The sequence below is a fragment of the Puntigrus tetrazona genome, unplaced genomic scaffold (assembly GCF_018831695.1).
Source record: "Puntigrus tetrazona isolate hp1 unplaced genomic scaffold, ASM1883169v1 S000000397, whole genome shotgun sequence".
NCBI lineage: Eukaryota > Metazoa > Chordata > Actinopteri > Cypriniformes > Cyprinidae > Puntigrus > Puntigrus tetrazona.
This window is the reverse complement of record NW_025048050.1, coordinates 1-55,000: the sequence shown is the minus strand read 5'-3', so window position 1 is coordinate 55,000 and position 55,000 is coordinate 1. Positions and strand designations below refer to the sequence as shown.

Below are 55,000 nucleotides of genomic sequence, written 5' to 3'. Positions count from 1 at the left end.
TTAACCTGAAATGTAACATGGGAAATTCTGGGAATGTCAATTTATATATATACATTTATATTTATAATTTATAAAAAATACTTTACATAATTTACATATAATTTACAGTTAAAAAAAAATATATATATATATATATATTTTTTTACTGTAAATTATATGTAAATTATGTAAAGTATTTTTTTTATTGTTTCACTACTGTAAAATTACTTATAATATCCAATACCACTTAACATTTGCAGAGTTATTTTTACATGTAATATTACATTATATTTCTATCTTTTTTTGTCAAATGCGAGTACGACATTGCTATTTATTGGTTCATCTTTCAATCATCGCTGTATTGCATTTGATCTGATAAGACATTTTCGGGGGATATAACGACAATTGATATTTATACGCATTTTATGTTAGTCGTCTGATATAAATATCTCATAAATTTTAATTACGAAGCATAAGAGTTGAATTTTTTGTCCATATACAACACATCTGCATATTCTTAACTAAGTTCGGCTCAGTTTTTTCCTTTTATATTCTCACTGATATAAAAAACCAGTGCATCAGCAAAAAAACATATGCAAACTTGTAAAAAAAGATTCAATCATCTGTTTCTTTTCAAGAAAATATGTATTTTTTCGGACAAGTATTTCATATATCAGGGATAAATGTCCTTTTGACGTCCATTTTTACATTATTTTTCTTCTTTTTAACTCCATCTCTTTGCCCCTGCTTATCTTCCTCTTCCTGTTGAACCTAAAGCAAGATGCAATTTTCTGATTGCGTTCAAGCGCGCCTCAGAAGTGCTCGAGATCTGGGCCGAAGGGAAATCAAACCGCACCCCAGCCCAAATCAGCTGGACGAACTATTTTAAGACGTTTTCATGCCCTCGTACGCTCCAAAAACAAACCCGTCCCTAAAGATAGCCGACGACAACAGCGGCGGCGATACTGAGCTCGATCGAACCGTCACCCGAAGGCTACTTCAAAGGGCAAGATGCTAATTGCAGCCTCGGTTTTGCTCGTATCATTAGTCAGACAACACCCAGCAATCAGCGTCACGGCCTTCGTGTCACTGGGCTTTCGGTGATTGAGTCCACATGCTCCAGTGTTTTCCACTTCGTCAGCCTAAAAACAACATATATTGAACACCCTTGATTCAGTCAAGGAGCGTGGTGAAGAGTCAAAAGATGCTGATCAGCGGTTGCTCTGCAGTGGATGGGTGCCGTCAGAATGAGAGTCCAAACAGCTCATTAAAAAACCGTCACAACGATCCACACCACTCCAGTCTATCAATGAACATCTTGTGAAACGAAAAGCTGCAAATCTATTATTTAGAATCGGTAATGTATATCTAGAATATAGCTTAATCTTATCCGAATCAGGAGAGAAATCTGCACCCTTTACAAGCCAAAGCAGCTCCAAACAAACATGCTGGTTGATGCTGGAGAAAGCATTATGGACTCACAGAAGCGGTGGTTTAAAGTTAAAAGTGCCTTAATGGTGGATTTATTTTGTACAAACGCGTTGTATAATATAATATAATAACAAATGGACTGTAGCGGTGTGGATCATTTTGTTTAACGGCACCCATTCACCGCAGAGGAATCCATTAGTGAGTAAGTGATGCAGTTCCAAAATTTCTGTATTTCTTCAAATCTGTTTCAGGGAACTCCTCGGCAATTTTGAATGGAATGGGGGGAGTCAATTATCAGCAATTTGTCATTTTTTTCCTGTGAGATTCTTCATAATGCAAGAAATGCAGATGCACCGATTGCGAATGTAGTTAGGCTTCTAATGGCCTCTAAAAGTCAGCGTGAATTCAAATGTATTTTCTCATGAAATATAACACTTCAGAATAGGTAGCACTTGTTAACAATTAACCATGACTTTTTCTTTAATAAATTCGTTGCTTATTAATAGTTAATAAGGTCTTTGTTAAGTTTAGGTGTTGGATAAGTTAAGGAATGTGGAAAAAGGCATTAATATGTGCTTTATTAACACTGTATGTCTAATACTCTAGTAATATGCACACTAATAAAATTTTTAAAAAAAACACACGTATTTGCTATTACTTTTTATTAATTTCTGTCCTTGGTGAAAATGATTTAAAAAACAAAATTGTACTGTAGTGTATCATAAACCATAATAATTGTAGATGTTAGGTTTACAATAATGTTATAAAACTTCTTAAAGGGACAGTCCACCTAAAAATATCTTCAGTTACTCATCATCGTGTTTGAAACTCGAATGGCTTTCATTTTTCCACGAAACACAAACAAAAGGAGATATTAAATAAATCAGTCATCAGTCACCTTACCTTCATGGAAAAATATGCTTTTAGCATATACTTTGCTTCATGTTAAAGTGCACCATTCACAGCCTCAAAATGTAAAACGCAGGCATGTATCGAATATTATTCATGTAGTGAACATTCTAACATGTGTTCGTATCGTTTCCACTCCAGGAGTTCCTGGAAGGCAGCACACTAACGCAGATGGCCGCGAGTTTCCCTGTCACTCCCACATCCCGTTTCCTTGTGTTTATCATCAGACGTTTTAGGGAAGGATGCTTCATATATCCGTATCCTCTACAGCTGCACCCTAAAGCCTCGCTCCACAGCTTTCTGAAACGGATCAAGGCCGCGTGTCACACCCGACAGAAGTGTCAGGAACTTCTGTACTAGAGGAAACTGGATGTGAAGGCGATCGCACTCCTTCCAGGATTTATGACACGGCCGTCCTGTAGCGCAGAGACCCCGCCAAAATCAACACGTAATCAATTAACACGACATCTCGTGAGTTTCCATTGTGCGTCACCGGCGGTGGGTGTCGAGTAAAAGTACAAATATTGCGCTGCTTTCCAGTTTCAGTAATTTGATTTTGAACAGCAGAAAGTACAAATTGATGAATGCATATTTCATATGCTTTTGTAATTGATCGTTTTATATTCTAGAATTTATATAATCCTACTGTTAAAAAAACAGGGAGGGACCAATAATGGTATTTAAATATCAATTTGGGTTATACTTCATGTGTGTGCAAACAATATAGTATTTAAAAATTTGAAAACAAAAATCATGTTATAGGGCAGTTATATAGGGCAAAATATGTAAAACATTTTTTTTAAGGTGCCCCTATAATGCATTTTTCGAAAATGAGCTTTCGTGCAGTGTGTAACACAGCTCTAAGTGAATGAAAACATCCCGCAAAGTTTTAAATGCGAACGTGCACCGTGAATGAAGTTATTGCTTCTCAAAAATGTCCAACTCTGAAGCACTGAAACGAGTCGTTTTTTAAAAGCCGTCAAAATTAAGCATGAGCATATTGGCCGCCCACTTGTTGGTCATTTTGCGTTGGTCTAAATGAAAATGCGATTTCATTCTTTGCCACCGGGTGTTCATAAACACTGCTAATGAGATCGACCGATCAGGGTTTGGAAAAATGAATCGTTGAACGAATTGGTTAGGAGTCAATGAACAAATTAGGTAAAAAAATAAATGCATATTATAAGAAAATTAAAGTGTTTTTTGACCTTGCGTGCATGTCGACCTGTTGTTTGGGACTCCCAAAACCAAAATCTGAACCTTTCATAACCCATAACAAAGGCACTTTAAATTTGCATACATACCAGAAAGTCATTCAAAACAACTAAGACAGAGAGGAATTTGCTTTCTTCACCTCGTTTTTATATTAAAACTACACCATTAAGATGACGCTACACAAATTTTGTAAAATGCGTTCCCAAAATTAAAAGAGTAGATCATGTGAATCAGTGAGATCTACTAGGTTCATTGAAAAGTACTGGATAAAAGTGGGTAACGATTTCTCCAGGTTAAAATAACAAGAATGCTGTGTATGAATGTAATGTAAGAAATGTGGTGGGTTAAAAGGTATACTGTGCTTTGGAATGCAGTGAAGTAAATTAAAAAAATTATCTGATAAAGTGAAGATACTTAAAAAATACAGTGACAAAGTTCCGGGTGGTTGCTATGTTGGTTGCCAGGCACCCTTCTATCAGCACCCTTTTCTCGGCAGCATGCATGGTTTGAGGAATCGTTCATGTCTGCGTGATGAGAAACGCAATAGCAATTTGAAAACTTGGCATCTGGTCAATCGTGTACGAGAGCAATCCCAGTCAGTTTTCCAGACACAGGTTGAAACTGAAACAGGCATTGCTCGGTCTGGTCTTTGTTTTGCGTTTGGCTCAGGCAGCGCTTCTGCAGGCCCCTGAGGTGAGCTTCGGTAGGTGGCGCTGTTCATTCATCCAAACATGCTGAGTCACGGATCCAAACGAATGGAGCAAAGAAGCAATCACTGCAGCCTTAAACCCTCAGATACTACAGCTGAAGGTGAAGTGAATTGAATGTTCTCCTCAGAGGAGAAACATTGTTATGTTCTCATATACGCCGATATATTACGAAACCCTCAGCTCCCAGACCAATACTCTGGTACAATTTTATCCCTTTTGGGAAAATTGCAGTCTGTTTCTCTGATTGGTTAGCTTAATAGAGTAGAATAGACTCTGTGAATTAGGGCATGACCGCGTTTTGTTCATTTTCCCCCTCCAAATTTAATAAGCACATTTCTCCTGGAAGAGTGAGCTTAATTCGACGGACAGAATTGGACGAATTTGATCGAGAATCACTGTTATATATACGTCCACTTTCACTGCTTTTCGGCTTAAACCGTTTGAAATGGATACTAGGTTACTACTCGATCAATACCATATGCAGAATGTACAGCTTATGTATATATCATATGAGTTCAGCGTATATAACCCTACATTTTTCAATAGTTCGCGAATAAAATTCGTATACGTTGTGGCATTTTTACATCGAAAATCTGACTGCTTTCCAAGCCTGTTGTAGTCACACAAAAATTAGGAGTGACACAAAGTCGGTTGTTTATTTAGTTTAGCGCAACGTTCGTCGGTTACCAATGCAGAAAACATTATTTCGCAAGCGGTGAAATTTCCCGTGACGATCACATATTACATGAAAAGTCTGTCTGCAGCAACGCATCTTCCGGGATGCTAGTGTTTATTTATTTAAAGCGGCGTGTTTATCCACGACGACGCCATTCTGGAAACTTATGTCGTCCTCCTTATGTGTCAGCGTTGAACTGGTAAACACTATTGTTTCACTAAAGCAGCCTTGGATGAGCGACCTTATTATCTCAAATAACGTAATGTCGGCTTTAACTTTTCTGTGAATTTTATCAAACTAACCTTTGTTAATTACATTGCGCCGTTGATGGAAACAGATGAGGTGCTAATTGCTGTAGGTGCTATTAGCACAGACGGAGCATCTAATGGGCTCCGGCGAAAGTCGCACGTCGGGTGCCCTGTGCTGATCAAAATAACGATTCGAGCCATTTGCCAGAGGCTTTTAAGAGCTGTTATTATAACCTATGCAGTGTTTCTTGGTAGAAAGGTAGGTTTTATTAGCCAGATGGCAAACAAGGACACTAGATCCGACCTCTCTCCACGTTTCTCTATGGCCTGTCACCTCGGATGCCTCCTGAGACCTTCAAGGTCGAATTAATAGTCAAATTTGTAGCTCTCTGTCCAGCACAGGGAGTTTCTTCTCAGCGCTATGTAAATTTCACTGCATATATTTGAAATTTAGAGTGCTGTCTCTCTAGACTTTTGCATCGAGCGGCTGGTGGCTCGTCTTTTCGTTGCGCTACGAAGGCATTAGGCCAGGAACTTGCTTTATGACCCTCCTTGTCAGGTTTTGGCTGGGAACAAGAAAACAATAGTGTGAACCGCGGACAACTCCCAGTCAGCGATATGACAAAATGCACCAGGAAACACCTCGTTACCTCTTCGGGAAATGCCTTTTTTGGTTTCTTCTTTTGAAACCGTTGGAGAAAATGTGTTTTGTGCGTTACAGGGGAATGTTGTTTATATACACACGCGGCAGTCGGACTCGTTTTTTGGACTGCATTCGTGCAAAGCGTCCCAAAAATAATCAAAACTTAGCTTACATAGCAGAAAAAGAAATACTAAAACACTTTCTTTTGCAGGACAGATGATAGGACATGTATGTAAACGCAGACTACGTGCGCTGGAATAGCACCGCGCCGTGCGTATTCAAATGAAATCAATGTCATTCTTTTCTGGAAAAACAAGTCAGAAAGCATCATGTAAATTAGGCTCAATGCGCTCAATCCGTGGATGCCAGCATTATTTGCCTGACGCAATTAATGCCGCATTAGTGCTTTGTGCTATTACCTGATTTGCATCATTCTTTAGTGAATAATTTTCAGCACCATTACTCCGGCCTTCAGTGTCACATGATGCTTAGAATGAATTCTAATATGGTGATTTGCTGCTCGATAACATTTGTTATAATTAGCGGCATTGAAAACAGTTGCGCTGGGGTTGAGCGGCTTCGCACCGCCGCTGGGACAGAAATGTCGTCGCGTTTTCTGGTGTTCAGGATTGATCGGTTCGTAAGCTGAAATAGTTTTCCGACGAAGAACATTTTGAATAAGAGCTTGATTATGTTCCCTGGGTCGGTTGGGTACTTGGGTTATTTTTGTAATTGCAGAACCTCTTTTGGAAATGATGCAAGTGCACAAGAACAAGTAATCACAGTGTTTTATTCGTCAGTAGGACAGCTTGTGTCATTCATTTAAATAAAGGCCTTTGGATCTTTTAGATGTTGGAGTTTTTAGATTTTTAGAGTTTTTTGTTGCTCTTTGAATCAAATATACACATTATTAGAATTAATTAGAATTATATATGTACACTTGTGTGTGTATTTTAATATATATATATATAAATGTGCACATTAACATGCTGTTTGTCTCCTGATCTCATCAGGTCATTAACTGTACTGTAATATCGGCCGAAGGTTTCTGTGTCAGTGTATCTCTTTCTCTCTCTCTCTGTGTGTGTGTGTGTGTGAGTCTGTATAAAGGTCGGTGTGTTTTTATCAGTGCAGATCTTTGTTGGGTATATCTAACAGCGTTTTCCCTCTATAGCATCTGCAGGACGAATCCTCCACCCTTATCAGTCAGGCTCAGATAACTAGATTCTTCATTTCAACCTGACCAGCTGCTGATACAATATAGGAGGTGTGTGTGTGTGTGTGTGTGTGTGTGTGTGTGTGTGTGTGTGTGTGTGTGTGATTGGCAGCTTTATCAGTCATGTTTAATGCTGGTTTAATGATCGGTTCCATCCACCCCGTGAGCAAAGATGGACAGATATGTGTCAAATCATGTGGGTCAGTGCTCTCTCACATGCATTTGATGTTTGTCAAGAGTCTTTAATGATTTTTTACAAACTATTTACTTTCATAATGTGACGTATGTCATAATAACAATATAATGCAACGGGATATTGAATGATAAAACGTTGGACAGCAATACAGCCTTGTAGATATAAACAAATGGCAACTATACAAATAGAAGGAATGAATAAATACAGACAACGATATAGGCAGACAGCAATATAATGTAATTATAGAACAGTATTTGTAAAGCTTTTGACATAGTCTCAGCTGGGAGAATACTTTATTTTATTTATTAGAAGTATATGGCAGTTGGTTAAAAGTAAAAGAAACTGATTGCATGAGCTGAGAAAGAATTCTATTTCAAACTGCTGCATTTAATGTAAGATTATAAAGGCTGTCATTTTCTTTCGGAATAATGCGCTCGAGAAATGTGTATTAAAGGATTAGCTCACCCAAAAATGTAAATGTGTTGAAAATGTGCTCCCCCTCAGGTCACCCAAGTAGATGTGGATGAGTTTGCTTCTTCATCAAACCGATTTAGAGAAATGTAGCATTGCATCCCTTGCTCAGCAGTGGGTGCTCTGCAGTGGATGGGTGCCGTCAGAATGAGAGTCCAAACAGCTGCTAAAAACATCACAATAATCCACACCACTCCGGTCCCTTAATGAACATCTAGTGAAGTAAGAAGCTGTGTGACGTGTGATCTTTTTGACCTTTTGACTTCATAATTCGTAATAACGCTTCTTCCAGTGAAAAAGTTCAGTTCAACTCTTTTCAGTTTTAAATAGTTCTCAATTTTTCAAATTTTACACTGAAGAGAGCAAAAGTTATAGATGACAGACTTTTACTATGATGGATTTATTTCTTACAGACATGCAGCCTTTGGCTTCATAAGATGTTATCGGATGGAATGAAGTGGTGTGGAGCACTTGTGGATATATTTTTATTATCTTTTTGGGAATATTTGGATTCTCATTCTGATGGCACCCATTCACTGCACAGCATCCACTGGTGAGCTACAGTTGTAATTTCTCCAAACCATTTATGTACCCCACTGACATTCATTGGCCAAAAAATAACCTTCAGAATATGCTTTTTGCACAAAAAAGTCATACATAACAAGGGAGAGTAAACTGTGATAAAATTTTATTTTTTATTTTCAGGGCGAACAATCTCTTTAATAAAAAGTAGTAGCATTTACACAATGCAGGAGATTTTGGTTTTATTTTTTATAATGTGCATACACTGAGCAGATTTCATTGCAGATTTTTCATTTTTTGACAAAAAGACACTTCTGAATGTGGCAATAGGAAGAACAGTTTACAGAGGATTATTCATTAGTGTCTGCTTTCCTGTTTGCTGATTTTGCTGCTGTCATTAGCTGTGTTTGGTAAAGGCGACAAATATTGCTCATATAAAGCCTAAATATGATCTGCACAAGTATGCATTTGCTTGCACAGTCTATCAAGCACTATTAGGATTAAATTAATGTAAAGTGTGTGTATTACAATGTGCAACTGGAGGGCTGAAAACATGCCATCAGTATTGTGCGTGAAAAAAAGAAAAGAAAAACGATTTCGTTGAACCATGACAGTTAGTGTAATTCACATGAACGACCCTTTTTAAGGAGGTACTTGGCGAGCAAAGCTTCCGTTTCTCCGGATGAGAATCTTTGAAGCGGCGAGCAGCCTCTCATCTTTGTGAGACGGACTTTGTTGCCATGGCGACGGAAGAAGAGACAGAGAGCGGGAGACGGGCATTGAAGTGCCACCGCAGCTGCCACATGACGCCACGGTTGTTACCATGGCAACATACTTGGTCACCATTTTCATGTGAATGAAATCCAGTGGCCGATAACCTTGATGTGCATTTTCAGTATATTGGACACACGGATGGTCTAATTGTGCATGTAATTGTGAAATGTCTTCAAAATCGATTAAAACGATCAGATTACGTCATTAATCTCTCATTTTTAAATCCGCTGTCATATAGAGACCATCCAGTCAGACCATAATAATATTCCACAATTGATCAAATAAATGCAGCCTTGGTGAGCTTAAGATATTTTTAAGAACGTAACACAACGTTTACTTGACAAATCTGAGAAAGTCTGAGCCATCGTTGCTAGGTTGAGCACAAACGTCTTGGTTTGTGTCTGTTTCGTTTCGGAGAAGTAACCGAGATAATAAAGACCTCATTTGTGACTTTTCTCTCCTACAGTCATTCGTTCTCAGACTGACGAAGATGTTGGCATTCCCGCTATGATACATCTCAATAGTACATTGTTCCTCGTCAATTGCTTTCCTGTCCACGCCGATCCGTTCCCCCGCTCGATAATAAACACAGTTATATGTGTGACGAACGTCTCAAGTCAGCGGATGGTTACGAAACGGACGCTATCTTGAAAACGGCGCTATTGTGAATAAATGTAGAAACACAGAGAGTAAATGTTGTGGGGCAAATCTCCCGAGGTCACACCGAGTTAATGCGTGTGAAGTCTTGGGAATTTCTCAGACGCGAAGGCCTTTGAAATCCGAGACTTTTAACATGACTGCACGGCCCCAGATTGCCTTAAAGCTGGCAATAACACAGAAATGACTAAACTGGCCTGACTAAAGCAGTCTGATGTGACAGAAATATTGATGTCAGAGAGGAGGAGGGTAACAGGAGATCGGTGACAGCAGCTGAGAGAGAGTTCACAGCCTCCCCAAACCCATCTGAACTGAAGATCCGTGACTGCTCATCTGTCTGCTGAGGCTCCGCTAAACCCCGCTTTCAAAAGCAACGCTTTTACAACTTTTTGAGGATGTTACCGACGAACAGACCACTTTAAGTTGCTTTTTGTTTTTTACAATTTTTTTAAACGAAACAATACCAGTTACTCTGCTTTTGAGAAGTGTGTTCTGGACCAGAATGTCTGTTTTTGGGTTGCCAGGTGGTGGGAAACGCAGCGTGCCGCAGCCGTGAAATCCAGCAAACATATGAGATATCGTAGATTGTATCTGACCCCAAAAAAACCCCTCTGCATCCATCTATAAAGCCCGGTGAACGTAGGAATAATAAAATGTGAATAAATCAACTTACGGCGTGAGGCTCGTTGCCTGTCATTGTGCTCGTCCTCCTAAACCTGGCCACCTTTAATTGTGCGTTCATTGTGCGTCGTACTGCTCAGTTTGACCGCTGTTTGCTCCAACCTTTGCACTGAACCAGTTATTACTGACCAATTTTTATCATTTAAAGCAGACCTTTTCTGTTTTACCAATAGGTTTTGTTTTAAAAGTCTACCACTTTCTCACAACCTTATCTGCAGAGCTTTTCGGGTGGAGGTCAGAGCATTGCTGTAGTATACAACAGATAACTCTGTACAGCCTGGCATATCCAATTTTGAAATGATGCATCTGACTTTTTTTACGGCCCATGTATGACACATTAGCTCAATATTGAGGAGAATAAGCAACTCAGTTTTATTTAGAAACACAAACTGAGACATAATATGCAGCCCCTGATATTAACATGGCCAACAAGTATCTAATTCTTGTAATATAAGTCAGTAAGATCCCTATAAATGCATAAATATTTGTTGTTACTCTATATTTCCCAGTAGCCTTTTAGTGCGATTTGTCTGAAAATGATGTGTGGATTATTAAGTAAAGCAATGTTGATTGAGCGTTAGCGTTACGTTTGCTAAACGTTTGCTGCTGTAGCGCTCTGAGAATACGTGAAATGCGCCTGCATGGATAATGTACGAATCCAGACATACGACTACTGTCATAACTACAGAGGACATACAGGGTTCATCTGAACAACGCTCTCATTTATTCTGCACTCTCAGCAGCGAATTGTTTATCTCTGGCTGACATTAATATTCAAACGCGTTCAGAGCTGTTGGGTGACGCTACGAGATCATTCCTCATGCTTTATTCGTATTTCAACTAATAATTATTCTTAATCAGATTTCCACGTCTGTTGAATGTAATGACGCGTAAGAGCTTTAAGATGAATAGGATATTATGAAAATTATTCTGCGTCATATACATGGTTCGTGAGGTCAGGCCGTTCGTTTCCGTAGAAATGCGTTATCATTAAAATGCGATGCTCTAAAATGTTTGGGAAGGAATATTAAATAGAATAGACCGTTGTTTTGTTGTAGTTTTTTTCATTAGAAATGAGGATGATGTTAATGTAATGTTATCCAAATAGACTAGTTTATGCTAATGTATTTGGATATAGATTGTGAATCAAATTATCACGTGACTCACATGTGTCATGAATGATAATATATGGACAGGATGTGTTTATTTCACATCTATTTCATCATTTAAACCATCGTGGTTCTCGTTGGGGCGTCTGTTTCACACGAGATTAATAATATTAGCGGATTTAAATGTGTACGTGCTTTATATCCATTCATCAATTTAAAACATGCTGTATTCAAATCCGGATTTCCTTTTTTTAACGGTTTAGTAATAAAAAAAATTCCATAATACTGTCAATTTACATATAGATACTTATTTAATTCATCCTGTATTTAATTGAAATGATTTGAGATTTTTGTTTTGTGTTTAAAATTCACATTTCTTGTTATTTGTAATATTCGCATTTATTTTATATATTTATTTAAAATTTGGATTTCCTGTTCATATTTTTCAAAAATATTTAATAAATATTTACAAATTAAATAAAAAAAATTAAATAATAATAAAATGTAATTGATCAAATATAATTGATAATTGATATTTAATATATGCTGTATATTCAGATTTTACTGATCATGTAATATTCAAAAATCGATAAAAATATTATAGGGTAAATAAAAATTCAGGTTTTATTATTCTCTGTAAAAAAAATCCATCCTACCGTCACTTTATAGATAATGTATGGTGATTTTTTTAAACGGGCCCAGATGACCTGAACTGACTCTGGTTTCAGTCGAGCCTGACCCCAGGGTTTTTCCCACACTGTCAGCCAGACCTGAGCATTTGATCCTGGAAATAAAGAATGCATCTCCTATAAAAACATAGAGAAACAGGAGAAGCATGGCTGTCCTGCCTGGGTTTCAGACCTGACCCCTGGACGTGCGGCTGGTGTTTTCATGCCATCTTATCTGCAGTGACCGAGAGCGAGATACGACCCCTCTTTGTTGTGCTCTGAGAGCAGATGTTTGCAGATATCACAGCGAGATTGTGAGAACAGCCTTGAGGGTGACATGGTGTTGTTTTCAGCGATGAATTTAAATGAAAATGCTTGGAATGGGGAAACGTCCCTCACCTTCCTCGCTCTCACTCTTTCTGCTCTTGCTATTTTATGCAACATTTAATGTACAGTCCACAATATTTGCATTTCCTCTATGCATAAAGTGTCTGCTACATGACATGCTTTGCTTTTGAAAATGTGCTTATGTTACGAAATGCATTTCCAGTGTGATGATACATATATATATATGAAATATAAGATATATTGACATTTATATATGTGTATATATATATATACACATAGAGAGAGAGAGAGAAAGACAGAGTAACCTGTCTCTTTAATAAATATAAAGTCAATTAGCTTTGTTTATTATTATCTCAGTTTTAGTTTTAGTACCCTTTGTGGGCGGTTGCCAGGAAATGCCATTGGTTACTATTATTTGAGCATTATTTATATAAGTTGTACTTTCTTTCAGATAAGTTTAAGTTTCAGAAATGTACTCTGTGGTAGCGATGCGCTTTTGTCATTTTTATTAGTTTTGTCCTTTTGTCTTCAGCAGCTACCTAAGAAATCAACAATAAGCTGTCAGTCTGCGAGAACGGGCGCATCTGTGTTTTTTGCACTTCGCTGAATAACTTAAAACACAATTACCTGAAACATCTGGCTGGTGATATAATAAAAAAAAATGAGCACAATTTACATAATGCAAATGTGTGCCTTTTTTTTTATCACCTCAAGTTAACGTGACGTTCGAGACGCTGCATGTCAACTTTTGGATACGAGCGGTCTTAACGTTGGCTTTAGTCACATGTTGCATTACTGAGCAAATGACAATTAGTGGGCGACAACCTCTTTAAATAAAGATGCTCCGTCTCTGACCTTCTTGATCTAGCGGAGGTGTCATCGTTTAATGTTTCTTTCGTTCAACTTCTGGAGGGCTTTTGATTTCTTGAGTCAGGCCTACAAGAGAAACCTTCATCTGCTGTTCTTCTAAAGAGAAACCTGATGTTATTTCACAGTGGCTGCCATCCTTTGCGGTTATGAAATAAACATCCTTTTTTTTTTTTTTGCCTCCCTGGATAATTGGATCAACTGTACTGAACCCCTCGTCTCAGCTCATTACACAGGCCCAAACACGATGTTATCTGTGGAGTAATGAAGGGATCAGCATGAGGATCTTCAGGCCTAATGTTCAAGAATAAAGTAAATAGTGCCATTTAAAACCTTAAAGGAACAGTTCACTCGAAAATGAAAATCAGATGTGCTCACCCACGGGTTTTAGCATTGCTTTTAGCGTTCCGTCGCTTGCTCGCCGGTGGATGCTCTGCAGTGAATGGGTGCCGTCAGAATAAACAGCTGATAAAGACATTACAATGATCCACACCACTCCGGTCCATCAGTTATTGTCTGGTGAAATAAAAGCTGCATGTTTGTAAGAAAACAAATCCATCATTAAGGCGTTTTAATTTTACACAGCTAGCAAATTTGTGAAAAAGTTGTCAAAAGTTAACTACATATTTGGTGTGTTTTGGCTTGATCTGTGCATACGTCTCTCCTGATTCAGACAAGATGACTTTTTCTTTGGATCCGTCCTCTCATTCTGACGGCACCCATTCACTGCAGAGCATGTCCTTAGGGTGAGTACCTTTCCAGCAAAACCTATTCTTTTGAAGAACTGAGAGCGATGCATATTTAAAATAACATCAAGAACTTTTTTTCGAGAACTTTAGGTCTTTTGTAATAAGAAAGAGTTGCTTTGCTCAACTTATTGCGCTACAAATAACTTTTATAAGTTTCTGTTCTCTATCTGCTGCTCTCATTCTGTGGTCTTATCTGCTCTGGTGTTTGTTGCTAGTAAGCAATTTGCTGAAAATTTTCAAGGCCTCTCTTGATGTGCCTCCCGTCCGATGGAAACGGCCTTGCGATTAGATTCTGCTGCGCTCAGCGTTCGGAAATCACAGGCGCAGTCGGAGAGTTTGAGACTTGATAAGCTCGCAGGCCTCTGATGCTTTAATCAAACACTTTACTGAGTTTAATTTCAGATAAGATACCGTGTGCTCAAGTGTGCTTTGTCATGAACGGAAGCAGGAAAAATAAAAATGAAATCAGGGTCATTTGGGGGCTATTGTGTTCGTTTGTCTGCGTGCATATTGCTGGAAAAACTGGACATGCTTTTTCGCATTACGCTGCATTTTTTTTTATTATTCAGCGTAATCATTTAATCGACTCATTAATTCTTACGCACGGCTTTGGCGCACGCGATGCAAAATAGGTCGTGTTGATTTATGTTGATTAATTTTATTGTTTGCAAAAAACTAGTTCATCGAAATGAATCGCCTGCGTCTCATGCTGCATGTGTTTGGAGATTTCAATGAATGTAATTTAACCCAATAAGCTCTTAACATGACCTAGAATTCTGATATAGAATAATATCTGTATATTAGTGTGCACGCATGCGTGTCACTGTGCATATTACATTATATTAGCATAATAATAAATACGCTCTGCATTAATTCCTGCTGAATAGTCTGTTTCACTTAGAAACGCTGTATGACGTTAAATGCATTACGAATGCTGCTTCATTATGTTTTTAATAATTGAAAGTCCATATTGAATATAGTTGATAGAAGTGACATCTGCTTAGTTTTTTAACCGGTTTCCACTCTCATCTGCAATTGAAATGAGGAGGATTATTTGCATACCGACATTATTGGCTCTTTTCTCTGTCACATGGCAGTTTCTCACAGGAAGACGCATGTAAAAGAAGCATCGAGCGCTGAGCATGCCAAAGATGCACCTGCGGTGGGTCGCAGGAAGCACGCACAATAGAGTTTGTGTCAGCTCTGAGCATCCTGTGCTCGCGAGAAGTCAAGATTCCTTTAAATTCGCGCACACGCACATTTACACCCCGTTCGCTTCTCACACTTTTGCACGCGCGTAAGCTTTACATCAACAAGAGATTTCTTTATTAATGCATGTATCCTCGGTGCACGTTCATCTACGTAATCTTTCATCAAAATGTAAAAGCACGCTTTGAAATGACTTTCCTCTTCAGCTGATGTCATCAGCACCTCTTACTTTTCACCATCCAATCGGTTCCGTGGATAAAGTCAAGCTCTGCTCGGGTTGGTTCCTGAGTAACCTTTAAATGAATAGTCCACCACCCAAAAAAAATTCTAATTTATTTCTTTATTTAGATTTGGAAACATTTGCTGTTGCACTCGCTCAGCAGTGAATGGGTGCCGTCAGAATGAGAGTCCAAACAGCCGATAAAAACATCGCAATAATACACACCACTTTAGTCCATCTTGAGAAGCAAAAGATGATTTTTGCAACAAACAAATCTATCAAGGCATGTTAACTTTAAACCGTTGTTTTTGAACAAAATGTCCATAACTCCATTTATGTCTCTTATTCCATAAACTGTTGTCTTCTCAAATCAAAATCCATATTTGTGTAGATCTGTTTTGGCTAATAAACATTGCTTGATTGGTTCTTTTTGGCCTTATGAGTCTTTTAAACCAGAGAAAGCGATGTGATTGATAGAGGAACTGGCTTAAAGTTAAAAACACCTTGATGATGGATTTGTTTGTTACAAAAACAGCTTTTCGCTTCACAAGTCATCAGCTGATGGACCGGAGTGGTGTGGATTATTGTGGATTATGTTTTTATCAGCTGTTTAGACTTTCATTCTGACGGCACCCATTCGCTGCAGAGCATCCGTTGGCGAGCAAGTGACGCAATGCTACATTTCACCAAGTCTTTTCACTTGATTAAAAAAAAGACAAAAACTTAGTGAGTACATTTTCAGCAAGTTTTCGTTTTTGCTGGACTACTGGCTTGGTTTAAAGGGAACTTACAAAATAAAAGTGCCACGATCGCTTGATGTGCATCGCTGATTTTAAATGCTCTTTATATTTAAGTGTACGATGAAGCAAATTTGCACCCGAATCCGTTTCTGTCCCGGTAGGTCAGGGAGCTTGCAAATCTATGAGCAGTCATTGATTTTTGTCTGGACTTTAAACTCCGTAGCGTAGTTCAATAACAGAGAGGTTAGAGGCCGGATGTTTGGGTGACGTGTTTTGGTTTTCTGTTAATGGCGTCTGTATTTTGTCATTTTCTATTCTAAGTCCACGAGGGAGCTTCCAGCACCGGAAGAAACAAAAGCAACTCTCAAGGAAGCATGAAGTCATGGCGGTCGCTCTTTGTCAATATTTTTAGTGCTAGTAATTATAATGCCCTGTCGATTTAATGCAGAGCTGATGCTGTGGATGAGATGCACAATATGCAATTTCATATTCTGATTGAGGGCATGAACTGCTAATAGCTGCCTGTCATCAGTGAAACGGAGTTATAAAAGGCTCTGGAGCAGGATCGGTCAAGCTAACCGAGCGAGACGGATGTTCTTGTGATGTAACAGGCTTTGGTTTGTCACCTTTAGAGATCACCTGGACTAAAAGCCTCTAAATACATTTTAATTTGATGTTACACACACAGGTGATGTAACTCCGTTGAGCTTCATGCGACGTGAATATAATTTATATAAAAGATCTAAAATGCAAGCAAGACCTATTACCGTGTGGAATTTAGGTTGCTGTGTGTGTGTTATCTTTGTATTATTGAGATCATTGTAGTTTTATTTATTTTTTGGAAAAGTTGCAATTTTCGGTTTTCATTTTCAATTCAATTAAACTTTAAGTAATTTGTTTCAGTAATGCATCCTATTTTATTGTGTTTTTGCTTTTTATAATTATTTAATACACTTTTTATAGATCTTTATTTAAATTGTATTATTGGGAAAAAATGTTTAAATGCTGCAGCTAGCTAAAATAAAATATATATATATATATATATATATATATATATATATATATATATATATATATATATATATATATATATTTAAATTAGTGCTGTTAAACGATAAATTGCATCCAAAATAAAAGTTTTCGTTTACATAATATATGTGTACTGTGTATATTTATTATGTATATATACAGTATTTACATGTGTATATACAGTAACATATTTATATTTATTATACAGGTAACACTTTTCAATAAAGTTCATTAGTTAATATTCCTTAAAACATTTATCTTATTTAATATGCATTTTTAAAATCGCAAATGGTGTTTGTTAACATTAGCTAATGCACTGTGAGCTAACATAAACTAACAATGATTGTATTTTTATTAACTAACATTAATAAATACTGTGATAAATGCATTGTTCATTAAATATATTAAATATAAATATATATTTCTTATATATATATATATATATATATATATATATATATATATATATATATATATATATATATTATTAATGTATTTGTATTTATATATACATAATAAATATACAGTATTCCGTAACATATTACGTGAGAAAAAAAAAACCTTTTCTCTTAGTTTTTTGGGTGCAGTTAATCATAATTTTTTACATTGATTTTGTTTCAGTTAGTTTGTTTTATTTCAAGTAGCATAAACGTGTGATTTGTTTTATTATTCTTATGATTAAAGATTGTTAACAACGTGAAAGGCAATGTTGATTTACAGCAGATGTTAGATTTGCATTGGAACACGAAAGTGGGTTTTGCCGATGCTTATGTCCGCGCTGCAAATATTTCGACCTATTTATCTGGCTGCCAGTATAAATATGCTGCTTTGTGCGTGATGCCAAACAGGCCTGTGTTTTGCTGCATGAAACTAGTTTCCTTCTAGAAATACAAATCTCTTAAAGGCACGCTTCCTGTTGACCCAGTGGACTGGCTTTCATTTTTTTCCTGATTTTTCCATTTTTCAGTAAACGGTATCGTATTCGTATTCTGCCTCAGTTTGGGTCTGTCCGGAGTGCAGTGAGTCTTCGAAAGCACGCTGATTATTTTCACGAGGTTCTGGTTTTAGTGGACGGATCTCGTGATACGCCAAGCCTCAAGTGTTCCTGATCCGATCTGGCCCGATCTCTTTTTGTCATAGCCGCCTCATTAATGGACCCCAACTAATGAGACGTATGTTCTAACAGTAAGATCTTGGCACTATCTAAGATAAGCTTTTGTACTGAGGCTTTCATTACTGGATTCAATGAAACATTCATAATAGGGTCATTTGTCTTATCGGTGGGCTGTCAACTGTGATTTTTGATTCCAGCCTAAAGATATTTTATCACCTGTCCCCGTGTGCCAGAGCAGAACTCTATTTGTAGAACGTACCAATAATGAAACTATTCTCCAGCCTGAAAATGAAGTGTCAAATGTCTTGCCGTCTGCCGTGTGAGGTCTGCCTCCAAGCTCTGTTAAAATATGATGAAATTCAGTAATATTGTATCACAAATTATGTGCCAGAGGAAAGAACAGAGCTACGTTCTCTATGCAGTGTTGTATTTTCTTTGGGTTATTCCTGTTTCGGGGAATCGCTGAAGAGTGTAATTTGGTTTTACTGTATATAATGTATTATTACTAATAATACTGTTGCATACAGTTATTAAAATAACAGTTCACCTAAAGTTACCACCCTCAAGACATCCAAAATATAATTAAGTTTGTTTCTTCATCAAAAACAGTTTTTAAAGAAATGTAGCGTTGCTTGCTCACCAATGGATGTGTAGCAGTGAATGGGTGCCGTCAGAATGAGATTCCTAACAGTTTATAAAAACATCACAATAATCCTCACCGCTCTTTTTGTGGGATTACTGTGATTTTTTTATCAGCTGTTTGGACTCTCATTCTGACGGCACCCATTCACTGCAGAGCATCCGTTGGTGAGCAAGGGATGCAATTATAAATCAGCAGTTTTTCCTTTTTGGGTGAACTATTCCTTGTTTAATACAAACATGCAGCTTTCACTTCTCGAGACATTTAAGAACAAACAGACTCGTGCGACTTTTGTTCTTCTGTGGAACGCAAACGTAAAAGTTTTTTAAAATCAATGAATGCTTTTCTTACAGATTACTATTATGGGAATCCAAAAAATCGAGTTAAAATCTAGTTATTTTGCTAAAATGTCAGCTGTAAACGCGCACGTACCTGCCGAGCCGTTTCGAGCTTGCCCTTTAATTGTAGCGTTAAAGTTTATGTGGATATTTTTATGGCCTCCCTAAGGATGGGAATAAACTTCAGAAATCTTCTGTTCTGGTAAAATAACACCCTCGTTTCCAGAGGGGCCGTCAACTCACAGGAACGCTGCAAATTGTTTACTCAAAAAGATGAGAGAGCGGAAAGAAACTCTAAACAAAAATTAAACCTGGATAATGCAACCTAGCATGATTATGTCAAAATCATCACTGTACTTTGCACATGAGTGAACTCTTGGCATGACTTTGAACGTCTCTTTGTCCCGTCTGCTGCAGTGTGAATGTCCTAGCCGTGTTGTTGTTGGTTTATGGCGGCTCTTGTCTGGGCATGTTAGTGAAGGTGTTTTCCTTTTGTGTGGTGACTCAGCCCTTGGCCCGGTGTCCTTTGATTTATCACAGGCGGTTATTGTTGCGACCTGTGTGTTTCAGTGCCGGAGGTTTCCCAGCGCATGCCTTGGTTTCGGTGGAGGCGCTCAGGTGTTTGGAATGCGATTGCTGAGGGAGTGTCGAGCGGAAACCTTTATACAGTGGACACAAGATCGGCTTCTCAGATAACTCACGTGTTTACATGAACGCTATCTATTCATGCTTGACACTCAAAACCTGGTCTCATGAAAAAATCGGTGCACTTTTCTTACTGCATGTTTCCAAGAGAAACGTGACCCTGGCATATTTTTATTACGTTGACATAGGTAAGTATTGCTCAATGCAAATATCTGGGGACTGTCTGTAAAATTAACGCTCTATCGTGTTGAAATATGCCCTACGCCAAATTCAGCCCGATAGTGTTAACTGATATCAAAAGGCATTTGTTGATGCCATGGCATTTCAACTGTTTTGTCGAATCGTTTTAAATGGGATTCGAACTGCAGCTTTCTATCGCTGTCTACACCGAACCTGAAGACTATTGAATACCCTAGAAGTGTCACTCGTATACTTTTAAATGGGGAAAAACTCAACGCTTAAAATGGCAGATCAATTACGAGAAGCCCCGCCTTCTAAATAAAACCGCCAATCGCTGATCCGAGAATTCAACTCATCGCCGCATCTGCCTTCCGGTTCCGGTTGCTATAGAAACTGAGACGCACACTTAGAGCTGCATGCACGCCGGCTGATCTCGCCTGAGAAATAGGCTTTTTATAACACTATTTCAGTAAAAAGAAGCAACGGCTATTGCGCAGTTGTTGTCAGAATTCATTAGTGATTTCAAATATGAAATTTAATCGTAAGCTTGGTGAACAGCTTGGGAGAATTTGATGTTTTCCAGTACAGAGAGAGAGTAGCTGCACAAAGATGGCCACCGAGTGACATGACTTGACTTAAAGAGACCGAACGCAACAAAGCGACTGTTGAAACTTTGTGTCGATACGTCATAAATAGAACACAGCGTTGGTTTTATGTCGGAGATTTGTCTCGCTGCATCCAGAATAGGTTCTATTGTATTTTGTGGTGGCGCACTGTGGCTCGCGTTTAGTGCAACGTAAGCTACCCAGTAAACCTATGTTGACCCATCTATGAAAACGGTGAAAACCCATACATATGAAGCTGGGTATGTGTTACGGTAATGTTCAAAAGCTTCCAAATGTGCCGAAATATTAATATTGTTCTGAATGCAATCTGGAAATAGCTTGATATTCTTCAAGCAATTGTGCGAAAATGACGCTTTATTAATAGAAACTTAATTTGCGTGAAAAGGAATAAAAGGTGTCAGAGTTTTAATGCCGTAAATATCAATGTCAGTCTTTTTTTGTAATATTACTGCTGGCGTATTTATAAATTACTAATATGTTAATATTGACATTAAATCTATCCAGACAAATAGATTTTCGTGTCTTCATAGCAATATAAAACCATTCATTTAAATAGTATTTAAATTAAAATATTTAATTGCAATTGCCGAAACTTACAGCTGTTTTACTTCCAGTCTTGATCTAAAAAGAATAAATAAATGATTTACTGAAAACCGTAGGAACAACCTTGGTTCTGACAGGCGCTTTGGCATTATCGGTAAATCATAATTACATAACTCCTAATCTGCCACATACTATGATTGATTAATTGTGCCCGCAAGTTTGTAAAAATCCTGCTCATCGTGATGCTCGCTGACCAGAAACAGGCTTTCTGAAATCCTCCACTTCTACAAACCCTTTCCAGTTTGGGCCTAATATCCATGTCTTTGTGCTACTGAGCAACACAATAGCACTTCCTTCTGCTTCCGTGTCTTTTGCCTCATTGCGGAAACTGTCAGATGAAACCGTATACCTGTGGCGATGAAGACTTCATAGGAACGAACCACCCACCTCGTAGATGTCCTGTAATACCTGCAGGGCCGATGTCGGTAAAGCTTCTGTTTTATTAGCGGTGAAACATGCAGGAGTCTTGCCTGAGCGCATGGATTCAGGATGCGTTTATTAGCTGTAAATCTGAGCCAGATCTGCAGCGGCGATGTTACTAAAACGCACGATTCTCTGGTAAATACTATAGTGTTTTTTGTCGGGCGGGGAGAAGCAAGAAATAAATCGTGGCTTATTGTGCACAGTGAACTGTGTTTATACTGATTTCGGTCGACTGAGTTACATTACACCTTAAAACAAAACAAAAAATATATATATAGTGCATGATAAAAATGCACTTTTTATCACAGTTAAACCCCAGTTCTCACGAATGTAATACATTTGGAGATGATCACATGCAATTTATTGTGCAGTTAATGCAATGTAATGGAGCAAACGATGTTCCTCCATCAAAACATCTACGTGTTAATTGCATTTATTTAGCATTTTATTAAAAAAATTTTATTTATTTATTGGCCGTTTTTTCTGATCTTGGGATGAATGTAACCTGAACATGTTTTCATGACATTCAACCGTATATCCGTATCTTCCGAGGCTGACCTCAAAAGTATGCAGCGTCGGATTTTCTTTATTCTTCACCTGTGCGAGGTTTTCTCAAGTCTGCGCTACATCGCGGCCCCTGAGCTCAAATCAAACATCAACTTGTTTCCTCACCAATCACAGCCACTTCCAGGAATTTTGTCCTGCGATTTTTCTACAGAATGAGCCCAACACTTATGAGTAATTGTGCGCCTAACAAAAACATCCACATACCTTGGCATGCGCGGTCAAATGAGGACTTGCATTGTACATGAAATCAATAGAATCAGTTTCAGAATCAGACTTTAGTACGTTTTTACCGTTTGGTTTTGTTCAGGCTGAACGGACGTCAGGAGTTCAGCTACCTTAAAATGCAACAAAAGCCTATTTTCTTGTTTTGTTGGAGTAAAATGTCTTTAAGAATGCTTTTCTGCTTTTATAAAATCTGAAGGTCACTTGCACTCTAAATACAAATATAAAGGTTTCCCAAAATAAAACAATAAATGTATATTTATGCAGATTCTTTTGTAGCTAGAGATATTCTACACCCATTGGTTATGAATGTCATTGTAGTTAGTCTGTGGTTTAAGTGCTTACTGTAGGCCTTGAGTTATTCACTTAAACATAACCTATATGTACATTGCTTAAAAGATTCCAGAGGTAATAGTTTAATCAGTCTGAATGCAATTACAGTAGATGACAAAACATTCCTGCTGTCTGGGAGGCTGGCTGTTCCAGACTGTTGGAAAATCCCGGTGTTTTTTGGTCAGTAGTGGCTCTAGGTTGTAAACATTCAATGAGACATTAAATACTGGGAGTGACAAGAAAGATTTAGGCAACGCACATTTTATTTGATAAATCATATTTTAATAGGAGACTTCTCTGACTCAGGAAAGAGTGAAAGGAACTGTCTTATGGCTGTATGTTTGATAGAAAAAGAAACAAGACAACTTTGAAAATTACAATTCCAAAGAAGTGTTTTGTATATTTAAAAATATTAGGAAAAACTGCTGTTTCATATGTCTGTAGAAAAAAGTAAAAATTAAAAATAAAAAAATACAAATAAATATATATATATATATATATATATATATATATATATATATATATATATATATATATATATATATATATAAATTTATTTATATATATATATATATATATATATATATATATATATATATATATATTTATATATATATATATATATATATATATATATATATATATATATATATATATATATATATATAGTAAACATCTAAACCTAATAAACATCTAGCACCTAAAAACATTATCAAAACATTGTTTAAAACTAAAACTTATTTATTGGGCAAATAAGTTTTAGTTTTAAACAATGTTTTGCCCAATAAATAAGGAGTTTAAAACTGAAACAACTATATATTCTTTATTCACACATAATAACTAAAATGCATGTATTGTATTTCCTGGCTTCCTTTGGTCTTGATAACAGCTTTGCCATTCGGTTTGATTCTCGCCGCCATTGTTTTTTTATGCACTTTTCCACAGTATCTTCTGTTATTGACTGTAATTGGGCATCTGAATAAAAAATGTATAGAGTGTTTTCCTATTTTCTTCTGCCTTTCATGTGAAACAGTCATTCGAAAATTCATGGATAGCAACGCTACTGTGACTGAAGAGCTCACGTATACTGGTGGATTAACCATTACAGGCACAAACGCACACGCACATATATCTCTCTTTCACTCTTCAGAGTGTTTTTTCGAGCCGTCCTCTCATCCACATGCACAGATAATGCCAGTCTGTCTGCCAGCCGGCCCTCTGCCCAACGGGAATGTCACCAATGACGTACCGTAATTGACGATGTCCATCATCCCGAGCTCAGCCCGGGAGAGACGCCTGTGTGCCGGGGGAAGTATTGATGAGTGCTTGTGAGGCTTTTCAGAGTTGTGAAAGCGTTTGGCGGCGGGATTCGGCTCTGTCTCAGAAGAGCTGAGATGGGTAGATGGGTGCCATAATAACAGGACGGATCCACCCTGAGAGGCTTCTCTTTCAGAGCTGTGGAGAATTAATGCAGTTAAGCCTGGAATACACCGCATGACTTTTGCAAAAAAGAAAGCTAGTCTGGAGGTTCGGATTGGTGGATTTGATAGGAAAGCACATAGTGTTCGTCACAGACTCTTGATTTCGTAGCTTTAGGCTCCATCAGGTTGGAGGATATCAGACAGTTTGATATTTCGAGCCAATTTTCGAGCACATATTGTTTACGTCGGTCAGGAGGCCAATTTTTATAAGCATGAATCTTTCCACAAAGAGCCTTTACCATCCATGATAACTCTTCATTCCACGATAGGTTCTTTGCATTATTAATTCTTTTTTTTTAAGAACTGTTCACTAAAAGGATCTTTGGGGAACCAAAACTGCTTCTTCTATGGCATTTGTTTGTTCATGCAATGCTGAGTCATACCTTGAAACAACTATCATTGATGTAATACATTTTTTGGAGAAATGTTAATGGATAAATTAATCCAATATGACGACAACACCGTCAAAACAGCTTAAAATGCTGAAATATCCAGGAGAATACAGCTGAACATACTCTGTATACGTACTGTACGTCTTTCATCTGTCGATGACGTTCACAGAACTGCTTTGCTTGCAGAGATTACACTGTGCATCTTCACCGTTTTTTTAATCAACGCAAAATATTGGTCAATGCACGGTGCAAAAGACCCGGTGGTGACAGCTTTATGTGCTTCCGAGCTGTTTGGTGGGTTTGGTTTTTTGTTGAGATGGGCAGCGTCAGCCGGCACCCTAAATAGTGTTTGCTTATGAGTCTTTGCACCTGGCGTTTGTCAGTAGCTGCTATTTGACATTTATTTAAACCTCCTTCATATTAAACTGAGGGGGTTGTGGGCATACTGCTGATGAAACAGGAGATGCTTCCTCTTTAGTCTGTGCCTTTTTCTTTTCTTTTTGACCCAGACCTAGTAAAAAGTAATATACTTTTACGTATAATACAACTTTTCTGTGCTGAGCTGTTCAGGTGACAACAGAGGCGTGCATTTATTGGTTTATTTACTGTAACATATATTGCTGCTTCTACGCAGATCTAATATGCAATTTATTTCCCAGCTTTTTGCAACTCGTGCATGTTTTTAACATAAACTTGTGTGTGAATGAGAGCAGTACTCACACGCTGTGACATTAAGTTTAAATGAACATGGTATTAAACACATGATTTTAGATAATCAGAACCAAAACATTTGTTCTGGGTAGGTATGAGCTGCAATGAAGCAGCTCTCTCCTGGAAAAGTGGGCGGGAGCAGCAGCTCATTTGCATTTAAAGATACACTCCCTAATATTAGGTGTTTCTGCTTCCACTCAAAATAGGCATTTTTTTTAAACGATGTGATAAATTATCTGTGCGGTATATTGTAAAAGGAGCATAATTACTGACATATCACAGCATAATTAAACATTTCTTAACATTAAGCCTAAAATGTATTTTCATTTATCACTGCTGACTGAGCATCGCATGATCTTTTGAAAAATATCAGTCTTTAAATGTAAGATATGTAAAGTGCACCTAAAATATGTTTGCAGTAGTGTCACTTTAGCCCAATCAAACATGCTCCAGTATTTTTAGTTGGACTTCAGACTTAGTATGTTAAAGATGCAATTGCAGGGTATTTTGATTAATGCTATTTTATGCGAATGTTTTAGTAGTATAGCATAAATAAAGCTATGAATGTCAAAATGTCAAATATACTTAGTATATTTATTTTTCACAAGAATGTCATGTATATATATATATATATATATATATATATATGTGTGTGTGTGTGTGTGTGTGTGTGTGTGTGTATACCTGTATGTGTGTGTGTGTGCATATATGTGAATGTGTGTGTGTATATATATATATATATATATATATATATATATATATATATATATATATATATATATATCTTTTTTTATTTGAGAAGAGCAAAGAAATCTTGTTTTCCACGATCCACAAATATCTGACATTTTTCAGAAAAGGCTTCAAATGTTCAGTGTCATTTCTGAAGGCCTTATAAAAGGTAAAAGCGCACAAAGCCACAGTCCAGCCTGAGAGTGCGTCGTCGCTCATGAGTCTCTTTGTCCTTGTGCTTTTTCCTCGGGCAGCCGGTGGCTCATCTTCACTCTAAATGCATGCGACACTCTCTGACGCTGACCGTTGCTAGGCTGAGAGGTGTTTGAGCGGCCTTTGCTCTGAACGTCTCTGTCGCCTCCTTCATTTCCTCTGGCATCTCTGACCTTAACGTGTGAGGCGAGCCAGCAGGATCCGTTCGCTTTCGCCTGGAGCGTGTCATGCAGATGTCAGTAGAGCACGGTCTGATATCAGCGTGCATTTGACTGATGAATGCAGTCTGTTTAATGATTAATGTGCAAAATCATGCCGCATCCGCAATCTTTATTGAAATGTGGTGGATTCATTTTAATATGTTGGTTTCGAAAGGCATTTTGCATTCACGGGGCACAAGTGATGAATGAATTTTATATCCAAACGTATATGTTTAAATAAACGCCAGGTTCGTTCTGAGTGAGTGAGATTAATGGCATTTACAGGAAATAGATGCTATCCCTGTGCAAATGTTAGCAGGTTTAGTGGAGGTGGTGTCACAGATAGAGAAAGCTGCACATAATAACTGTAGAAATCACTTTTATTGATCGATGGGCGGAGACCATTACAGTTTGGGGTCTAATGTCCCTATAAAGACGGAATCTTAGTTTTATGATTGATACTGAAGGGCTCTTAAGTAAACATTACAAATGGTCCTATCACTAAAGCTGACTTAATTTAAACATTTTATTTTAATTTCGACATGCATGTATATTTGAAATGTATATTATTTTATTGTGTATTCATTTATGCAATGGATATAATTAGATATAAAGTGCTTTATACGTAAATATTTACATTAAAATGTCCTTTACTTTCAACTTGCGTGAATTGAGAACTAATCTATGTATGTTTAAATAATTTATTCACTAAAATACACACACACACACACACACACACACATATATATATATATATATATATATATATATATATATATATATATGCACAAAGTATATAAATATTTACATATAAATATTATATTATATATTAATTAATAAATATATAATGAATTCTTATTTATGTATTAATAGAGCATATAACGATTTATTATATAACTGTTTACATTCATTTAAATTCAGTTAATTTATACAGAAAAATATAATCTGAATTTATATCTATTTTTATCTAAGTATTTTTTCTACATATATATATGTCACGAATGAGCGGTCTGAGGCGTATGGATCCATGTGCAGGCTTTTATTAAACGAAGGCATGGTCATAACAGGCAGGCGCGAACAGGGCTAACAGATATATAGGAGGTGAGGCAATAACAAAATCCAGAGACAAGCGGAGGTCAGGTCAGGCGGCAAACAATCAGAGAATCAGAATACAGACAGGGTCAAAACCAGAGACAATAATCCACGAACGATATAACTACAATACAACAGGCGAAACAATGCAACCTGCAGTTGAGTGGCTTGCTGCAGTATTTATAGTCCTCTGACAGGAAGTAGCAGCAGAGGGAGTGATCGCAGATCACCCAGAGGTCAGGGCTCCCTCTGCTGGCTTGGTGACATAGCCCCCCTCCTAGGAGCGACTCCTGGCGCTCCACAACACAAAAACATAACTGTGAGCTTGGGAGGGGGTTCGGGAGGAGTCAGCACACTGAGACCAGGGAGGAAGAGACGGTGGGAGGAGCCAGGGTGAAGACGGAGAGTCTGGGGCGGGAGGCGATCCAGAGCCCAGCCATGATGGTCAGTGGTGGAGCCGACGGAGGGAGGAGCCATGGAGAGGTAACGGTCATCAACCCCATGGAGCCGACCGACGGCGGCGGAGCAGGTGGTCGGGGAGACTGAGGCGGAGGCGGAGGCGGAGAGCCAAGAGCCAGGGGCGACACAGCGGCGCTGGAGGTCCTAGGCGATACCGCAGACTTCGGCGACTGATGCGGAGACGGGGGACGAGAAGGACGCGGCGGAGCCAGAGCGACAGAGGACTGAGGTGGAGCCGGGGGAAGGGAGGAGCCTGACAGAGCCGGAGGGATGGAGGGACGAGGCGGCTGGAGGAGTGGAATCCTGAGGCGACGGATGGTCGACGACCACCAAGGCGAGCCGGAGACGATGGAGCCTGGTGAAGCTGGTGGAATGACGGAGCACGGTAGAGAGGAGGGAGCTAGGAGCCTAAGGGAAGCCGGGCGGGTCTACAAGCCGAGGTGGAGTCTGGGACTCGGAGGCGGGACGGTGAAGCGAGGATCCTTCACCCACGGGCGATGGAGACTGGCAGACCCGTGACGCAGCTCCAGGTGGAGGGAGGAGGATGAGTGCAGGGGCTGCTGGGATCCATTGACGCACGTGTAGCAAGGGTGGGAGGGTGGGATAACTTGAGGCTTTGCACGAGGCGCGGGCACTGGAGGCTTTGCACGAGGCGCGGGCACTGGAGGCTTTTGCACGAGGCGCGGGCACTGGAGGCTTGGCACGAGGCGCGGGCACTGGAGGCTTGCACGCAGGCGGGCACTGGAGGCTTGGCACGAGGCGCGGGCACTGGAGGCTTTGCACGGCAGGCGGCCATGTTGGAAAGCGCGCGCAGGGCAGGCGGCCATGTTGGAAAGCGAGCGCAGGCAGGCGGCGACCATCTTGGGAAGCGGCTCTGGGCAGGCGGCATCCATCTTGGGAAGCGGCTCTGGGCAGGCGCATCCATCTTGGGAAGCGGCTCTGGGCAGGCGGCGACCATCTTGGGAAGCGGCTCTGGGCAGGCGGCGACCATCTTGGGAAGCGGCGCAGGGCAGGCGGCGACCATCTTGGGAAGCGGCTCTGGGCAGGCGGCATCCATCTTGGGAAGCGGCTCTGGGCAGGCGGCGACCATCTTGGGAAGCGGCTCGGGGAAGGCGGCCATCTTGGGCAGCGGCTCGGGAAGGCGGCCATCTTGGGCAGCGGCTCGGGAAGGCGGCCATCTTGGGCAGCGGCTCGGGAAGGCGGCCATCTTGGGCAGCTGGCTCGGGAAGGCGCCATCTTGGGCAGCGGCTCGGGGAAGGCGGCCATCTTGGGAATAAATGCAGTGTCTTCTTCCTCCATAATACCCAACGTGAGAGCTGACCCCACAGTCACTAAACCAAACTCAATAAAGTGTGCCAGTGATTCACGTGGACCCTCTCGAACAAGTTGTGTTTTGAGTGGCTGATTTATTCCCTCGTGAAAAAATTCAATTAGCAAACAGTCCGTAAATCAGAGAAGTAAGCCAGGTCCAGAAATTCCTGAGTATAATCCTCAAGTGATCGGGTGCCCTGCTTGAGGGTTAGCAAAGACATTGCAAGGTGCATACCTGGCCATGGTTCGGGTGAAAAGCCGCTGGATCCTGGTGTGAGGTTGCATTCTGTCACGAATGAGCGGTCTGAGGCGTGCGGATCCATGTGCAGGCTTTTATTAAACGAAGGCATGGTCATAACAGGCAGGCGTCGAACAGGGCTAACAGATATATAGGAGGTGAGGCAATAACAAAATCCAGAGACAGGCGGAGGTCAGGTCAGGCGGCAAACAATCAGAGAATCAGAATACAGACAGGGTCAAAACCAGAGACAATAATCCACTTAACGATATAACTACAATACAACAGGCGAAACAATGCAACCTGCAGTTGAGTGGCTTGCTGCAGTATTTATAGTCCTCTGACAGGAAGTAGCAGCAGAGGAGTGATCTTGCAGATCACCCAGAGGTCAGGGCTCCCTCTGCTGGCTTGGTGACAATATATATGAATATATATATATATATATATATATATATATATATATATATATATATATATGATTTACACCCGTTGTAAAAATATCTATAAACAAATCATCATAGAAAATGACATAAAAATAATGTAATTTATTTGTTTTATATATTTTATGACTTTAACTTGTCAATTAGGTTACATTTCCCTGCCAAAGTCTTTACGGTAATCCCTGTTCTAGATGTATTACGGTAAAGAAAGCCCTAGCGCATAACATGAATGAGTTGATGATGGTCATAAACAGAAAGATCAGACACAACGTAGATCATAATATAGATCATATAAGTAGATCATCCATGTAGATTTTGTTTTGACCATTTGGACTTTGATTGTGACAAAGTAGGCTAAGCAGTACCTTACAGACACAGAAATATCTCTAGTTATGTTTTGGATAGATTGATAACCCAGCGATATTATTATGAATGTGTGTGTGTGTGTGTGTGTGTGTGTGTGTGTGTGTGTGTGTGATCTATATATAAACAAAGTATGTGTGTATATATAGGTACATATATATGTGTGTAGCCTAAATGCATATGTGTGTGTGTGTGTGTGTGTGTGTGTGTGTGTGTGTGTGTGTGTGTGTGGTTTGGCATTTGTGGTTCATGAGGACAAAAATTAGTTTAATAACATGGGTGTGACAGAGGTATTACAACATGAAGGTGGTTTATGAAGACGCTGTCAATGTCCCCGTAATTCAAAAGGCTTAAAAACATACAAAATTGTGTATATATATATATATATATAATTATTTACAGGTGAAAGAATATGATATCTGAATATATGTTGCTTGAAAATGCAATACTTTGATAAAAATGCATGCAATGTTTCGCAAATGTAGTATTTGTGATTAAACGTTTATTTTGATATACAATGTGGTCATATACGCATAGCAAAAAAAATATTCTGAATACCATCTAATTTAGGTGAACATTTAGGTGGCTAAACATGCGCTAACATGCGCTAACAAAAAAGATGTACGTATGCTTTATTTATTAAACGAGCTTTTTGATATCACGTGATTTGTTTGGAGCATTAAACAGCTTTGAGAAGTTATTGTTGCTTGTAGAAAAAAGTAAAATAAAATCTCGTTCTTGGTGCGATGTGTTTTCCTGTTACCGTAACTGAGATGGGAGAGATGCAGAGCCTTAGGAGGATTTGGCCATAAAAAAAATTGATAAATAAATAATTATTTCTAATATTGGCTTTTACTCCCTCCATCCCAGAGCTTATTTATTGAGCTGTTTGTGCCCCGTGGGTTCCCAGATGTGTTTGGAAACCCTATCTAGGAGTAAATACATATCTGGAAGAAAATCAATGTTTTAATAATCTCTCCACAGGTTGTATTACACCGACAGCCCACTTCTGGAGCACATGATAGATGCCTGTGGGTGACTAGGGCTTGAAATCTAGACAACGAGCCAACTTAATTGTATATTTGCATTCATGAACTCTCAGCCTGTTGTGACGCTCTCATCGAAGTGCATCTGCTCTCAGGAGGGTGGTGTAATTCAATCTCAGCATCAAACAGATCTCATCCTAAAGGCAAACCATCGGCTTTATGAAAAGCACAGGCGTGTTTTTGTATGGTATGAAATTTCACATCGCTGTCTGGCCCGCTGGATGCTCTTCCCCGTTTCTTTAAACCCAGTCCAGTTGCACAAACATCTCTCCCGTATAAACACATCTGTTCAATTAGATCGGCTAACCTAAAGTGAACCTTTGAGCGTTAAATGTACTGGAGTTCCTGCGGAGTGATTCTGTGAATTTTCACAGGTACCACTTGGTTTACCCGGAACATTGTCGAGCTGAATCGCACTCGTCCAATGTACGTGTGAAATAACCCAGAGGAACATTTCCTTGCTTATAGTTTTCCCGTGCATCCTTTTTTAAAAGGAATAGTTCACCCAAAAGCTGCTGATTTACAATTGCATCCCTTGCAGTGAATGGGTGCCGTCGGAATGAGAGTCCAAACAGCTGATGAAAAAAATCACAGTAATCCCACATTAAGAGCGGTGAGGATTATTGTGACGTTTTTATAAACTCATTCTGACGGCACCCATTCACTGCAGCACATCCATTGGTGAGACAGTGATGCTATACGTCTACAAATCTGTACCTGATGAAGAAATAAATGTAAATATTGGATGGCCTGATGGTGAACTTTAAGAAAATTAGGCTTGGTGGACGAACGGTAACTTGTAGTATAACCTGGCTTCTTTTTAAAATCTTTTAGAGAAACGGGAACAGATCGAAATGAGGCAATAGTTCATGTGCAGTAATGGTATAGAGCTATAAAATAATAGCGGCTCAGATGACTTCGGAAAATTTGAGCACATTGTTATGATCTCTTCTGAGAAATGAGTAAAATTATCTGAGTTTTTCCCTCAGGAGAAACACCAGAGAAGCTGAAAAAGAAATAAGAAATGGCAAACTCGCTCGTTTTTCTGCAAACCCATTAAGATCGCTGTTTTTCATTATCAGTGCTCTCTGTGTGCATTTCTCATTTTGTTTCCATTTAGCTCCGACTATTTCTTCCAATTATACAAGAGTGAACAGATTTTTCTCTGCTAAATTATTGATTTCTTCCTTCTTGTTTAGCTTCCCAGTGGGACGCTAGGTCAAATGTAAAGCTTTATATTTTTATAACGACGCGCAAGCAGTAAGAACGTGCTCAAATGCTCCTTTGAAAGCTTTTGTGTCACTGAAATCTTCACTCCTCCACAACCACGAGCCCACTATTCTGCACTCGCCAGCGACTCCAGAAGCCCCATTGTGCGGCAATGTACATTGCATACAGTACCGGTTGTGTTGCAACAATCGTCTGCATTGTGTTTGCTTCTTTCAGTAACGCACAGACACCGAGGGCAGTTTAGATACTGTACATAGTGTCTGCTGCGCTGAGCCGCATTAGCAGAGATTTCCTCAGAAATTAAGGCATGCAGACATAGCAGTTTGCCTTGTCTGATTCATAAAAAAGTGCAACATGTTCTCAGTTTTAACCCGGTGAAACATACATAATAATAGTCTGATTTTTATTATTTTTTTATTAAAGCATATATTGAGCCATGAACTTTTAATGCCTCATTTATATTCGAATGAAAATCATTTTAGCTCAAATATGCAATTTGGTGCAGATGCTATTATTTATATGTCCAAAAAGTAAGATGAAATTCTGATAGCATGTAATGTAAATCATTAAGATCTTTATAACAGACTACTTGAATGTAAATGCATCTAAAATGCATGCATATATATATATATATATATATATATATATATATATATATATATATATATATATATATTATTATGATCAAAGCTCTGTATTATTAATTGTGTAATTCAATGCAATGCTAATTGAGAGTTGAACAAATAAACATTCCTCAAAAGCCTGATATATGATATATTGATGTATATAATTGTATTTGATGCTCACATTTTAAACATGGTTTTAATTTAAGCCTTTGTTTGGTAAAATGCTTGGTCCAGTATGTGTTTCGTCGTGAAATATGACTAACAGTGTTTAAGCTATTCTTATTTTTACTTTATTTAACCTGATATAATAAAACTGCGTATCGGATATAATAGACTGGGCTATATAGGGTTAACTTATTAACAAGACATTCCCTGCTGCTCCAGGAGACGAAAAAGTTAAAGTCAGCTTAAAAACGACCGTTTCCTTTGCTCCTTTTAGCATGTTATTCTGAATTGTCTTCATGGTCTCATGAAACGAGATCCCTTCTGAAACTCTAGAGGAGATTAAGCCTGTTTTTTTCTGTAAGGAGAAGTATCTGAGGAACAGGAGGCCCGTAAGCAGGCCTCTCAGTTTAATCTTATTCTCAGTACTGAAACAATTGAGATGTTTTTTTTTTTTTATTTCCTGCGGTTAGATGCAGTAAATCCTGTTGCATGTGGGTAAAAGGTGGAATATTGTACAATACCTGAGAAAGGGAATCTGTGAGAAAAAGCCGTCAGGTGTGCTGAGGAATGTCAGGTGTGGTCCCGCTGAGAAACCGGGCGGCTCGAAGATATGTGTTCATGTGTTCGCGACATGAATGAACTCGTTACTAACGCCGCAAATATGCAGTAAACAGCATTTCTGTGGAGGCTTTAAGTGTTCGTTCGCTTCCTTAAAGGCAAAGCATACTTAAAATGCAACCGAGAAATAAATCACAAGCTAGGTGCATCTCGCAAAGACATGTATTTCTGTTCCCCAAAAAATAATAATAAAGCAAGCAAGCATGTTTTTGGGGCCGTTTGTTAGTATTATTTGCATTTGCATTGTGATTTTTTTTTGTCTGGCATTCAGTCATTAATAAATCGCTTTCAATGATTACATTACAATAAATATTAAAACTCATCCTGATTCTGAAAGTGTTGGTGTTTAAGTCTCTTTTGCTCGTAATACATTATATTTTACTTTAGTTTAATTTAGTCTTGTTTCGTTTAGCTTAAAATGCCAAAATGAGTCCATTAAGTTTTTGCTTTACAATATTGAAGCATCGCTCATTTATTATTGTTGTTGTTGTTACTAAACCACTTAATTAATATTATTATTGATATTTTAAAGCACAATGCAATTAATTATTAAAATACTATTTTTAACTACTATTTTTACTAATAATAGTTACTGTTATTATTAAATAACTATTATTTATATTTTAGTGCAAATTATTATTATTTTTACTATTATTATTATTATAAAACATTGGTTAAAAAGTGTAATTGTAAATATTTCACATTATTTTCCATTGTAAAACATGATTTTACAATGCTTAAAGCATTCCTAAAATGTACTAAATAGTATTCCTTTTTTTTTTTGAACATGTGATTATTTTTGTGCACCGTCTTGGCGAAACCCTCCGACTTACATTACGCCCCGAATGTTTCTGAATCAGATTTCTGCGTGAAATGAAGCCCGTTTAGACACGTCAATGAAAGGCAGGAGTCGACGCATTAGCCCTAAAAGCATCTCCTATTATGCTTTCCATTCAAGACGGAAAAAAAACCTGCGTCTGCTGCGGTGCAGGGCTGACGTGGTTTGCATGGACGGGTCTTGCGTGGGTAACGCATTCAGACACGGACGAGTGCGTGAGAAACTGGGGCAAACGTGCGATGTGTCCGTGTAATGTAGGACGCTTGGACGCTCTACTGAAGGATGCTGGATCTGCCAGCAGATGGGTGTTAAGTAATCGGGGCGTGATTCATTGTCTTCACATGTTGTTTGCCATCTTTCGAGAAATAACATGGAAGAACTGCATCCTCAGTTTAGATCGGGGTGCGCTTCCTGCGGCTTGCATAATGAACCGGCTTGGCCCAATGCATTGTTACGTATAAACAGATAGCACCGTACTTCATGTTTACAGTGTAAAGCTGTGGCTTAGCTCCCTCGGAGTGAAATATGTGTGCATTGTTCACGCTGGAATGAAAGATATGAACACTGTGTAGTAATATTGCATGTCTCGAGGTATTTGAGGTCAATAATGACACTGTGGAAAACATGCCATGTGCGGTAGCTCGTAACCGCTTCTAGTGATTTATCATTTGTGCTGTGCTTTCTTTGGCCGCACCTAAAGGATGCAATTCTGCAAACAATTCCGGAGATTATATATCTAATTATATCAGCGGCACTTAAGAGGGACTTCGTCAAGACAATTAGCACGGAGCGATTTCATTACGAGAACCAGTTCTGATTTGCAGCTGCATTTAGAGTTTTATAAGTATTTTCTTTTGCATTCAAACTGCACATTTTAATGTTCCATTCATTAAATTATTTATTCATTTATTTATTTATGCGTGCTACTACTACTGCTTTAGTTGTTATTGTTGCCGTTATTAATAAAAATACAATCAAATAAATTATATTAAATATAACAAGTGTAATTATTGTTAAAAAATTATAAACATTATTATTTGCGCTTATTATTGTTGGTGGTGGTGTTTTGTGTTAATTATATATATATTTTTAAAAATTCATATTGTAAATATGTATTTATCCAGTGCTCTTTTATTAATATTATTTTGTTTTTAGTTGTTTTCAAAGAGCTAGTCATTTGCCATACAATATACAACATGCTACAGTTATTAATAATATAAATAATAAAATTAATAATAATAATGATTATGATGAATAATTATTATCATTCAAATAATTAAAAACTATTATTTATTGTAATTGTTTTTGTTAATTATATTTTTAAATATCAAATTATTTAATTTAGTATTTTTTACTCATTTATTATTATTTATTTTACAATAATAAAGCATGAGTAATAATTAGTTATTAGTTGTTAATGATAATAATTGTCAACATTATTTTAATTTACTACTATTGTTAATTCTTATTATTTTGTAATTAATATTTGTATTGTTATGAATAATTATTATTATTTAGTACACTTTCTTTCATGATTTTATTACACAGAGATCCAGTCATTCGTTCTTGTGTGCTGAATGTCTGTGTAACGGCACAGATAATTGTCCCGGTCAATATCGGGCGCCGCGTTCATGTTATGTAACTCAAAAAGTGTTATTTTGTGAATTCCGCCTATTAAGTAATCTGGCATTGACTCGGAGAAGACAAAATGGCCTACATTTCAAAGTGACAGATGATGCTAGAAAGAGACTCCAGGCAGCCAACTGTGGGCCTATACTGATCTTGGACAACAAACGCATCTCTGTTCCTCGAATCTTTCCTCATCAGGGCCAAGAGAGACGACAGACCAGCTGGCTTGATACGAAGATGAAAAAATGAAAACCGAAGCTTATCATGGTAACTGTGTGACATAAAGGCCCAGTGTTCTTCTTTTTTCCCATATCCATTAAATACATATTCACAATGACCCTGGGTTACATCATATGTCAACTCTTTGTAATGTAAATAAAAGCCAAGTGATGGCCAGCATATGTTCATGTGATTCAAAAATGAATGCATTAATATTTACCACCCCCATCCTAACTCGTGGCATGCATGCGAACGAAAACGCTTTCTTCAGTCACCATTCACTTTTGTCATACTGAAAGATTGGATGAAAATGAATGGCTGACCTAACGTTTTCAGTGTTTGACGGTAATGAGATACGTGGCAAAAACATGGTACAACTGTAGAAATCGTAATGGTTCTAAAACAGGTTTTGTTTTTTGCCGCTTATTAGTTAACTAGTTGCTTATTAGCAGGCATATTACTAGCATATTAGCTTTTATTATAGCGCATATTCAGCATGACCATGTTTAAGATCCCTTAATCCAAAAAAAGACGTAGTTAATAGTGAGAATTGGTCCCTAAAACTAAAGTGTGACAATTTTATGCAATATATAATATATATATATATATATATATATATATATATATATATATATATATATATATTTATGCACAAGAAGCTGCATTCACATACCAATCATTTTTATGTTAATCGATCATGGATTTTGAGTTAATGTTAATTTGAGACATTAAAAATGGAAGTCATACAGGTTTGGAATGACATGAATGTCATAAATGATAGGACTTTTCTTGTTTGGGTGAGCTGTTTTTAAATGGCACGAAAAGAAGGATATTAAAGTCCCTAAACGTGGTGTTTTTGTCTAAGGAGTGGATTTTGCTTCTGTAAAACAAGCATTGTGAGCCATCTGTGTTCAGATGCTTTTGGTTTGATTCATTGCAAACCTTTCATGAGCTTTTCATTTACCCTTTGCGCACTCCGTTTATCTTTAAATTATGACTAATTATAACAACTGAGTTAATTAGTGCACGACGAAGAGACCTACAATTTGTTGTTTGTCAGCGAAGGTGTAAAGCTTCATTATTTCTCCGTGGAGCAAAAGTGGGTCACAGGTCTGTTCTGAACGCAAGAAACGAAATGCAGTTTTGCACAAGACACAGTACGAAATCAAGTCAAGTACTGGTTTTTAATATAGTGCGCGTGCGAGGGCTTGACAACGCAGCGTAGGGAGCTTGTTCTGGGCAGACAGTAGGTGGTGAAACAACACTCTTTTCTTGTTTTTCTTCCCTTTTGTAAGCATAATGTGTGTTTCTGAAGACGCTTCATCGGGGGCCCCTGGAGATTTACGTAATCGACTGCTCTGGCACTCAGACGCAGGGACAATGGGGGTAATTGCGCTTCAAAGAAGAAACAAAATACAACACCTCCACGATATTATTCATCTTTAATCTTCACACAAACATCAAGACAAGACAAACGGCGATCGTGGTTTTGCCACCGGCCTTGCATATTGAGTTTGTCGACACTCCCGGTGATGGCCCGGGGGATTGACGTACAGTAAAAAGGACAAAGCGCACTATTTTAACGAACAATTAAATAACTTCTGCTCACACCCACGTAATTCTAAGATCGTCTTTATTAAATAAATAAATACTGGGTTCTTTCTGATAATAAGTTATGTCCATGGCGTTGCAGGTCGTGTCCACACAGTGAAATGCGGCCGGTTCTTCTCGCGACGCGGGGATGGGAAAAACCGAACGTGCATGAACTACAGCATCGGATCGTTTCACCACGCAGCCCCGTGTCCTTAAGCAGGAATGTTTTCACAGTTAAACGAAATCTGCTCTCAAGAGAGCTACATCCAACCACCCCGCCTTGCCGAAAGCCCCTCGCCTCAACATAAACACCTCCGTTCGGCTTCAACAAAGCGAGATTTCTGCATTAAAAAAAGATAAACACCTAAACGAGATCTCATCGTCGCCTCTGGTTCCAGCCCAGCTCGGTTCAGTCCGTTTCGCGCTACTCATAATCCATGACGTCTCCTCCCATCTTCGACACTCCCGTCCAGCCGTACGTAGTCCACATTCTTGTCCTTCCTAGTATTCCAGTCTGTCGCCTCAGTTGCATCTCTGCAGCAGCATGTTAAGTGCATAGTCCATGCGGCTGCGCAGGTCCGCCGAGCAGCCGGACACGAGCAGGGTGCTGAGCCTCAGCGTGGTGGACACTCGGTCCTCGTTGATGTACGTCAGGAGGTATTCCTCGCTCTGATTGCACAGGATGATCTTGGTGTGATCGTGATAGAAGTTCACCTGCGGGAATAGTGTGCGTTTAGCAAACAAGTAGCTCCGCGTCGGCATTGCAGTATGTAGGTGCTCCAACCCAGGCGCATGTGCCCTAAATACATTACGTCATTCCGTACCTTACTGCATGTTTCGCGAAAATTGAAACGTCCAGCGAGTGGCGCTAAAACGCGAATTCAATACGTGACCCCGGCGTATATTTGTTATGTTGATATAGGCACGCTTTGCTGTGTTTGCATTTGTGTTGCTTCAGGTATGTTTTGCGTTCGTAATTCAGATATTCGTGGAGTGTATAAATTAATAGGTTAATCCATCCCAAAATCATTTTTTTTTTATTTGGAACGACATAGGGGTACCATGTTGTTCCAAATCTGTTCCAAAGATTTGTTTGTCTTCAGAACAAAATGTATGATATTTTAGATTAAAACCAAGAGACTCTCCTATTGACTTCATTGTCAATAAAACATTGTCAGAATACTCCGTCTGCCATCAGTGGTTCAATCTGAACCTTATGAAGCGACGAGAATACTTTTAGTATGCAAATAAAAATAAAATAACCACCAGCTGTTTTAGAAAACTTGTGCATAAAAAGCTGATACGGTTCACTAAAGTCCAAATATGTCACGTTTTAAATTTGACAGCATGTTAAAACCGATTTGAATACCTCAAGTAATTATATAAAAATTTGGCTTAAGTAATTGAAGCTGTCAACCTGCGAATCAGCGAGTTTTACTGCCTCTAATGTTCATTTCGACTGGACAATTGCAGTGATTCATCTGTGTATGCATGTTTTTTTAAGTTTTGCAGAAATGTAGGTAGAGTAACGTATTTGCAATGAGCCTAGGTTAAGATGCTTTTGCATTTTAGCAGTCCAAAGTGAAGTTTTACCTGGAAAGTGCCATCGTTGAAGAGCATCATGAGCGCTCGATCAGACTTGAGCCACTGGAGAAGATACAATCTGGGTTTTCCTGCATCTGTGACATTGGGTAAATCACCTCCCTGTTGAGGAACAGCAAGCAGTAATCAGAAAATCTGATGCGAATTGCTTAGTCAGGGTTTAAAGACACTCGATATTCAGTACGATCATCTGCACTGACACTACTGAACAAAACTTGAGATGAATAATGACCCTATTGATTTCTGTAGAGCTGCTTGAAATACCTTTGTTTCATAATTGATGAATTTAGCAACGCAGACATAGATTTTAAATTGAATCAAAATTGAACTGACTAGTTAAAAAGCTAAATAAAGAGACAATTGTTTTTTTGAACTCGATTTGATGGAACTTGAATCAGGATACTGCCGGCTTTTATAGTGCTGAGAACTTCTCACATTTGAAATAGTATTCTTTTTCTTGTTTTTATTGTGAAGCTGTATATAACCAGCATTTCAACCAAGCGAGGACACTTACATCCATCAGATTCTCCTCCATGTAGTGGGCGAAGTATTTTAAGATGGTGACCTGGCCGATGAACTGCTCCGGGGCTTCGCTAGTGGAGAAGACTGAACATTGTCCCAGCTCTGCATAGTAATGCACCGTCCTGAAGGTCAAAAAGACACGTTAGCCTGCATGTAATCAATCATTTTTGAGCTAAAAAGACATCTGGGATCTTCAACGCACTTTTTATCCGACAGCAGGCTCATGTGAGTGCCGTTGTTGAAGAGAACGCCAACTGTGTGATCGGACAACTGGTAGCCAAAGCCGTACTTGTTGGAATAGTCCACCCACTTAGTCACCCACTGGAAGCTGCTGTTCATGCTCTCTTTCGAAATGTTATTAGCTGCGAACGAGAGATTGCAACGGATTATTAAAAGCGACTTTGCATTTGAGAAACGGATGACGTTTAGATACGCACCTTCCGGCATGTTCTCCAGACAGCCTCGCAGCACTCGGGCCACGGTGTCCGCGACGCTTCCCATCGTGCTGTCCTCGAGACCTGAAGACACAAAAAGAGGCGAAACCTATTAGATATCGCATTAAAACATCCATTAACATCCTTTATTTGAAAAATACGTGCAACGTACATTCGCTGCTGCTACTGCAGTTCCCGAGGGTTCCTCGCACTATCATTCGAATGCTGTCTTTAATGTGTTGTTTGCTGCTGGTGTCCTTCGCCGGGACAGCTGGTTTCCAGCAGCTGGGACGGGGGGTTTACTGTCCTGTGGGAAAATGAGGAATGTGGGGTTAGGTTACAATCTTAAACTATCTCTCTCAACTCTGACGAAGGATGGAGGAGCTCACCTCAAGAGTTTGTCTGCAGGGTTGAGGGCTGATTGACGTTTTCCGGAGGTCAAGGCACAGTCTGTTTATGTCCTCCTCCTCCTTGGTTGGCTTATCTAGCAGAAGCGAGATGTGCATTAGACGTTATGATTATGCAATCAGGGTAATCCAGAAATGGTAAAGGTTAAACTAGTGCTTACTTTGAGTCTCCAAGTACTTGGCTTTGTCCTTCTTTCCACCGAACAGGGCGGCTGCGGCTTTCTTGAAGAAGCTCTTGGCAGGGCTGGTGTGGTGAAGGTCTGGGGCCGCATGGCAACAGTTAGCAGACAGTCTGTCTGGTGTGAAACCCTGATATAAGAGGGGCAAAAAAAAAACAAGTTCAAAGCCACTGAATTGGCTTCAGTGTTGGAACTGGTCAAGATAGTTTCGTCTGCACAAAGAGACACACACCTGGCAGAAAAAGTCGTGGCGTAGGATGTCATCGAGTTGTGGCCTATCCATTGGGTTTTTGGCCAGCATACTGCTGATGAGATGCTTGGCTTGGGGCGACAAAGATGATGGCATGGAGTATCGCGCTTCCCGAATGCACCGGCGTTTCTTTAAGGTTAGTAGTCTCGAATGGAGGTCTTCCCAAAAGCATGGTATACCTGTTGAGAATTGTCCATTATAAACAAGCATTTCCATGTGAAAACCAAGAGAAACTTTGTCCAGTATACTTACATCACACAACCGAGCGCCCACACGTCAGATTCACATCCATGTCCTTGCTTATTGAGGACTTCAGGCGACAAATAATTTGGTGTTCCACATATCGTTCTTCTACGGTTCTCAACCGGCTCGAGCTTTGCAGCCAAACCAAAGTCTCCAACCTTGAGCTCCATAGACTCATTGATGAAAAAGTTACCTGGGAAGAGCAACAGAATTAGGGTTTAATGTGCAGATGGGTTTGCATTGCATTCAAAGTAAATGTTATATCCAGTTAATGCATTCCCTAGGAATCGAAGCCATGATTTTGCCATTGCTGCTGCCATATTTGAGCTACAGGAAGGCCGTATTGTTAGGGTTTGAACCTTGCTTACCTAGTTTGAGGTCTCTGTGGAGGATTTCTTGCTCATGGAGATACTTCAACCCCGAGACGATCTGTCTCAGGTAGTACCGAACCTCCGGTTCTGTAAGCACCTTTCGGGCCTTGAGAATATGTGCCAGTGACTGAAAAAAAAAACTGCACGTAAGCAACGGTATTTCCTACCAGATCCATCTCATCAATCGAAGAAGGACGTCAATAGCACTTACCCGTCTGCTGCAGTATTCAAGTAGAATGTAGATATTATCTTTGTCCTCGAAATGGTGGTAGAAGTGAACGATGTGTTTGTGATGCAGGGCTCTGTGCAATTCGATTTCTCTGTCGATCTGCCAATCAAACGGCCGCACGCTTAATAAACAATTCAAGCAATGAATTGCCAGGGGCAAACACGTTACAACAGGAAAGCAAGTTACCTTTTCCCTTTGGTGAGGTTTGGAAACGCGCGTGTGTGGAATGATTTTGGCTGCATACATCTTGCCTGTGCTCAGATCTGTAAATTCATAGCATTTGGCAAAACCACCCTGCAACACACAGAGAGAGAAAATGCATGCATTCAAAGACAATGACAAACTAGTGCATCGCATATAAAAATATTTAACTGGCAACTTCTTTGATGCATAACTATTTTGATTGATTTGGTCCATTAAATATAGACAAAACTCAAAATAAACACTTTCAAAGTACAACTGGTTTTTATTAGTAGCGTGGCATTACTGTATTGCTGTACTGTGGCGCGTAAATGGTGCTCTATGGTGTTAGTTTTTACTAAGTAAAATGTAAAATATTTACCTTGCCCAAAACTTTTCCTCTACAGTAACATCTCCCGGTGGCTGAATCCGTGATGATGCGTGACATTTCCTGCGTGGCATGAGCATTACTATCCTCTGATTTCCCTCGCCTGCTCTCGGTGGGTCTGTGGTGCGTGTGTTCACACATCTTGCCGTTATTCACAGACTGATGATGATGGTGGTGGTGGTGGTGGTGCGTTATAGTCCTGAGTATGTCCATGCTCGAGTCCAGACTGGGAGGAATCACCACAGAGCCTCGCTCTTATACGCGCGCGCGCCGCTCCGCCCAGTTACATTATTTTCACCGGCGCGTCACGCGGAGCTGGAACCAGACTCGCGTCTCTGAACAGGGACTTGAATCGCGAAACCAGTGTTGCGCTTTGAGCCATCTGGAAGTTTCTTTTAAACGTTTGTCTCTACATTTCAGCGCCATTCAAGTAAACGCCATTCAAGTGAAATTACTGAAGCGACACATTGGATTGATCTGATAAAAACGCTAATTTTAGAAGAAAATTTCAAATGTCACTTAGAGGTTTTTGCATCTTCAAATTGATTTTTTTTTCTCTTTAGAATAGACAGACCTGTAAAGCACAGTTTGAATGACTTTTATAAGCCCGCATTAAAATCAGAGTTAAATGCATCGCTTGAACGTGGAAAAGAAATAAACTAAATTCATTTAATTTAATATTATATTATTGTTTTTTTATTATTAGCCTATTTATCTATACTTCAAAAACCTCTGTAGTTTACATTGTGTTTTATATTTATTTTTTTATTTGTTTTTAACGCGTTTTATTTACTTAATATTACTTTAATCGATCTTTCCATATAGTTTGTATCTATAAGTTTTTATTTTTTTAATTTTTTTATTATTATTACTGAAATATATGTATACATACACACATGTAAAAATTTTTTTGAGCAACCACAACAACAACAACAAAAAAATGAATACACTTATATAAATAATCTCTTCCCAGCCCAACTTATTATAAAGAAAATAGAGAAAAAGAGAGAAGTAAAATGATTTATAATAAAGTAAAAATAAATCAATTTATTAAAAAAAAAATAAAAATCTGTATCTATAATACAGGTATGGTGTCAACATCTATAAGTTTGACCAGGACATGCACGGGCATGTTTTAGGGACTGTATATTACAGTAAAGCTCTCCAGCGCCACCACGTGGTGTGTTTTCTCTGGTTGTGTGGCGCATTTATGACTCATACTGACACTCCTGTCACACACTGACATGCAGCCAACAGATTTACAGTCACACTATTCATTTACAGATACATAAGAAGCTTTTCATCCGCATGGATCGTGATATTATATTTAAAAGTCAGTCTTGTGTGAAATAAATGTTTTCGTTTTGAATGAATGCTACTGCATGCGTGGCCTTTTTGTGTTTATTACAGCTTTTCTTGTTGCAAGACGCGCTAATGGTAGGCCTATGATTTGTCTCGATCACAGTTGCCTCGAGGACTCAGCGAATGGCCATCGGTTCTCTGCAAATTAAGGTAACAAACTGTATAAAATGCATTGCTTTTTTTTTTTTTTTTTTTTTTGAAGTGGCCTTTAGGAAGAAAGGGAAGACGTTTACTTTTGCCGGGATCAGCTGAAGTGTGTTGATGCTGTGGTTCTGAGAAGAAGTGTTTACACGCTGAACTCGGTTATTTAAAGTTTAGTTCAACGGGTAAACATTTACATCGACCGCATGCAAACAATGCGGAGGAATGAAACGTACAGTGTAAAAATCAAAAGCGGGTACCTTTTTTTCCTCCTATTGCTTTTCATGTCTTGCTGACCAAACGTGTAATGAATTATTCATCGGTGAAGTCAAACCGCAGCCTGGACGGTTCTTCTTCAGCAGGGCGTAATGTATGGAAGAGCTTGTGTTTGCAGGATTGTTTGGTGGATATGCATAAAACATAAGCTTTGTGTTCCAGCCAACAGCATCGGTTTTAATTGACGGCGTGATAATATGTGAACGTGACAGATCTATTCTGGGTATCATGCAAGGCCACTTCTCATATGGGCTTCGGGGAGATTACGAGTCAAATGGTCCACGAGAAGATTAGATGTTTATGCATTATATCCTAATAACGATCCCAACTGACTTCAAGATAACTATTTGAGAGTGCTCCTTTACTGAATTTGGACATGAAGGTCTTGAGGCCGTGTTAAAAATCTCGGATTGTGTTTCATTTAAGTTATATATCTGTTTCTAACACACAAATCAAATGGCATTGATCATATGACTCTTTGTGATGCTTTTTGACCCGTCGCAATTCCGGAGTATTATAGTATCTACTATTTTATTATGCTTTGATATTTTATTTTAAAATGTTTGTTTTCGTCATTTTTATTATCTTTGTTTTTACTTTAGTTTTGATTTTTTTAATAGTTTCTTTATTACTTTTGATTATTTTTTAATTGTTTATATATTGTTATTAAAATATTTTTGCCGATGTTTGAAGCAGCAAAAACGTATTTTATGTCCAATGCAAGGCAAGAAACGAGTGAAACAGTGCAACGATTTATTAAACATCACGCATTACATACTTCAGCTTGCTTTGGAAAAGTATTGGTTTGACAGTCGTACGTCATCTTTTATGCAAGCCTTCTATAAAGAGCAAAATATCTTGATTTCTGAGTTGCACGTGGCGTGTTTCGGGCTGGTTCATGCCTGCGATCGGTCAGGAGATGTTCTGGACGGTTGTCTAGCGGCGTGGACATCGTAAGCCCAGACCTGGTTTAATCCAGATCCAGCAGAGCGGCTGTGGGGCCAGCGAGGAAAAGGGAAACGGCACACAATGACTCTGGCATCCTCGGGAAGTTCCTTTAACAACTTCTCTTCCAGAACCCCCATCTGGCACGTTAACACATAAATCATCAGTAAAAACCTCTGTGTGCTTCATGTTGGATGTTTTGCTAACATGAGGTTTATTCTAGTTAACCAAAAGCATATTCCTCACCTGAAATAAACATTAAATGATAGAGTAAAAGTTAACATATATATATATATATATATATATATATATATATATATATATACATATATATATATATATATATATATATATATATATATATATATATATATATATATATATATATATATATATATATAAATGTATATATATATATAAAATGTCAAAAACTAATAAAATGTCAAAGTTGCTAAAAGTTTACATTTAATAAAAAAATTAATTCAAAATCAAAAACAAAATGCAACAATAACTAATGCGATCATTTACAATAATTAACATTTATTTAGTAATGTCCTTTTCAATGATCTTAAACGAACATAATTAATGCGTCACTTAATTAACTGACCAACAATACGATATTTCTTAATCGACATTAACTTTATTCATAAATTCGATAAAAATGTTTTTTTGTTTTTGTCAATACCAAAGTTAACACATTGACGCTTACTCGTGTTTAATGCAAGCAAGGACATGAAATAAGTGTCAGCGTTTTATAAAAAAAACAAAATACTAAAAGTTCTCCGGAAGGCATGTGGGATTTGGACAGAAAATGAATGAATTCTATGATCTTATAGCGCCCCCACACACGTCAACATACCACCGCAGGGGCCAGAAACACAGTCACGTTTGTGTATTTGGACAGATCGCTCTGAAATAATAAAGAGCAGCAGTAAGGAAAGCTATAGACTTGTTTGATGTAATGCAGAATACGTGAAACACATACGCTTACCTTCCAGAAGTCCTGTTTGATGAAATGGATATCAGCGCGTGGTACCCCGCGCCGCCTTGCTCTGCTCTTGGAGTAGGCTAATAATATGGAGTTTATTTCAAAACCTGTGCATTGAAACCCCATTGACGACGCTGCAAAAACCTGCATTTCAGAGCGGGACAGTTCAAACCGAGATCAGCGTGAGCTCCCAAACCCCACTTTTATCCACGACTTACCAACGTCCATCGCCTGATCCCAGGTCGGCCAGGCGGCCCTTTGCGTCCTTCTAGAAGCTTGAGGACGTTTAGGGTTTGCTCTGTCGTCGAAGGTAAAAACGGCACCTGGGAGAACATCACACCAGATCTTTTCAGCTGCTCTCAACTCTTTCTGCGTCAAAGAGAGAGGAACGTGCACCAAAGCACCTTCAGTCTGAAGGGGACTCTGAGTCCAGGCATGCAGAACATGGCCCAGAGTCCGTAGACACTGGAGAAGGCAGATCCGATCAGTAAGGGGACGCTGGGGCCGGACTGCTGATGGTTGAACCACCTGCCGCTGTGCTCCTCGAGAATGACCTCAATGCAGTCCTCCATGCTGGGATCTGTTCAATAACAACACTGTAAAGCATCTCAGGGCAAACACACTACAAATAGCATGCTTTAAAGAAAATAATCACCACCACTGGAAATATATATATATATATATACACACACACACACATATATATACACACACACATATACACATATATATACATATATATATGTATATATTTAGATAGATGGATGGATAGAAAAACAAGCATTTATTAATTTTAAGTTAATGTAAATTTAGAAATATGGTATTGTTTGTTGATGCATTGATTATGTTAATATAAGAAAACTGAAAATTACATTAATGTTAATTATTGTTAACTATTATTGTATTGTAAATGTATCGATTTTGATTTCTTTTTATTTTCAACAACGTTTTTTTAATTTTTCTTCCTGTCTACAGTAGTCAACATTTGAAATGGGTCCAGAAACTTTATCGAAGTTGTAATTCCCATAAATAAATAATAATACGTTTTGCTTATTAAAGCGTAAAAAAAAAATGGTTTGGCTAATCGAAACTATTAAAAACAATTTTTATGTAATAATTAGAAATATACAACAAAACTAATAAAGATTTAAGAGTTAAAAATGCAAATACAAAAATAAATGGCTGTTCAAAATATTTATAAATACTATACATATTATATACTAAAATATTATTGTATCGCTGACGTGAGTAATTACATCTTGCATCTAAAAACTAAATCCATTTTAGTTCATCCACTACAATTTTACAGATTATTTTTTTAATAGTTTACTCTTTTCGAAATATTGAAATAGTAATTATTGAAATTATTATTAGCTTTGTTTTATACATTTGCACTTGACTTCAGGTTGATTGGGGCGCTTTTTGTAAGCGAAATGACTCTGAATTCACCCATATTTAAATGTATTTATTCGTGTGATCAGTTTTCCAGAGATTTGCAAAATCCTTAACAAACGCTAAAGAAATGTATGTGTTTGAACGCTTTATTGCTAAGCGATTTATAGATAACTAAATAAAAAAAATTAAAAAAATACTAAAAAAATAAAATTGCTCTGTCGAAAAAACAACAACAACAACACACCACCATTCCGAGCAGAATAAACGTTTTGATGATATATAAGTAGCTGAGTCGTGAAGTTTAATAGCGGCCGGAAGAGGGCGCGCTTCTGCAGGAATCCGACGGAAAGAGAAAGCGTGTCGTATTCACGTCATGTATCGAATGACCGCGGACATTGCGGCCAAACAAACAAAACGTGCTTAACGGGGTGGACGGAGCTTCACTGCGTTTTAACCTGCTTTAAATCAAACTGAAAACGTTACACGCGCCTCATCTCAATCGATACCGCTCTCTAAATCTAAACGTTAAGCTGCCTAGGGCATTAAAGTAGGCCGTGTTTTAATTTCAGATATGTTTGAATGTGGGAAACGTTGCCTTACCTACTTCCTACCAGGGCTTTCGTAGGCTTTCCAGATTAAAGCGATTGACGGATACCAAACCAATGAGATTTAAGAGATAGATCTGCCCTCTGGACCTCTGCAAATCTCTGCTAAACGTAATAATAATAAACGTATTTACTGTTATAATCACAACAAAAACACTACCAAAATATCTACCATGAATAAACGTTTATTAGACCTATAAATTATATATATTTTTTATTTTTAATCTATTGTACTGCGAGAGAAAAAATTCTGTATGATGTTTTTCATCAGATTTTTTTTTTAATTAATTATTTTTGTTACATTTTATTTACATAAATAACTATACTGTTTGATTATACATAAATTAGAGACATCTTGGATTCGGATTTAAACGTTTTGCATATTTATTAACGTGATTTGGAGAAGTTCGTTGTTTTACAAAACTAGCAATAGTTGGCTAACCGCGACCGTGAATTTTGAAAACGCTTTTTTATTTAAAGTAAATATACGTCAAATGTTAACATGTATAAGAATATTGTTTTATTAAGCTGGAAATTTGATAATCAAGCGAAAACGCATAGTGTCTTCCGGGGTTGAGGACTACAAACAGTAGCACTGCAAAACTACATTTCCCAGCAGCAAGCGCGACTGAGTGACGTCGGCGCGGCCGGGAGCGCGCACAGCGGAGCGGCTGATGCTGATGCTCAGCTCAGAGGACACGGAGTGATCCGAGCATCACCGGGAACCGACTGAATTATCGTGCCAAATCTCTTCTGGCTTCGGTAGGATGCGTCAGGACGGATCCATGCAGGTCTGAACCGGTCTTTTCAAAGATTACGTTGTCATGTGTGGCCCTATAATATGAAGTTGTTTCATTGTAATTCCAGTTTTCCTGAGCATTTCCGAATTGTGTAGAAATTAATATAAGGCGAAATGTATCCCAGTTAATTGATGTAACGTGTTAACCTCGTTCACGCCACAATTAAGTATGCCGTTATGGTAAAATGAAGGTAAGGGTGAATAAAATGGATATTTGTTATTGATGGAAACACACCCTAACCCTCTGTAATGTGGGGGTTGGGGGAATAGTCCTGTACTAAAGCATTTCATAGCTTTAAATCGCTTCCTCTCTGTACATTGATCATTATCATAATTAAACGAGTGTCAGCTTTACTGTATTTTTAAGATGGTCTTAAAGGATGGCTTTTTGTGGATGATTTTCAGGTTATTTCAGCCAATGACAAGCTCTAAATAGGATTAATGTCAAGCGTGAATGAAATGGGATATTTTACTATGTTTGGTTTGTTTCGCAAGTGTGATGTATAGAAGTAAAGCCTAACTGAACCTTACTTTTCAAAGGCAATTCACATGTTTCGACTTTACTCTTATTTAAATGTATAAGACTCGTATGTCAAGTCTTGTAATCCCTTATATATTATATAGTATATTTTGATTCAGGTGGGATTATATTTACAAATATTTATAGACCGATAATCGGTTTAAAACCCAAATAATCTTTACATTTTTACTGTACCGCAAACACCGTTGTTATTTTTATATTGTATAAATATGCATTATACAAAGTATGCAATGTTACAGTGTTTTTGCATTTATTCCTTTGATATGCATGCAAGTAGTATGTATGTAAGTATATATGCTGTATATATGTATATATATATATGTGTATATATATATATATGTGTGTATATATATATATATATATATATATATATATATATATATATATATATATATATATATATATATATATGTGTGTGTGTGTGTATATATATATATATATATATATATATGTGTATATATATATATATATATATATATATATATATGTCTGTGTATATATATATATATATATATATATATGTATATATATATATATATATATATATGTCTGTGTGTATATATATATATATATATATATGTGTGTGTATCTATTTATTTATTTATTTGTTTGTTTTCATTTATTAATGTTTTTTTCATTACGAAAAATTTATTTGCATTAATTTAGATTACCATACAATACAATACCATACAAAATTACAAATTTAGATTACAAAAACAGTGTAAATAAAGTACATTATTATTATTATTCATTTATTGTTCATGTTTGTAGTGTAGTCTGATTACAAAAAATTGGTTTAACAAACATTTAAACAGATAAAATCAGTCATCAAAAATAATAAGGTCAGTATTGACTAACTTTAATTAGTCCAAATGTTTCTGTTAATAAATAGCACTTCAGTGTTAGATTTTTGTTGCGTTTAATCTGTCAGTTTAAAAATTGCTCGATTAGTGTCCGCTGCCTTAATGTAATATATCTCCATGATAGATGCAGATTTAGAGAAAATAGATTTATCGGTGCAGATAAAATGCACATCTGTGTTGCCGAGGCCGTTTGTTCGTAAGCGTCTTTTCTCGTTCCAGATGGCTGCGGCGCAGAAAGAGGGCTCTGACCAGAACTTCGATTACATGTTCAAACTGCTGATCATCGGCAACAGCAGTGTAGGAAAGACGTCGTTTCTCTTCCGGTACGCTGACGACTCCTTCACGTCAGCGTTCGTGAGCACGGTGGGCATCGATTTCAAAGTCAAAACCGTCTACAAGAACGACAAGAGAATCAAACTGCAGATATGGGTGAGTTGGCCTACATTAGACAGCAGGTTTCATTAGACTAGCCGTGTAGCTTGAAACGAGGCCGGTTAAATTGATGCCTTGCTCGCCTCAGGTCAGCGCTCAACTGGTGGGATGCAATCCGCTAAATTAGACAGATGCGAGCATATTCTACACTTAACGTAAATAGTACATCCTTGTGCGTGGGCATTCACTGCCTAGGGTGATGAATTTCATTGCTTTTTAGCGTGATTGGTAAATGCAAATCGTGATTGGTGTCATGAAAAGCCACCGTTGCGTATGTTTCCAGACCAAATTCGGTCCGTTTGGCGCAAACATACGAGTCAGCGTGACTCAAAATGGCCGAAATGCTCAAAGCAGGTGGTGAACAAGCGTGATGGATAAAAGTGGCTTAGTGGAGTGATGTTCGGTGCATTTGTTAGACGTCTAACATGCACGCTCTCACCAACCAGGAAGGTTTTTTGCTTGAAACGCATTCCGCTTTTTGCCCATCGACGCCAAATGTAGTTCATTGGTAATCGTCAACAGCGGACTGACTGGAAAAGCAATAACGTTTTTTTATATGTAATACGCGAGACGTGTGGAAAGTGGCCTAAAGCAAATGCCTGTGTTGAGAATTGCTGCATGGGGTTTCCGAACTGATTGGCATTGATGCCGTTGATTCAATAACGTCATTATTTTAACGTCATGTGTGGAAAGCGAACGCTGATTGATTGCGCATTCAGACCGCCTCGCATCAACCTGAGTTCCATGGTCATTGATTATATGATCAGTCGCTCATTTTTACGCAAGCACAGCTGTTATTAAAGGGCTAATTCACCGCCGGTGAGAATTTTAATAGGTGTCGTCAGCCTATGTTCACTTTGAAATCATATATGTTAATGCATCATTTATGCATGAGTAATAAAACTAATATTATATCAATGCATGTGCCTTTTTAGCTCAATTTGTCTTTTCGGTGAAATTGCATTTTCAAACACATTTTAACGATATCTGATTAGCATTATTGTAGTTAATTGAAAATAAAGCTACGCCGTGAAACTGTTTTGTTGCTAAAATGCAGCGAAAGCGATTAGTAGTTTATAAAGATTTATAAAGGAGATGTTTTTGGTGCAGGTGAAATAGAGCAATAATAAAGCGTTATTTACTCGTTTGGTTACTTACGAAGAGATTTTTACAATGCGTACGCTGGTTGAAAAGTGGTGAACATACCATTTAACTGCTAATTTAATGCTTTTGTATCAATATAATTGTGTTTGCAATCATTTTTTTAGCTGTGAACTGTCTGAGGAAAAACCCGCTTTTTTGCATTTTAGTTTAAAGCGTCAAACCGTGAGTTTATCACAGAATAAGCGGCGTTAAAACGCTCTCAGGGGTCTTTATGGCTCTTGTCGATTTCTCCTGTTATATTAGCCAGATGTAGACGACGGGAACAGCTGGCCTCAAAGGTTTTGTTCCGGGAAGCGCGGCGCGTATCAGCTATGAATCATGTGTCTCATTCAGAGCCGTGAGAATAGCTCATTTAGCATTATAGATCTGAGCCGCTTCATTTCGAGTTTTGAAGAATGCGAGTCAATCAATCCAGTGAAAAAGCTTTCCAATCTGTCCTGGCACGCCATTTTAAAGTGACAATGCCCATCTCAGAATGCCTGATAATTACTGCGCGGGCCAAAAGTGACAAGTAACTTTATTCCGTTGTTGAGGCGCGAAATGTTGAAGCTGAGCTCGATCGGCGCGTGCGTCGTAATCAACCGAGCCGCATGCATTGCATTGCTCTCAATGAAGAGGGTTGTGGAAGTGTGTCAAGAAACTGGACTCTCGGGTATCGCCCACGCTTCTCCAGGAGACGTCACTTAGCTAACTAATTACGGCTTTTCTGAGAAGAAACACAATAGGAAGTGTTTTATTAAGATCACTCTGTTGATCACCTGACACCTCTGAACCTGCTCTAATAACACAACATCCGGCGCACAGAGAGATCCCGTACTGCAGTTCACGCTTACTATATACCAGTAGATTGTGATATTGTCAGATGAAATCTGAAGTGTTGCTTAATTAACTAAGAAATCAATGTTGGCTAATCTTTTGATCCAATTCTGTCTTGATCGTCTCTGATGTATTCGGTTGTGCCTCATGAGATTGAATAGCAAATATGTTAATAATTTTAACTAAATAAGAGGGATCATGGAAATTGCAAACTATTTTTATTCAGTACTCTTTTACTTCACTTTCTCACGCACACACACACACATATATATACATATACATATACATATACATATATATATATATATATATATACACACATATATATATATATACACATACATATATATATATATATATATATATATATATATATATATATATATATATATACATATATATATATATACATATATATATACACACATATATATATATATATATATATATATATATATTATTATACATATATATATATATACATATATATACACATACATATATATATATATATATATACATATACATATATATATACACATATATAATTATATAATATATAATATATAATTTCTGTTACATGACATTTAATAAAATTTACTTTTGTAAAATTGTTTAAATATATAAATATATAATTAATATAATTTATCTAGTAGTCGAGCCAAATCCTCAAAAAAACAAAAAACAAAACAATGGATAATAGACATTTTGGTTTCTGATATTTATCTAATTACTAACGTTAATAATCTCACTTCTCCCAGCCATTAAATTATTCTTTAAACAGAAGTTCTTGAGGTTTTTGAGTAAATTTTGAGTAAATATTGCATGTAGGAAATCTCATTTGCTATATTAATTAAATTGCACGCATAGATTTATGTATAGCCAGAATTCACTCAAAAACCATTTTCAACAAAAGATAAGTTTACTATGTTTTCTCAAGGCAGTATTGAATTCACCGGACAAAGTATTAATACACAGACTGAAGTATAGTACTAGCACTAGTATTTATATAAATGATAAAATGGCTCACAATCTTAAAGTAGTCAATAGAGAGCATTCTCTGAAACTTGCCCGTTACAGCCTGCTTAGTTGTTTATTAAATTAACATCTAATGTCTGTAATCTGGCCTCTAGTCATGGGATGGAAGTCTAGTATCAGTTTAGTATTCGATTTAAAACCCCACGGTCCTGTGCCTTAAATGCCCGTTTCTTCCGAAAAGCGTTTGTGCGTCTGTGTGCTTCGTGGTCAGAGGAAACGCCACCGCCGATGACATGACTATTCATCTCAGCTATTTTTCACTCCTCGTTCAACCACGAA

General features: G+C 38.0%; 2 protein-coding genes and 1 pseudogene across 2 annotated transcripts; 1 reads left to right on the top strand and 2 right to left on the bottom strand.

The window, feature by feature from the left end:
- Positions 1 to 38,383: 38,383 nt before the first annotated feature.
- Positions 38,384 to 43,605, bottom strand: plk2a (polo-like kinase 2a (Drosophila)). Its single transcript, XM_043231685.1, is given in 16 exon segments — positions 38,384 to 39,265; positions 40,145 to 40,255; positions 40,668 to 40,797; positions 40,878 to 41,037; positions 41,113 to 41,193; positions 41,282 to 41,386; positions 41,389 to 41,416; positions 41,499 to 41,593; positions 41,678 to 41,825; positions 41,928 to 42,069; positions 42,071 to 42,124; positions 42,198 to 42,381; positions 42,557 to 42,686; positions 42,771 to 42,887; positions 42,975 to 43,082; positions 43,351 to 43,605. Coding segments are annotated over 16 exon segments (2,004 nt in total). The 5' UTR covers positions 43,570 to 43,605; the 3' UTR covers positions 38,384 to 39,073.
- A 2,269-nt stretch (positions 43,606 to 45,874) lies between these two features.
- Positions 45,875 to 49,180, bottom strand: LOC122333817 (annotated as a pseudogene).
- Positions 49,181 to 49,520: 340 nt separating this feature from the next.
- On the top strand, positions 49,521 to 51,700 carry LOC122333848 (ras-related protein Rab-3C-like; the record flags this gene model as incomplete). Its single annotated transcript, XM_043231679.1, has 2 exons — positions 49,521 to 49,859; positions 51,491 to 51,700. Coding segments are annotated over exons 1-2 (234 nt in total), but the record flags the coding sequence as incomplete, so codon positions are not given.
- Positions 51,701 to 55,000: the final 3,300 nt, after the last annotated feature.